Below are 52,425 nucleotides of genomic sequence, written 5' to 3'. Positions count from 1 at the left end.
ACTGACATCCAATATCTAGTGATTACATGGATGCTAAAGGCAATTTGTTAACTGTATAAATAAATGTGATTTATTTTTGTCTCTTTACATACAGTGTCATGGGTATAATCTGTAGCTAGATGTATGTACTTTTCTTGCTCCAAAAGGGTTTTTGTAGCCTGCTATCCCATCGTAGCCACAGTGAGATTCAAAGGGCCATATAATCAGAAGCGTGAAATCCTGCTGATAGCCGGGGAAGAGAGAAGGGGAAGTCACAGAACCGACCAAGAGGCACTCCCCTTTCCTGTCTGGCTAGGATTTGTTTGTCTTCCCACAGGCTGTTCCTACTGATATGGAGTGCCCAGCTTTGATTGGCATCTCCAGTACAGAGGAAGTCAGGAGCCCCCTGACTTTCAGGAGTAGCTTTTTTTCTCTGGACTTGCTGAGTAGAGTCCCAAACACATTTCTCTTTCTGGCGCCACTGGTGAGAGCAGAAAGCCATGGAGAGAATACAGAATCATGATGTCAGAGCCAGAAGACCTCAGAAAAAGGAAGAAGTGGAATGGAGTTATTCGGAGCACGGGTTTGGGAGTCGGAATGACTGGGCTCGAATCCTGGCCATGCCACTTACCAGCGAGGTGATTTGGGGCAAGTTCCAAAATCCCTTTAAGCCCTAGGTTCCTCAGCTGTTATGAATGAAGATGAGAATATGACTGACTTTATATGAAATGAGATGACCCATTATAAAGCACTCAGTACACTGCCAAGCACATAATGAGTGGTCAGTATTTGAGGCTATTATTATTTGTCTAGTTCTGCAGTTTTACAGTTGGGGAGCCTGATGGCCAGAAAGGAAGCACAGCTCATTAACTGTCCACCAATCAGGCTACTTCCTAGGTGGTCCTGTGCCAAAGGCGTGTCCTGTGGGATCAAGGCCCTGCAGTAACTGTGCGGGGAGGGCGAGAATGAGCAGCATGACCCCAGCTGTGGGGCTGGAGCTTTCACAGTGTGTGCAAAGCAAGACATAGACCCCTCCTATGTGATCCCCCCCCCGAAAAAAAAGCTCCTTCCTACCAGAATAATTTATTTTTTGTAGGTTTTTGTGCATGTGAATGTATTTTTTTTGGGGGGGACAGAAACATCCAATCGTTGTTCTGCTTATTTATGCATTCATTGACTGATTTTTGTATGTGCCCTGACCGGGCATCAAACCTGAAACCTTGGCATATCAGGACAACACTCTAACCAACGGACCTGCCCGGCCAGCATTGGAATCATTTATTTTGTAATTAACAAAGGCTAAGAAGGTCCTTTCTAATATTTTGGCCCGGAAGCTCAGAGTTTAAATTTATAACAGCCATGGACAAGGGTTTATTGTGGACCTCTCCTTACTTGCTGAATTGAATGCATTATTATGATCCCGAAGCAACTAGGGGTCAGGAGCTAAGTACCTGGGGGTGGGTGGAAAGCTGGGCTTTGGAGCCCAGAGGACAAAGTGTCCAGCAGAGGAGAGGCTTCAAAGACTGAGCCCTGTTGCCAGGCTCAGTGAGGTCCAGGCCTCGATTCGCTTTGGAGCTGCCTTTGCCTCTCAGCTTTCAGGGAGGGGTCTGGCACTCGGGCTGGCCCCACCGAGGGCTGGACAACAGCCCCAGTTTCTGGTGACCTTCGTGTAGACTTTGAGGTTGTGCTTTGCTTTATTTTGTTGTTTGTTTCCTCACAGCAGGGTGGCCTTTCCCTGCTTCTGGGTGGGAACTGGGGGAGGGAAGATGGTTTGCTCCCATCTCCACAGCTGTGTTTACCCGTCCCTGTCAGAGACTGTCTGGGGTCCAGCCTTTCCTCAGCCCTTTGCGTCCCTTCAGAGACATGCGATTTGATATCCCTGTGGGCTTTGCAAGGGAGGGGCGGAGTGAGTCAAGGGGTTACCATGCAAAGGGGGCTGGAGGGAAGTGCAAAAGCTCGCGAGGGAGGAAGGAGCAGTGCAGAGAGATGTTTGAATTCTGGGAAGCATCCTCTCCTTGCCTTTCTCTCAGTGGCCTGAAGACCAGCAGAAGACGAAAGTGCACTTAGATCCTGCCTGCCCCAGAAGGAACAGAACGTGACATGTCGATCCCAGTCCCTGGGTAGAACGAGATCTTGCTTTGTAGCGGGGATGTGAGCACACCGAACAGAACAGTCTTCCCTATGGCCTCATGGGGGCCAGTAGTCACAGTTACAGCATGTGAGAGCCAATCAGATCATGCTAAAATACACATAAATCTAGAAGGATTTAAGAAAATGGGCCAGTAAATAATGCTCTCCTCCAGGGAGCGAGCTGAGCTGGTTTTAATCAGGATAGCAGTGTTGCGGGACTCTCAGCCAAGCCCAGGCGAATGGCTGCCAAGGCAAATCAGGCATCAGGTTTCAGAAATTAAACACATAATTTTATTTTTCCGCAGTAGGGAACTCTCAGAAAAAGAACCAGATCTATTAGGCTACTCGGCACACTTTGTTCAGTTTCTTTCAGCCCCAAAGGCCTCCAATTTAAGAGCAAGATGAGCAACTGGAAGCCAGAAGTGACACAGTTATTCCTTTCTCCTATTGACTGCCCGGGGGTGGGGCTGGGAGGAGTGGGGCAGGGGTAATGGTAGTGTTTTTCAAAGGTCCAGTTGCTGACCACTAGCCAACAGTTTTTCCACGAATTTATAGGACAAAGACCTGAAGGGTTGGAAAAGAAAAAGTTGTAGAGGAAGAACTGGCCAAACAAAGATTGGCTGATAGTTTCTCATGAACCACAGTCAGCAAAGAAAGCGGCTGGTCTCAGGAAAAAGTCCCTCCCATCACCATGAGGAGGACCCACCTGGCAGGCAATTTCCCCCAAGGACCCCGGGCTTGTTGGTGATGCAGAAAATGGTTTTTACAATTCTCCAGTGAAAAAGGATTGCTAAACCCCAGGTTTAGCCCTATGCCAAGTATTGTTGTGGGTATCAAAAAGGTGTACAGTGAGTGTAAAAGTGCCGCTGGAGTGGCAGCGAGAGACCCAGAAGGGCTGGAAGCTTCGTGAGGAAGCGGAGCTTGAGCTGGATCTACAACTTGGACATAAATTCCCTCACCTTCCTTCTTTTCCACCTCAAAATATTCCTGTAACCATATTTCCTTTATTATTGCAAAATTTCTTGGTCTCTTTTCTCTGGTCACTCGGCGTACTCTCCTAAAGCAGTGGTGTCCACTCCCGTGAGGTTAGTGACATATCCCATATGCTGATGGTTCCCAAATTTCTCTCCAGTCTCAGTCCTGCCCATCAGGTCTTCTGAACAGCTCTCCTTAGATAACTCACACTCTTCTTTTCAACAATTATTTATGCAGTGTAATGGTTCTCGGATGCAGTCACACAGTGGAATCCTTGGGATGCTCTCAGAACTTGTGAGGCCCAGGTCATAGCCCAGAGCAATGAATCGGACCCTCTGGAGGTGCGAGTCAGGCTGCAGTTTTTAAAGTTGCCCAGTTTTCATTTCCATGTGAGCCAAGTTTGAGAATTCACTGATCTAGAAGGTATTGGGAACGGAAAGGAACTTCACTGCAAATCACGAAGTATGAAATCATTTTATTTTTATGTGGTAGTTAATTGGACAGAAACAAGAGAAAAACAGCAAAGTCAAAGCTTCCATTGAAAGGAAAAGAACACTAAATTGGGAACCCTGAGGCCTTAGTTTAAGACCTGATGGAACAATTTTTCATCTGTGTGAGGCAGGTCCTTTCATTCCTTCATGCCAGAATAGCCTTGAGTGTCAAACAGATATCCTCCCTACCTACTTCATAGGAGTTATTATGAAGATTATTTGAAAAACAAACATTATATAGGCTTGTATAGTTGTACACTTGGAGACAAATTTAAGGTAATGTTATTTCATATTTTAAGTTTTATTTTTTAAATCTGTATTTTGAGCCCTGGCTGGCGTAGCTCAGTAGATTGAGCCTGGGCTGTGAACCAAAGTGTCGCAGGTTCGATTCCCAGTCAGGCCACATGCTTGGGTTGCAGGCCATGACCACAGCAACCACACATTGATGTTTCTCTCTCCCTCTCTCTCTCCCTCTCTCTCTCTCTCTCTCTCCCCCCCTCACTTCCCTCTCTAAAAAATAAATAAATAAAATCTTTAAAAAAATCTGTATTTTGAAATAAGTTTAGATTTATAAAAGAGCTGCACGTAGTAGAGACTTCCTGTATACCTTTCAGCCATCTTCCGCAAATGCTGAGGAAGTGCAACTGCCCAAACTAAGAACTAAGATTAAGAAAACACTGCCCTAGCTGGTATGGCTCACTTGGTTGGGGTCAATTCCCGGTCAGGGTACGTGCCTGGGTTTCGGGTTCTGTCCCCAGTCGGGGCGCATGCAGGAGGAAAATGATCGGTGTTTCTCTCCCTGTCTTTCTCCTTCCCTTCCCCTCTCTCTAGAAAGGATTCTTTTAAAGGATTTATAAAATGCTATTCACTAACCTGTGGACCGTATTCTAATTTTATTATCCCACTGGTGCACTGTGCCCTTTTTCTGGACCAGGACTTAATCCGGGATCAGGCATCACATTTAGTCGCCATGTCTCTTCAGTCCCCTCCAGTCTGGGACTGTCCCTCCCCTTTTCTTTCTTTCATGACCTTAACATTTTTTAAAGGAACTGGCCAATTCATCTGTAGATTTCCCAATTTTTGGACTTGTCTAATGCTTCCTCATGGTTTAATTACGTTTATACTTTTCTTAAAAAGAATACTACAGATGCGATTTTGTGCCCTTCTCACTGCATCGTATTGAGAGGTGAGCAGTCCCAGACCCACACCAGGCCCCCCAGCCCGAGGTTCCACTGCCAGGAAGATAAGTCTCCATAACTTCTGGCTGCAAAAGCCAGCAGGGATTGAGTTGGAAGAAACTTCTGGAGTCCCATGCAGTTCCTCTTAAAGAATCCACAAACATTCTTACTGAGACTCACTTCTGAGCTCCAGTATCAGGGTAGCAGCTTGAAAGGCACCAGTGGCATACAGGGGGGAACTGAGGTGTCTGGCATCAAGGTGAGAGCTGGGGAACAGCTCTCTCCCAGACAGAAAGGTGGGCAGAGGCTATTGTCCCTTTTCTGAACCCTCCCCCTGCAGAACCACAGAGCCAGCAGACCAGTGCCATACCTGAGATGCCATCAACCTGGCTAACACTGTTTGCCCCACCCTAGAGATTCCCCCAAGACTCTGTCCCACCCACCTTACAGGCCCACTCAAGCTGCTTCCCCATATGAATGGCTGGTCTTGGCTCATGCATCACAACTTCCTAAATCCTCTCAAACAAGCAACAGCCAGCCTCAGTGAGTCCCCAGCCCCTGCCCCTCTTGCTAACTGGCTCCAGCCCCAGCACTAGCAGCAGCAAGTCTAGATTCGCAGCTTGGCTTGGCTTGGGAATCTCCAAGCCCAGCACAAGTAGCAGCCATCTCAGATAGCTTTTATAGCTCAGGCAGCTGGCCCCGGGCAGAACACAGGAGGGGGCTGACCTTGTCCTGCGCTTTTCAGGAAACCCCAGAGGCTGGCATTCAGTGGCCAGATACAGAGCGTGTCAGCACACCACCACCCTGCCCCTGCACAGCTGATCCTCCAGGGAGGGCAGAGGTTGGTGGTCAGTGGCCACAGCCAGTACAGCATAGGAAATGGAATAGCCAAAGAGCCTATACGAATGACCCATGGATATGAACAAAAGGGTCGGGATTACCTGAGGCAGTAGGGGTTGCTGGGTGGAGGGGGGCACAGCGGGGAAAATCAGGACAACTGTAATAGCATAATCAATAAAATATAATTAAAAGAAGAAATAGAGTCAGGTGTAAATAAAGCAAGAATAAATGCAGCCCATAAGCAGGTGTTTGGGGGCATTGGTAGGTGTGAGGGATCCGTATGAAGGAGTTCCAGGTTGGCTTCAAATCCTGAAGAGAGACGTGAGGACGGTGCAATCTCTGGATAAGGTCTTCAAGAAGATACCAGTGGCCCCTCCATGTTTCCCAGGAAACCTGTCTCCTGACAGCGCCGCCTTGGAAACTTCCGGGCTGGAGGTGTACCACCTTGACCCCTGAGCACTGGCTGTTGGCACCCAATGTCAGACGCTTTTTAAGCAGCTCAGGTGACCGGACCTGCAGGGCGAGTGGCTAGTGCGCACGCGCCGGAGGAGGCGCGGGGCGGGGCCACGCGCCGGGGGCGGGGCCGTGGCGCGCAGGCGTCCTGGTGGAGGGTGCCTGCGGCTCCGGATGGAGGGTGAGTGAGTAAACAAGCCCGGGCCGGGCGGTGGGGCCGGGCCTGGGCACCTCGCCACCCTAGGCCTAGGAGGGAGAGGCGAAGGGGTCAGGGAATTGGGAGCGAACGGAAGGGCACGCTTCCTGTCTACGAGGAGTAGTGGGGCGCCCACTCCCAGTTCCGAGGGCTGGGGGAAGGGGGCGACGGGGCGAGTGAACCCCCGGCCGGGACGGCGTCTGAGGCGGAGAGGGCGGTGTGTCCGGGAGGTGGGGCGGCGGGGGCGGGTCTGGAGACAGGGAATCCCGTTGGAGGGCGGGGTGGGTGGGTGGGTGGGTAGGCGGGAGCCCCAGAGTAGTGAGGGCGTGGGTGGGCGGGGGTACCTGCGGAGGCCCTTAGCGAGGTGGATTCCCACGGACCTGGGGCTGTGTACCGGGAGGACCAGACACCGGGGCTCACTTTGGGGGTGTTGAGGAAGGGGTGGCAGTAAAAACCAGGCCCGGGGCTGGGTGGGGTGAGGCGAGTGACGTCCTACATTGGAAAATATATTGGGGCTCGCACGGAGTGGAGTCGGTGCAGACGCCTCCCTAGGTTTGGGGTGCTGGGCGCCTCTCGCCAAGTTTGGTCTCCCACCTATTCTTGCCCACGCCGGAATTCTCCTGGAGATCAAACAGTCGAAGGGAAAGAACCTTAAAGACAAATAGCAAGGCGTTGTGTTTGGGACGGGCATGTTAGAAAATGTGGGACAAACTTATTTCGGTCAAAAGTAACTACTGATAAATTGTTTCGTGGGCGGCGAGAGGGAAGGAATGTGGAAGGGTGTTAGTGCAGCGGGTCGGATATTGAGGGCGGGCTTTCGTAGGTGAACTGCAAGGATGTGAATGGATAGCCTAGGTGTGGGTCCTGGCGCTAGAGGGGTGAGGGTAAGGAAAGCAGCCGAGGTGAAAGGTGTCCTTCGTGCGTGTGAGGATCGCATTAAGAATGTGGTCTGTTTCTCCACGTTTGCTGCGATGAAGTCTTTGAAGAGAAAAATCTCCCACCCCGGTGCTTTTAAGTTTAGGAAACTGGCATTGAATGAAGTTTCCAGCCTCAGAAGTTGCTGTCGGAGGTTCTGTGAGAGCTTGTCTATTTTAAGCCTTGGAATCCCCAGGGCTGGGATGGTTTGGCGTTGATAAAAGAGATTACTCACTTACATAGAAGAAAGTGTGAGTTTGGAGATAAGTACGGATTTATAACCGCAATTACAATAGAGGCAAGGACTGTCTACAAAAATGTCATAATATTATTGTCAAGGTTTATGTTGAGTGTGTGTATCGCAGTGTGAATTAACTCTCCCAGAGCAGGGATGTTCACTTGTTTGATTTTTATCCTCACCCAAGGACTTTTTTCATTGCTTTTATAGAGAGAGGGAGAGACAGAAACAACGATCGGTTGCCTCTTGTAAGCACCTGGACCAGAGATTGAACTGAAACCTAGGTACGTTCTTTGAACCGGGAATCCAACAGCCAACCCTTCATTATTGGACTTTGCTGCACCCAAGTGAACCACATTGGCCAGGGCCTCTTTGTCTGTCTTGTTCACTGATGTTCCCTAAGCACCTAAAACAGTGCCAGACACACAGTTGGTGCTCAGTGCATATTTGTGGGATACATGAAATTGCAGGCAGGTCTCTGGGTCTGGCAGTCGGAGATCTGGATCCTAATTCTGCTCCTGACTGGCAGAGTCCTTGTAGTCCAATCATGGAACTTGATGCCAAGATACAGCTTTAAAACCCTGAGGTTGACATGATTTCATTATGGTGTTATTTGAATTCTCTTAGAAACAGCACTAGAATAAGGAGCCTAGGATTAAAACAATGAAATTTTACTACCAAGACCACTTTTATGAGAAGGTAAAAGGTGAGAAAATGTAGTTGGACTTGTTTCTCTTATCTTACTTGTCTTTTAAAAAAAACTATTTAAAGTATTGATTTTGTGTGTTTAATTTTTGATATCTGAAATCTAGCTTCCTTAGTTTTCTGAGAAACAGTTCCTGCCCTTAATTCATGCTTTATGTGAAGCATGTAACAATTCATGTCCTTAAGTAGTATATCTTTTTCCTGTTTTAGAATAAGTGTTAATAGTTTCTACTTTGGTCCCCACTGGTGTGGCTCAGTTGGTTGGGCATCATCCTCCAGAGTGAAAGGTAGCCGGTTCAGGTCAGGGCACGTGCCTGGGTTTCAGATTTGGTCCCTGGTGGGGGCACGTAAGAGAGGCAGTCAGTCCATGTTTCTCTCTCACATTGATGTTTCTTTCACAGTTTTTCTCCCTCCCTTTCCCACTCTCTATAAAATAAATAAATCAATAATTTAAAAAAAGATTTTATTTATTTATTGTTAGAGAGGGAAGGGAGAGAGAGAGAGAGAAAGATACATCAATGTGCGGTTGCTGGGGACTGTGGCCTGCAACCCAAGCATGTGCCCTGACTGGGAATCGAACCTGCGATGCTTTGGTTCACAGCCCACGCTCATTCCACTGAGCTACACCAGCGAGGAATAAATAAATTTTTAAAATAAAAGTTTCTACTTTGTTAACTGGCAACTTACCAAAAAAAAGTTTGAGGCAGCAACACTAAAAACACATTACATTTCTACATAGAGTAGGTAGTTTAAATTAAAAGAGAAAAAAAGGCATGTGGAGAAAGGTGAAGAGAATTAATACCAGTTAGATTAGGATCGAGGGGGAGGATTTAAAAAGGGAAAACTCCCCTGGCTGGCAGAGCTCAGTAGATTGAGCGTGGGCTGCAAACCAAAGCATCGCAGGTTCAACTCCCAGCCAGGGCACATGCCTGGGTTGCAGGCCACGGCCCCCAGCAACCCCACATTGATGTTTCTCTCTCTCTTTCTCCCTCCCTTCCCTCTCTAAAAATAAATAAATAAATAAATCTTTTTTTAAAAAAGGGGGAAAACTGCTCTTAGGGAATACCTCCGTTCTAGAAAGTCCCAGCTTTTTTTTTTTTTTCTTTTTAAATTTGTTCAAATTGTGTTTTGGGCTATTTCCTGTCTCTAGTCCATCAGCCCATCAGTTGAGACTTGTGTGCTCCAAAATGTAAAGTGGAGAATTACTTAATGGATAGTTCGAGTTAGTGCTTCTGGTGTGTTGTGTTCTCTGACTTGCCCTAATTGATTCAAAATGGAATAACTAAAAAGCCTTGTTTTTATTGAATGATAATGAGCAGACACTAAATATTAAACTTTGTGCTAGTATAGTACAGAAGCAGCCAAGAGAGCTCTTAGGAGATTGCTGTAACTATTCTAAGTCATTGTTGCGTATCCTAAGAGCCAGTGTTTTCCTTTGGGTCTCACAAAAAATCGATCCTGCTTTGATTTTTATCACCATTGTCTCCAGTGCAAATGATCTTATTCTTTTAATGAAGGAGCACTAGAAAATATTAGTGCTATAATTTTATTTTAAATAGAATTCAGGATCACAGCTTCCTGTTAGGTTTTTTTTTTCCCTTTTGTTTTTTTCAAGATTTTATTTACTTATTTTTAGAGAGAGGGGAAGGGAGGGAGAAAGAAAGGAGAAAAACACTGATGTGTGAGAGATACATGCCTCTTGTATGCCCCCTGCTGGGGACCTGTCCTGCAACTCAGACGTGTGCCCTGACTGGGAATCGAACCTGAGACCTTTCGGTTCTCAGGCCAGCACTTAATCCACTGAGCAACACTAGCCAGGGCAGGTGTTTTTTTCTAACTTTGTAGTGCCCAGAACTTCAAACCAATAACAAATGTAAATATCTAGGAGAAGTGGGAAAGTATAAGTTAAAGATGTGTTTAATAGAGCCTTCTTGAAGGATCTATAATATATCTGGCTGTAGAGTTGACTTTAACAGAAATGTTGATGAAATTGGTGATTGCCACACTGACTCAGTTGTGCATTACTAAAGCTGTTTGCAGAGGTAGGTTCATCCCTGCTGTTTATGTTTCATCTCTACCCACAACTGAAAAAGAAAGAATGAGGTGGAAAATTTAAAAGTCTACAGTGCCATCCACCCAGGCATTACTTAGCCTGCTGTTTAATAACATTATTATAAAACAGAAAGTAAGACAAGCTTCTGCAAAGGGATGCTTTTATGTGGATAAAAGAATTTCATAGTTTGGAATTTTTACATTCTGATCTCAATCTCTCTAAGATTAAGAATATTGTTCCTAGCCCTGGCTGGTGTGGCTCAGTGGATTGAGTGCCAGCCTGTGAACCAAAAGGTTCGATTCCCAGTCAGGGCACACGCCTGGGTTGTGGACCAGGTCCCCAGCTAGAGGCATGTGAGAGGCAACTGATCAATGTATCTCTCGCATATCAATGTTTTTCTCCCTGTCTTTCTCTCTTCCTTCCCCCTTCTCTAAAAATAAAAATAAATAAATAAATAAATAAATAAGTAATAAGTAAATCCATTTGAAAATAAAATCAGACTGTTGTTCCTAAAATCTTTTATCTCCAAACATTTCCAAACTGTTTTTCCACTTCTAACTAGTGGCAAACTACATTCTGGTTTAAGCCTTTGAAACAAATTGAGATCCAGTTTTCTAGGGAAAGATTTCCAAGTTTTTATAGCTTTCTTTTCCTGTAGAGATTTGAATTGTAAATAAGGCAGTTATTATTTCTAATTATCAAAAATTTTTAATTTTTTCAAATATTTTATTTATTTTTAATATATATAGGTTTGGAGAGGGGAAGGGAAGGAGAAAGAGAAGGAGAGAAACATCAATATGTGGTTGCCTCTTGTGCACCCCCTACTCCGGACCTGGCCCGCAACCCAGGCATGTGCCCTGACTGGGAATCGAACCAGCAACCTTTTGGTTTACAGGCTGGCACTCAATCCACTGAGCCATACCAGCCAGGGCAAGACTTATTCTTTTCTTTAACCTGCTTTATTGAGGTAAAAATTTACATGTAATAAATGAATCACATAATATATATAGTTTGGCAAGTTTTCATAAAAGTACGTAGTCAAATAACCATCATCACACCAAAGGTATAGAACATTTTTATCATTCCCAAAAAGTGCCTTTACACTTCTTTCCTTTTAATTGCTTTCCCCAACCCCAGCCCCTAACGACCCCTCATCTACTTTCTGTCCGTGTACATTTGCCCTTTCTAGAACTTTTGTAGTAGAATGTCATGTAAGTGGAATCATGTAGTGTGTCATTTTTTGTGTCTGATTTCTTTCACTTAGCACAGTGCTTTTGAAATGTGTTGTGCATGTGTAGGAGCTGTCCGTTCCTTTTTATTGCTGAGTGGTGTTCCATTGTGTGTATATACTGCACTTCGTGTGCATTTGCAGATCCCTCAATATCTGTCTTGTTTGCTCTTGTCTGGCTCTTAATGAAAAAAGATGCTGTGAGCATTTGTGTACAGGTCTCTGTGGGGACATATGTCTTCATTTCTCTTGGTAAATTAGAAATTGTATGTCAGGTTATATGGTAAGTATGTATTTAACTTTATTTATTTATTTATTTATACTTGGCCAGCTGCTTTCCAAAGTGGCTATACACTTTGCAATTCTACCTCTGCTGTATGAGGATTCCAGTTTGTTCTATATCCTCACCACCAATTGATAATAACAACTTTTTTAAGCTTTAGCCATTTTAGCGGGTTGTAAGAGTACATCCCTATGGTTTTGATTTGCATTTCCCTAATGATTAATAGTACTGGGCATCTTTTTGTGCACATTTTTGTCATTTCTATATATTTTTTGGTGAAGTACCTGTTTAGATTTTTTTTTTTTTGCTATTGGGTTTGTTTTATTGTGTTTTGGTGTTATTTATATAGACTTATTTTAAAATTTCTTGACCAAAACATGTTTTGGAGGGTTTTTTTTTTTTCAAGATTTTATTATTTTTAGAGAGGGGGTGTGAGGAAGAAAGAGAAACATTGATTGGTTGCCCCTTTCACATACCCGGACTGGGATCGATCCCACAACCCAGGCATGTGCCCTGACCAGAAAGCAAACCAGTGACCTTTTGTTTTGCAGGGTGATACCCTAACAACTGAGCCACACTGGTCAGGGCACAGGTTTTGGAGTTTAGCTTCAGTGCAAATGTGAACTAAGTGAACATAAAGCAAAGCTCTAAAGTAATAGCTTAGCGCTTAACTGAAACATAGATGCTGTTTTGCATGTCTGAGAACTAAAGAAAAAATCTAATAGAAATATAAATGTTTTTTAAAAGATTTTATTTATTTATTTCCAGAGAGGGAAGGGAGGAAGAAAGAGAGCGAGAGAGAAACATCAGTGTGCGGTTGCTGGGGGCCGTGGCCTGCAACCCAGGCATGTGCCCTGACTGGGAATTGAACCTGCAATGCTTTGGTTAGCAGCAGGTTAGCTTTGGTCAATCCACTGAGCTACGCTAGCCAGGGTGAAATATAAATACTTTTTATGTGCCATTCCCATTGCTCAAAAGGAGTGAACCCATTTCTCCAAATCTGCTGTAGTGAATGCTAAGTGTTTTGTTTGCTTGATTAAGAAAAAAAATCTTTGAAGCCATAGTGGTTGGTTAGTGTCAGATGCTATGAGAACCAATCTTATGGCTGTTTATTTTAATCATAATCTGTTCCAAATAGTATGTCTCATCTTCCTTATATACTCTGTGGGGATTGGCTAACTGCCAAATAAACTTTTAGAGACAGTGAAGACCCATTAAAAGGCAAAGCAAAATAAATAATGCCTCATTGGTCACATGAAAGTCAAGTATCATTTTTATTTTTAAAGGAGGAAATGTGGCTTGTTTTATAGCATGATTGATTAAAACAATGGCATTTTCATGTATATGGGTATTCTTCTCTGGCTAAGTAAAGTTCTTGAGTAAACTTGGGAGTACTATTAATTACTGGACTATTTTGGTGTATTTACTGTCGACTCAACTCTTGGCAAACTATGGGAGATCACATTTCAGTTATAACCCCTTTAATAAAAATACTGATATTTTTCTGTGGCCATCTACTCTAAGAAATCTACACACACACACACACACACACACACACACACACACCCTAGCAGCTATGGATTATGTTTTTTTCTATTACTTGATCTCCAGTTTTAAATGGATGCAGCAAACTGTGCTAAGCTTACTGTATCAAAAAGGGAAATGAGTTCCAAAAAGAATGGGAAGGGATTGCAATTAAAACCCATTTTTTGAGGAGTTTATGAAGATTCACTGAGTCGTGAATCTGTAACATTTGGGCCATTTGCCCAACATCTCAATGAGGGTGACTTCAGGTTTCTCAAGGAGGTTGTGTCCTACATTTGAACCGTTTTCATTTCCGGCAGTAGACTAGTAATCTTGTCCTATAGAAATTATATGAACAACTACTTAATACTAGTGGGAGTGTGGTGTATGTTCATAAATAGTTTTATCTGTCAGAGAGTCCCTCTTTTGACCCCATTCCATAGAAGAATGAGAAATATTTAAAAGATAGGAGGAAGAGAGGTGGTGCAATTTGCAGGGGAGAAATTCAGGTCAGCTTAATTTTTTTTAAATAATCCAGCATCTTAACACTCTGGGATTTAAATTCCTAGATTATGCTATTTTTTCCTTCTTCCAGAGAGAGAATATTTAACTCACAGGGGATTCTGTTTTTAAGAACTTGAATCACTTAAGTTTACAGTAAACAGTGGGTCTGTCTTGCATTTTTACTATTCCGTCCTTCCTTTATTTACCCTCTGAATTTCTAATAGCACCATGCTGGTGTGTTTGGTTCATCAAGTGAAACCAAGTCCCCGTGCGTGAGTTGTAACAATCACGACTGGGCTGTGGCGTGTGTGTGACAGTGGGTTCAGTTTTGCTGCTTTCCTGTCTGTGCTGTCCATTCTCGTGGGAAAAAGCAGGTAATGTTAAAATGATTCTTTAGGAGAAATAATAGTACACTCAAAAAAGAAAATATCTTTAAAGAAATTTTAAAAAACAAAGTCTGAAACTTCAGTTTCTGTTTCAAATTTTGGCTCTTCCTAGCTCCTTGGAGTGTTTTCAGAAACTTAAAATCTTAGGTTAAGTGAACTGAACTAGTTCTCTCGGAAACCTAAATGGCAAACATAGAGTAAAAACATAACCCCATAGGTTTTGTTGAATTTTTAAATGTACGTAACATTTGCTCTCTCTCTGAAATAATTGATGGGGCTGCAGGCTGCGCCTAGAAATTGGTTCAGAAAAGCAGAATAGCAAACTTAGTGATCGTGGGACTACATTTGCACCCGTGACTGGAAGGAGAGAATTTAGTGAGAGAGAGGACCCTCCCAACGGCATCTAGTGTTGCTGGACGCAGCCTGACTTGCGTGACGGGACAGTGGGATCAGAGACCTCCAGCTCTTCATGGTTACGGGGGAGCACCCTACTGAGGGTATCGGGGTCTGAATGTCCTTCACCGACTTCAGAACCACTGCCTGTTCTCTTCTGAAAACCTGAACATTTGTTTTGCCTTCGTGTCTTACTGTTCCTCCGAAGAACAGAAGGCACGTTAGAAAATCCAGCCCTTCCCCTTGCATTCCACGAGGTAGGCAGTGTGTGTTATATGTAAGTACTTCTTTAACAATGTGACTCTTAACTCAAACACAAAGTTGTTTGCAGTGTTACGTATTTCCACACGTCTTGCGCTTGACTTGGAGATGAATTTGGGCTGGTGTCATAGCCTCCCTTTGTTGCTAAGGGTGTGGTGCAGTCAGGCAGGCAGGTACGGTTTTGCGGTGTGGGTCCTTCCGTGAACCCCGTCGACACTGACTTCATTCTTGCGGAGCATTTCTCTCAACCCCAGTAGTGAGTGGTCTTCAAAATTTCCAAGGAGTCCAAGCTCCTCAGTATCTGTGAGAGAACTTCTTGGCTGCTAAATTTAAAACAAGTCACAAGAAGACAAAGGGTAAGCTTTTTGGTAATGAGACCAGGAATTGCTGATGTGAAATCTTTTCATTGACACTTTCTGTTGAACTCCGAGATCTGGGTTCCTCAAATGTCTGTCTGTATGAATAAATGTAGCGGGCATGAAAGTGGAACTGACCGTGTTTGAATTTGAGGAATGCTTCGTTTCGAGGCAGTAAAATGCTATTTCTCATCCCTGTCTCTGTTAGATTACAGCAAAATGGATATACCAAATCCTCCCACTTCTAAATGTATCACTTACTGGAAAAGAAAGGTTAAGTCCGAATACATGAGACTTCGACAACTGAAACGGCTTCAGGCAAACATGGGCGCGAAGGTAAAGAATAATTCCCGAGTGAAAGGCTCTGTGTTTTAATACATTGGTCCTGTGTGGAGGGGTTGAATTTTTTTTTTTTATTCTTCTCTTAAAACCCTAACAACTTTTTCCTTGGCTTTGCTAGGCTCTGTATGTAGCAAATTTTGCAAAGGTTCAGGAAAAAACCCAGATTCTCAATGAAGAATGGAAGAAGCTTCGTGTCCAGCCTGTCCAGTTGATGAAGCCTGTGAGTGGGCATCCTTTTCTCAAAAAGGTACTTCTGGGGGTCTGAGCTCCGCCTTCCTCTCCTCCTTGTATTTGTGGTTAGAAAATAAGTAAGGATAATGGATACAGCTATTACAGTCAATTTTGAATAATGAGGATGGCAAATCTGCAGCTCAAAGCAGAAACTTTATGCCTATTGTTCTCATTTAATGAGCATAATCATGGATTTTTCATGGAAAACAAAACATTTGGCTGTGGCTGGTGTGGCTCAGTGGATTGAGCACCGCTGGCCTGTGACCAATCAAAGGGTTGCCAGTTCGATTCCCTGTCAAGACACATGCCTGGGTTGCAGGCCAGGTCCCTAGTTGGGGGCATGGGAGAGGCAACCAATCGATGTTTCTCTGCCACATCGATGTTTCCCTCCTGCTCTTTCTCTTTCCCTTCTCCTCTCTCTGAAAATGAATAAGTATAATCTAAATAAATAAATAAAGTTTCCTCTCCACCTATTCCTATTTAGGAAAAAAAAAGAAAAGAAAAACAAGACATTTGCTATCTACTTTCCTGGGTTCTATGTCCAGGCTTAAAGCATCCTCTTTTTGTGCCTTGGTAGGCACCTTCCGCATGGTGACACTGGAAAAGCGGTGCCCTGGACAATGGACAGGAGTGTACCAATCAGACTTGTAAATTGACAAGTTTGCTAGTTTTGTAAAGAGATACTATTTTTAAAATACAAAAAGCAGACAGGGTGTTGAGAGTAATTTTGTTTCTCAAAGCAGGATGCGACTATAATTTATTTTGCTTCCCCCTGCACTGTCCGCATCACCTGTGCAGCTAAGTTGGTGTCTGCTGTCTTAAAGTTTAGGTCTTCAGGAAAACTTCCTCGTCTGCCTTCTCATCTCTTAGGACTTTCAGAGGCCCTTTGCTATTGTTCGCAGCCCAGGGAGACCGGCAGTTTTAGGTCGAAATAAGCAGCAAGTGTGGGATTTGAGTAAACGTCACTGAGTGTGGGAGGCACTGGACTGGGTCGGTAGAGGATAAAAAGGGGAAGAAGAGAGCATCCTGCTTCCCACAGGGGTACAGTGCAGTGCTTCATTTTAGCAGCTGACTGCTACGAAACACGCAGCTTATGTGAAAAAGTTAGAAGGCTACTGGGATCATTTTGGAAGGAAACTCCGATTCTCTCTTGGGCTGCGTGCTTGCCTTTCCCCTCTCCATGTCGTCGTTTACATTTCAGTGTACCATAGAGAGCATTTTCCCGGGATTTGCAAGCCAGCACATGTTAATGAGGTCTCTGAACACAGTTGCCTTGGTTCCCATCATGTATTCCTGGTCCCCTCTCCAGCAGAACTTTATGGTATGTATTGAAAGCACTGGTAATTGTTTAAACTCTTATGATTTTTTATGTTGACATGCTGGCACTCCTCTTAAGGTAAATATTGCCAGAGTATACTTAACAAAGCTCAGACATGCAGCTTTGTAACTTGTGTACACAATGCTTTTGTAACTTGTGTACTCTAAAAAGTAGACTGCAAGTTGTTCTGACTTGTTAGATGTGCTCTCTGAAGTTTTCTTCTGCATCAGTGCTGGTTCTTTTTTGAATGAGTGAGACTGGGCAAGACTCCAGTTTTTCCTTACTACACTGGCCCAATTTTGTAACATTCTGTGCAGTTAAATGCAGTCTAAATCAAACACTTGAAGCTTAAGCAGGTTGGCAGCTCCCTGCTGATGGCTTAGTCCTTTCTGAATCCCCTAAAGGCAAGATGCTGTGACAGCAACTGAGCGAAATGAGGTGCACAAGGGACCCACAGTCCTTTCGTCTGGGCCTTTGTGCCGACCCCTGCCGGGGTCGTTCATGGTCCTGATAAGCAGGCCTCTCCTCATACTGCCATTGCTTATCATCTGCCTGGTGACAGAGCACATTTCTGGCTAGAATAGGATACAGGTTTACACAAGGGAATACTCTCTTAAAATAAAGGTTCAGAGTAACTTTACCTTGATACTTGAGGATTTAAGAATGACTGTGTTCTCTGCCGAACCAAAAAATGAAAAAATCCACTAGTATTGCTTATTGCCAGAAAATAGTTATAGTTCATTGATTTTACTGAGATTGATTTTACATTCCCACTAAGTGTGTATTTTCATTTTTAGTTGATTTTCAAGGGGATGGTGGGGGAGGTAGAGAGAAAGAAGGGGGAGAGACATGGATCTGTTGCTCCACTTACTGATGCGCTCAGTGGTTGCTTCTTGCGTGTGCCCTGACTGGGGACAGACCCGCAACCTCGGCGCATCAGGACAACGCCCTAACCAACTGAGCTACCTGGCCAGGGCAAATGGCCAGTTTTTAAAATGCGGGCAGCTGTGACCACAGTCATTTTTAGGAGATTGAAGCAGCAAATAAAGCTCAGCGAAGATTTAGTTAAACAGAAAAGAGGAGATGCATAGTGGATTCATGGAAGGAATCACATCTGGTTTGATTTCAGGTAGAAGATGAAACAGTTTTGTGCAATATTCCCTACATGGGGGATGAGGTGAAGGAAGAAGATGAGACGTTCATTGAAGAGCTGATCAATAACTACGATGGGAAAGTCCATGGTGAAGAAGGTAGTGGTGCTGGGCCCTTTGGGAGAAGACTTTGTCAGGATGGTGCCTCTTCTCCGGCCCGTCATCACCTTCCTTTTATCTGCGGCCTCGCAGTGCGCACCCAAAGGGCGTTTCAGTGCAGTCGCCTGGCTGGGAATGGGAATCTTATATTAAAAATATTCCAGTTAAATTTTAAAAGGACAGAAAAGGATCATATGGGGGGTGGGCTGGGATGGGAGTAAAAGACAGAAAACCGTACTTGAACAACAATAAAATGAAATGAAATGAAATATAAAATAAAATAAAATATATAATAAAATAATAATAAAGAGAAAAGAAAAGGATCATATAGTAATCGGTGACAGGAGAGAAAGTTCCGTGTACAATTGGTTTGATTTTAGAAATTTTCTATAAATCCCTCCCAGGCCACTGATTCTTCATTTTCCGTTCTCTGAGAATGGCAGTGAGCCGAACTCTGTCCTTGACTCTGATCCCCATGTCCCCTCGGTCGACTTTCCCAGGAGACAGTCATTAGGATTTAGTGGTTCTGGAAAAGGCTGTCAGTGTGCAAGAGGTGGGGAGATGGGGGGAGACTCTCCCGTGGATTTGCAAACCAGTAGCCTGCTCTTTTGACAGCTGTGCGTGCTGTTATGATGTTGAAGTGCATTTGCCCACTCCGCCCCCTAGTGTTCAAAGACTTTCTCTTAAGGTGTAGTGTAACCCCATATAATAGGATTTTAGATAAAAATGCTGTCTCTTTCAAAGAAGTCACTACTGGCCAATTAACAGCAAAACCAAGTACATTTTCATTGTATCATTCTTTTTCTGTCCCATTTATATTATTTGCACATTTCTCTGAGGTTTTGGACCATAAACACAGTTTGACCTGTGACTATAGAAGTGAACTAACCCAGTAAGAATAAAGCCTGTAACTCGATTTCCCACTTCAGTCAGCCGAACTGTTGGAGTTGTGTGAGCCCATCAAATTCTTGTAATCCCCTGGCGGTCCGTGTAAACGTGTACACGCGTCCCCCAGCCGGGCCTCAGGAGCGAGTACAAGAGGACCCTCGAGGAGGAGGACTGGTGGCAGATGAAACAGCCGCTGCTCCTCCATGTCATCCTTATGTTTCAGAGATGATCCCTGGGTCTGTGCTCATTAGTGATGCTGTTTTTCTGGAGTTGGTCGATGCCCTGAATCAATACTCAGATGAGGAGGAAGAAGGGCACAATGACACCTCCGATGGAAAGCAAGATGACGGCAAAGAAGATCTGCCGGTGACGAGGAAGAGGAAACGGCACGCTATCGAAGGTAAGCAGCACTGCCTCCTCGTTCCCCTTCGGAGTGACTGGGGGAGGGGTGCGGAGAACACAGAGGTGTCCTCCTGGCCTTGGGTCGCTGACAATGAGGAGAGTGATCGCTGACTGGTAGCTCAACGTGACAGCCATGACCTAGGTGACAGCCGTGACCTAGCTGAGAAGAAGGAGAGCTTAGAGTATGATCATTTTCACCTCTAATTATAAAAGTATATTTGGAAAACATGAAAAGTTATAAAGAACAAAATAGAATTACCTTGTAATCCTGCTCCCTAGGAATAACCAGCATTAAGATTTCCTTCTAGACCTAAAAAAATGTAAAATCTATGTATATAACACTATTCCACTGTTATGTGTCAAATATATGTTACTTTTAAGTACATATATGTCAACCTGTTTGTGTTACATGAAACTGGGATTGTGCCATGTGTGCATGCACACATATGTGATTCTATTTCCCTTTTTTATGTAACCTTATGAGCATTTTTCCATGTTGTTAATATTTAATTATTTCATGTTTAATTATACACTATGTTATTGAATTATACTATATGTCCAGGGACATAGTGTCTCTTTTGTTAAAACAAAGTTATAATGCAATATCAGTCTTTTTTAAAAAAATATTTTATTTATTTATTTTTAGAGATGGGGAAAAGGAGGGAGAAAGAGAGGGAGAGGAACACCGATGTGTGAGAGATGCATCCATCGGTTGCCTGTCACACGCCTCCAGCTGGGGACCTGGCTTGCAACCCAGGCGTGTGCCCTGACAGGGAATTTAACCAGTGACCTTTCGGTTCACAGGCCGGCACTCTATCCACTGAGCCACAAGAGCTAGGGCCAGTCTCGATTTTTCAGCATCAGCATTGTGATGGAATTCTTGTATATTCAGGTCTCCATAAAAACTCTGGTTTTCATCCCCAGTGTCTCTCTTAGGCAGTGAATTTTGTCGTTAATGTACAGACGACTCTGATTTCCTTACTTACTGGTAGCCTATTAGATAAGGCCAGGTAGCCTTGACCTTCTTTAAAGGCTATTTCTAAATAGCCAATGGTTAGATTTACAAACCAGTTCTAATTAAAGTGCTGTGACAAAAGGAAAAATCATCCGTCTCGTTTGCATATTCTAATTATAGATAGCACTCAGGAGCTTTTTTTCTTTTTTAATTCAGGCAACAAAAAGAGTTCCAAGAAACAGTTCCCAAATGACATGATCTTCAGTGCAATTGCCTCAATGTTCCCTGAGAACGGTGTCCCAGATGACATGAAGGAAAGGTAGGGAGAGCTGTCCCCTTCGGGCCGTGTAGAGTGAGCAGGCAGAATGTTTATTCAGGCCTGCACTGTGGTTAGTAAGAAGCCTTAGTTATGGTAAGTGCACGAGGGTTTGCCCACACTTCTGATTATTACTTGGCTTACCCCTAGATACTCATTCCCATATTAAGGGTCCTTGTTTCCTGGCTTTTGAGTAAGTCTGGGCAGAGAGCTCTTATAATTCTGCCATTTTTCTGGAGAGTTACCCCAGCACTGTTTTTATCAAACCTTTCCCTCCCCTACTTTCAGACACACACACCCGCCCGTCATAATTGCAGAGGGTGCCAGCTTCACTGTACACCAGTCTGTCACCAACAAGACCCGCACAGACTCCGCTGGCCGGCTGCACCTGGATGATGTCAGCACCCAGTCTGTGTTTGCTCAGCGAAGACATTCCCTCGGGAGGAACGCTTACCTCTCTTTTCTTAAATAGGTATCGGGAGCTAACAGAGATGTCCGACCCCAATGCGCTTCCCCCTCAGTGCACGCCCAACATCGACGGCCCCAATGCCAAGTCCGTGCAGCGGGAGCAGTCGCTGCACTCCTTCCACACCCTGTTTTGCCGGCGCTGCTTCAAATACGACTGCTTCCTTCACCGTGAGTGGGCTGCTCTGAAATGCTCTCCTGTCTTCCCTTCCTAGCCACTGTTTCCTTCTCTTTACTTTAGTTTGTCATAGGGAGTCCCTGCTTCCGATGTGAAGATGGCTTGACTCAGGACCAGTCTGTGTTTACGTGTTGAGTTGTAGTGCAGTGCGCTTTGCAGGGTCAGGACAGAATAATCGTCGATGTCGTCGTTTCCTAATGCTCCTAGCTTGAAAGGGTTGTGTTGGTCCCGGGAGCAGTTAAATTCTGTGCACCTTGACGGCAGCTTCTTATACCCAAATCCTCCCACACCGACTCCCTAACTCGATTCCGCTCCTCCCTCTGCTGCCAAGTGGAGCGAACCACTGGAGACAGGACAGTGTTGTGTTTTCCAGCTTTCCATGCCACCCCGAACGTGTATAAACGCAAGAACAAAGAGATCAAGATTGAACCGGAGCCGTGTGGCACGGACTGCTTCCTTTTGCTGGTACGTTCTGAAACCGCTCTGCCATTGTTAACTCTTCGGGCAGGAAGTGCTCCTTGGGCTCTCTGCCCCTGGGAACACAAACCGAGTGAGACCCTGCACAGCACTCGGGGGTCGTAGAGCACAAATGAAGCGGGACTTCGGCTCTTCAAGGGCTCGCAGATACGGAGGCGGTGGGACTGTGGACTTGGTCTTGTGGGTGGGGTTCAAAGAGCACTGACGGCTCTCCTGCTCCAGGTATCATTTATTCAGATCGCAGAGCCTGAAGCCGTGTCATTTGAATTGAGCTGTGTGTTTATGTTTAACTTACAGAAATGTATATGCACAAGTTTTATTTTACTGCTTTTTAGAAATCAGTGCATATTCAAACGCTGGACTGTTTTTCCTTGAACTTTTATTAAGAAAATTTTCAATTATGCAAAGAAATTGGAAGATACCTTTTTCCTCAATTTAATAACATTTTCTCATATTGGCTTTATTCCTTTATTTGTGTGTATGTATTTTTTGCTGAGCCATTTGAAAATAAGTGCGGACATTGTGATGTTTGTTTGCTCAGTATTTCAGCATGCATCTCCAAAAAATAAAGGCATTCTCTCGGATATCACAGCTAAGAAAATTAACAAGAATTCCATAGCATCATCTATCTGTTACATATTCAGATTTTTTTAGTGGAACCAGGAATAGCTAGTTTTTTATTCAAGCAAAGATCATACAGGTCATACATCATATTTGGTTATTATGTCTTCTCAACCTTTTTTATTATTTTTAAATTTATTGATTGATTTGAGAGAGAAACATCAATTTGTTATTCCATCAACTTATGCATTCACTAGTTGCCTCTTGGTTGTGCCCTGCCTGGGAATCGAACCTGGGACCTTGGTGTATTGGGATGATGCTCCAAGCAACTGAGCTACCCTGCCAGAGTTTCTCAGTCTCTTTTAATCTCAAATAATCACACCTTTCTTTTTTTCTTTTGAAAAGTTAGGCTGGTTGTCTGGTACGATGTCCACATTCTGCATCTCTGTTGTTTCCTTCTGGTGCCATTTAACTTTTTACTCTGTCCCCTATTTCCCATAAATCAGGGACTTCATTATAGTGAAGGCTTCATTATACTACATTAAACATTTTGAGTAAAAATATAAGTCATGCTGTGTGTGTCACATCTTAGCATAGGTACATAATGCCAGAGTCACTTAATTCAAAACTTTTCTTTTGGGCCCTGGCTGGTGTGGCTCAGTGGATTGAGCCCTGGCCTGCAAACCAAAGGGTCGCCCGTTCCATTCCCAGTCAGGGCACATGCCAGGGCTTTGAGCCAGGTCCCCAGTTGGGGACATGCGAGAGGCAACCACACATTTTTAAAAAGACACTTTACTTTTGGGATTGCCATTAATATCCTTATTAGTGGTAAATCTTCATCCTTTACATGTAGATTTAGTTTTCAGAAATAGCTAGAAGCCTTTGGGAACCAAGTGTGGTAGGAAGACAGATAATCAAGCTGAAGGATAGTTATTTGGTCTTCAAAAAAGAGAAGAGAAAAGCAGACCTGGCCGGTGTGGCTCAGTTGGTTGGAGCATCGTCCCATAACCAAAAGGTTGCAGGTTCAATTCCCAGTCCAGGCAAATACGTAGGTTGTGGGTCCGATGTCCAGTCTGGGCTCATATGGGAGACAACCAATTGATGTTTCTCTCTCACGTGGATGTTTCTCTCTCTCCCTTCCTCTCTCTCTAAAAGTAGTGAAAAATATACCTTTGGTTGAGGATTAAAAAAAAACATAGCTATAAAAGTAAAAAATTATTTCTTCCAAGTTTAATACACTGATTTGGAAGGAAGTTCCAAAATTAAGTAGTAATGTTGTGCAGATCAGCAGTTACACATTTTGTTGAAGCAGAGGCAGAGCAGTAGAATGTAAAGAGCAGTGTGTGGCCTGGGGACAAGGAGCCCTGGGCCTTGGACGCTGGAAAAATGAGCTGTATACTCTCAAGCAGGTTCCTCCCCCTCTCTGCACCTCACTACCTCATCTACAGCAGAATGTGTTCTCAAATTCCGAACAACTCATATGCAAATGAATTTTAGATACAGCTCGCTGGAAAGTTGCATAGACGATATCTCTTTAAGATCACTTTCTAGGATAGCTCTTTTATGAAGAGGTGTAAGTTACTAAGTTTTAGGGTGTTTGCTAAGCGGCTGTTACGTGGTCACACTTATCTGGGACAGCAGACACATTAAAAAGACAGTATCGTCGCACGTAAGCACGGGTGTTGAAGAAGACACTGTGTGGTGGTGGGATAGGTACGGTGACTCTGGGCCCACTCCGGTTTTCTGCCCCGACGTGTCTGCCGCAGGAAGGCGCAAAGGAGTACGCCATGCTCCACAACCCTCGCTCCAAGTGCTCCGGCCGTCGCCGGCGAAGGCACCACGTGGTCAGCGCTTCCTGCTCCAACACTTCGGCCTCTGCTGTGGCTGAGACTAAAGAAGGGGACAGTGACAGGGACACGGGCAATGACTGGGCCTCCAGCTCCTCAGGTACTGTGAACAGAGAGTGATCTCCTCTTCCCACCCAAGGACTCTGGTGAACCCGGGGTCACCTCCGAACACTTACCGTTGCTATGTTTTATAACATTGCTAGTTTTTCCACAGGTTTACCTATGAGCAGTGGAGACGGGGAATATTATTTTTGTTCCTAAGTGTGCTGCCTTTTAAGTGAAGTACTTCTGAGTTGGTGGCCAACTCCTGGTGATAGCTGCAGCGCACTTTCTTCCGTTTCTCTCTTTCTTCCTCTCTCAGAGGCCAACTCTCGCTGCCAGACGCCCACAAAACAGAAGGCGAGTCCGGCCCCACCCCAGCTCTGTGTGGTGGAAGCGCCCTCGGAGCCTGTGGAGTGGACGGGGGCTGAAGAGTCTCTCTTTCGCGTCTTTCACGGCACCTACTTCAACAACTTCTGCTCCATCGCGAGGCTGCTGGGGACGAAGACGTGCAAGCAGGTACTGTCTGAAAGCGCCGGAGCGCGCTCGGGCCCTCCTTTCGTGCACTGCACCGCTCTGCCAGCCCGTTGCTGTCTGGCGGGCCCGCCTGTCTGGGGCGAAGCTGTCTCGGGCTCCTCCCGTGCGCCTGTGCTGCTAGGCCGTGAAGTGAGTCTCCAGACCCCCCAACCCCCCCGAAGGCCGGGTCTAGCAGTGCTTGGGGACCTGCCGTCCTCCTTGCTGGCTTCTCATTTCTGTCTTTAACCACCGTTTAGTTCTTCTGAATGTTTCAGCACACTTTTACCTTCTCTTTCTGGTTTCTTTCTGCCTTTTCTTCTAAACATTTATCCCTTTCCTAGAAGAGACCCCAGGTCTTTCTGGGGATGTTCTTGCCTAGCGTACTCCTGCTCCTTAGCGGCAGCCACTGCGCCCTCCATCGGTCTCCGCATTGCTTTCTTCCACAGCTGCCCCACCACAGGGTTTTCTGATCACCACCCCCAGCGCTAGGCCCAGACCTTGCCCTGCTCACTTACCGTCCCCAGAGTCACACCTTGACGGTGGCCACTGACGCCCTGCAGGCAGGACAAGACTGCGGGAGAAGACACTGTAGAACAGGGACTGGGAGTCAGGTGACCAGGCCAGTCTGTCTGCAAAGAAAGGAGCACCGGAGTGCGCCCTGCCCGCTGGGCTCCCTAACTTCTGGAGGAGTCTCTGCGGCCTCTTCTTCTGTTCCCTTTACTTAGAATGAGCAGTAGAACCTCGAATCGAAGTGCCTTCTGCTTTCTTAAAGATCTGTCACTCTGGCTACAAAACAATTTTCATGCATATTTCCTCAGAAGAAGATTTATACTTTCAAAGAATCTCAAAGGGGCCCATAACCAAAAAGGGGGTGGGGTGGGTGGGAAAGAGCTACAAATGAATGCTGTAAAGGGAGAAGAGCAGTGGGAGGGAACCCGCCTTCCCATAGTCAAGGCTATGACATCTTTGTACCAGCAGAGGGAGCTAGTGCTGTTATATGAGGGGGCCTCAAAAAACTTGTAATTTATAGATTAAAAATTGTCTACTTATTCTTACATGTTTAAACTTCAGTTACCTTCAAAGTACTCTCCATTTAATGCAACACTCCTGTTGGGCCTTTTTTCCACTGCTCAAAAGTTTTTGAACTTGTTGATTTTGATGGTTTTTAGTGCTTCTGCCATTTTTTATTTCACCTCTTCCACATTGGCAAAATGTTTCCCTTTGAGGATTTTTTTCATCCAGGGAAACCAACAAAAAAGTTGTTTGGGGCAAGATCGGGTGAACAGGGAGGGTGGAGCACGGGGGTCATGCACTCATTGGTCAAAAGCTGCTGAGCACTCAGCACAGCGTGGGCAAGTGCACTCGTAAATCATCCATCGTGAAATGGGCAAACATGTTGAAAGAGTCTTCCAAAAAGAAACTCAGCCTCTCACAACACCACCAGCCGGTACACTGATGCAGGTGGGTTCCTGGAACACTCACATAGCTGGGGAGTCCTGTACTATAAGGGGCCTGCCCTCCAGAAGATAATTCTGATTTTGGGGGGGCCCCCCTTGTATGTCAGGTCTTACACCCACTACACAAGGTACACCAGGCTGCCCTTCCTGAGAAGAGATGGATACTGTTGTTAAGAATCAGCCCACATGCAGGGCTTTGTAAGTAGAGCAGTAGGTGAAAGCTACCAACCAGGAAAGCTGTTAACTGTGTTCAGTACCCTCTCCTTTCTCAAGTCAGGCTAAATGTGTGAGAAGTAACTTCAGAGCCATTGTCACCGTCTCTCTCTGGCTGCAGGGATGCTCAGTCAGCTGCCTGGAGCTCTCCAGAACGCTCCTAAGCCCCTCCCCCGGCTGGGTCACTTGTATGACCACGTAGCTCAAGAAGGAGTGACAGGCCCTGTTGGATTTCTTTTCCAGGTCTTTCAGTTTGCAGTCAAAGAATCACTTATCCTGAAGCTGCCAACAGATGAGCTCATGAACCCCTCGCAGAAGAAGAAAAGAAAGCACAGGCAAGGGTGGGACAAAGGACTTTCTGTGGACAGGCTGTTCCTGGGCTCTGACCTCCCCGCAGACTTCCCATCTGCCTCCCTCTTCAGCCACTGCCCATCCGCTTGGCGGTGCACAGCGGGGGGCCAGTCTGCTCAGCGCTCCCCGTGGGTCTCTGCCTCCGGCCAGCCTTTCGCATGTCCCTGGATGCTGAGGGTCACGAGATAACTGTTTGGTTTTCTCTTAATCTCTGGGCCAGCGGGAGGAGAGCCGGCCTCACTGCTCCATGATGAGGCCGTTTTCCCCGCGGTGATTAGTTCACCACGGTGCCCACTTCTCAGCCCTGACCAGAGGTGTTTCGTTTTGTTGTTGGCTCCTGTATTGTTTATCTAAGTTGCGTAACGACACTTTCTAGCTAGCCTTTGCTTGGGGTCAGAAGTTTTTGTTTGTTTGTTTGTTTTTAATTGACATTCTGCCCGGCTTGGTTCCCTAATGACGATCCCCCACTGAAGGAAGGAACTGACACCGATTCCAGATGCAGAAGCAATTCCCCGCGGGTGCTCCCTTCCAGTTCCTTCGCTTGGAGCCTACTTCCAGAAAGCCTCCTCCCCTCCCCATCTTGAAACGCCCCCCACATTTGCACCTCCCCAAAGGCCAAGGAGAGGCAGAAACAATAGTATTATAATAGATACAGAGGCTTGGATTTAGATTTTGTCTTTTGTTTTATGTGTGTTTCTTTGTCGAGGGTAGGGATGCTGTTTATGTGTAAGTCTAGAGGCGGAGTCCAGCAGCATTTGGGGTGGACCCTGGGCTCCCTGTGCCAGAGCAGAGGCCTCTTGTGCGGGGATTTGGGAGGACACTCCCCAGCCATCAAACTGCAGTCCCTCAGAGTAGGTCACATTGTCCTTTACTTGAATCTGGAGAGCCCCCCAGGACCCTCACCCAGACCCTGTCTCTCTCTTCCAGGCTGTGGGCCGCGCACTGCAGGAAGATCCAGCTGAAGAAAGGTAGGCCGCACCAGGGCCCTCTGCAGTGCAGCGCGGGTCTCACGCTGTGGCCCTCCCCCGCCCGCCTGCGGCTGCACGTGTTGGCCATGCACCTCGTCCACAGATTGCAGCTTCTTCGCAGCAGCTGAGAACAGCTCAGTTTCTCACTGCAGCTGCAAAGACCTCTTAGGAGGTAGAGTTAGGGACCTTTGGCCTCTGACCTTCGTAGTATGCCATTTTCCAGTCCAGACTTCATTCAGTGCTCAAAACAGCTGCACTGTAATCCCAGACTATTTCCACACTTTCTCCACAAAACGAATCACCCCGTTGTAGCTTACAAACAACTGTCATCTAGGGTTGCCTCTCATTTCAGGTGCCAAATGTGTATCCAAGGTCATGGTTAGAACAGGCCTTCTCTGACTTAGCACCATGGGACACCTGGGAGGGAGGGCAGTCAGGGAGCGTGGGCACCGCAGTGTCCTGGTCTGTTCTTTTCCCTCCTAGATAACTCTTCCACCCAAGTGTACAACTACCAGCCCTGCGACCACCCGGACCGCCCCTGCGACAGCACCTGCCCCTGCATCATGACCCAGAATTTCTGTGAGAAGTTCTGCCAGTGCAACCCGGACTGTAAGGGCCCCTCCGCTTCCCGTGTCCGCTGAACGGCGCCCTCAGTGCCGCTCAGGTTGCCCAGCCCCCTGCGCCTTTTGCTGCTTACGGGCCTTCTGGCGTTCTCTTTGCTGTGCTTAGGCATTCCACGAGAGACTGAAGATCTGGAAATGTCGTTTTTTAAAAACCCTTACCTTTATGATTCTAAAAACAACAATTATACAGAAATCAGACGCTTTCCCAACTTCACCTTCCAGGGTGGAATTAAGGAACCTGAGGATCTTTTTTCTTATGGAGCAGTCACAGCCCCCCTTTCCAGAATGTTTTATAACATGCACAGGTTACAGTTCTGTGTATGACCAGTTTAGTTTAATGTCTGGAGTTTTAATATCAGGCCGGTCTGGTCGTTAGCAGGATGGAGGCTAAAAGCCCTTCTCTCACTCCCTAGCCCGCCGTACCCTTCCCCCTCAAGGCAGTTTGCTGGCAGCCCTTGCGGGACTCGGTGCCCAGGCAGCTGTGCTGGAAGCACCTCCAGCCCCAGCCCGTGGCAGATGTCAGTCTTAACCACAGAAGAGGGGCGCTGGGACTGGGGTGGGGGCAGGGGTGGAGGGGGTGGCACAGAACGGATGCACTCGGCTCTCAGAATGACTTTTGAGATGAGTTTTGATGTTGAGTGCTTACCAGTGAAAAACACTGATTTCATCTTCTTGGGGGCACTGCGCGCCTCCCTTCCAAACCCCACCGGCGAGGAGGGGGAGGGTGTTGTTGGGGAATCTCGAGGAACTGCATCTCCATAGTGGAACCTGCTTTTTTGACTCTCGGGTGTGAATGTTGGGAACTGCTCTGTTTTCACTGGGAAAGAATTTGAGTGTATGATTATCGGGCAGGGAACTGCCCTCCTGTTTCACCAAATACCCTTGAACACGTCACACTGACTTCTCCGCTGTCCCCGAGTCAGACCCGACCGGCACTAGCCAGCTCTTCCCCCTAACCTTGCCCGCTGCCCCGCCCAGGTCAGAATCGTTTCCCTGGCTGCCGCTGTAAGACCCAGTGCAACACCAAGCAGTGTCCGTGCTACCTGGCCGTGCGGGAGTGCGACCCCGACCTGTGTCTCACCTGTGGGGCCTCCGAGCACTGGGACTGCAAAGTGGTTTCCTGTAAAAACTGCAGCATCCAGCGGGGCCTCAAGAAGGTGAGGGCTTTTCGAGGGTTCTGGGCTGGGCGGTGGAGCGGGAAGGACTGACAGACCCCATCGGCCTGTTTCTGCCGGTTCCTTAGAGGGTCTGTGCATGCAAGTGCCTGCTAAATCCTGAAAGACACTCATTTACTGAATTAATAAAGGTCCCAGGTCTAGAGGAAGGGGTGTCACGTTCTGTTTTCCTCCCACCAGAGCAGGGTGGCCTAGGCCTTTTTCTGTTTTCAGATCCTCTTAACAGTTGCTAGTTCTTTCCACCCTGCCCCCCCCCCGCCCCCGCCACTGTCCCCATGCACACCTCGCACAGACAGCCCTGGTCACCCACACCCTGTAGTCTGAGGTTTGCCTCTTTCTTCCCCAGCACCTGCTGCTGGCCCCCTCGGATGTGGCCGGATGGGGCACCTTCATTAAGGAGTCTGTGCAGAAGAACGAGTTCATTTCTGAGTACTGTGGGGAGGTGAGTGCTATCGGTTTGGCCCACACTCTTTCTGGGGAGCTGCTGTTGAGAAACCCTGATTTTCTGTGGTCCAGACTTCTGTGAATGAATCTCTAAATAACTCAGCGAGCTCTCATGTGGCCTCTCGGGGGATCCCACAGAACTGTGTGCAGTCCTGAGACAAACCACTCTTTTCCACCTCTCTGGCAGCTCAGGCCACACGAGAGGGGCGGGCCGGCGGGGGCCTTTTTCAGCCTCCACACTGGCCAGCCCTGGTAGGGACTGACCTAGGTGGGGATTGACACGGAACGCCCCCAGCTCAGCATGTTGTGATTCTCCTCGTGACACTCAGTGTGTGTCACCAGCACCGCTGCCCCCGACCCCTGTCTGCCGGCAGGGTTCCGTGCCGGAGCAGACAGCCTGAGCAGGCAGCCTGACCCCCGCCGGGCCCTCTTCTGTCCCCGCAGCTCATCTCTCAGGACGAGGCTGACCGACGAGGGAAGGTCTATGACAAGTACATGTCCAGCTTCCTCTTCAACCTCAACAACGGTACGGAGTCCCCCTCATCCCAAGGTGGTCTTGAGCAGGTCTTCCTACCAGATGTGCCTTGTCGTGGTCCAGGTTCAGGTCAGCTCTGAATCTTCCAACAGATGCACAGAGCAAGGTGGTGAGATTGAACTCAGAGACACCATGCGCCACAGTTCACTTGCTTTGGGAGAACTTCCATCTCCAGGTCGTGTTTGTAATCGGAGCACTGAGCACTCACACCTCAGAAATCTCCCTTCCCAGACGAGCGCAGGAGCTCCACAGTTCCAGCGAGGGGGGGACCCACGGGGAGTACTCCCGCATGAAGCTGCATTCTTTTTTGTTTTTTCTTTTAAGCTGCATTCTCATGCTGCCTGCTTTCCCAGCTCCTACTAGTACTCTGGGCTTCAGAATTCCCACTGGATTGTCTTGTTTCCGTTACCGTGTGATCGATGTTAAACTCAGGCTCGAGCAGCTGTGGGGTTGCCTGGCGAGCTGACGGTCTCCCTTGGTTTACTTTACGCAGATTTTGTAGTGGACGCAACCCGGAAAGGAAACAAAATTCGATTTGCAAACCATTCAGTGAACCCCAATTGTTATGCCAAAGGTGAGTTCCCGGTGACCTGGGAGGTGGGCTGGGGAATGGATGCTTCATTTACTACGGTTTCTATCCACTATTTACTCTTTTTAGCTGAGTTACTTTTTGTCCAGAGAGAATCATGATTAATGTCTGATACCATTTTGAGCCTGTCTCTCAGTTTTTCAGTGTTTTTTTTCCAGTGAATACATTATAAACATTTCCGCCAAAACACAAACCCTTTGAAGATAATTCTTTCCCCGTGTCAGTTGTGAGAAAAAGAGATCTAAAATCATACAGGCAGCTTTATTGGCTACTTTCTAACTCCACTTCATTTATGTTTTCACTGGGAACTTAGAGAAGATCCATCCCGAGCCAGACTGGTTGTTGGTTCGGGGTGGACTAGGGACCTAGCCCTGGGTTTGTCCTGTTTGCAGTGGTCATGGTGAACGGGGACCATCGGATTGGGATCTTTGCCAAGAGGGCAATTCAAGCCGGCGAAGAGCTCTTCTTTGATTACAGGTGAGGCGGCTGGGACTGGTCCTACAGAGGTGGCCCTAGAGGTGGAAAGGGTGGCCGTTGGGATTGACTGGGGGGGCTTAAGTGGGTGATATGGAAGAAGGAGAGGGTCCTTGGGCGGCCAAGGCTTTTTCTTGGTTCTGGTCTCCCGTGCCTTGTCTCAGAACGGGGAACACTGTTGGCCTGTTAAGAAGTGGGAGGGAAGTGAAACAGGAGGGACCCCATCTTTTTAATCACAAAAGCCTTGATGGTAATCTCGTTCCTCCTCCTGCTCTGGGACAGGTACAGCCAGGCCGATGCCCTCAAGTACGTGGGGATCGAGAGGGAGACCGACGTCCTTTAGCCCTCCCGGGCCCCCGCCTGCGCTTACGGTAGCAGCACTGTCTTCGCTTCCCTGCGCACGCCAGCCACCGCTGCTCGAGTTCCTGCGCTCCGCCTCCCACCCACGCCGAGAAAACCCCCCACCCACTCTCTCTGTCGCGAGGCCTCATGGGGTCCAGCGGGAGCCACACTGTCTCAGTGAGAGGGGAGACAGGCAGCTTGGGCTGGGGCTCCCAGGAAAGAGCGTTGTGGGCATCGGCGGCTGCGGCTGCTCAGGCCTCACAGGAGGAGAGCGCAGGCGCGGGGTGGGGGATGTATGCTTGGCTGATTTCTCGTCACCCGGCTGTGGGCCTCGGAAATCAGCTCGGGCAGATCCTAACAAGCATCAGCCTATGTTTCTAGCTTTCTGAATCAAGGGTCCTTAGGTCATTGGGTTGCCAGCCTGTCTCTCTGTGGTCCTCTAAGACCCAGAGAGGACAGGGTAAGTGAAGTTTAGTACCTGGAGCTTATGAGTGGTCTGGGTTAAAGGAGGGCCCAGCAGGCAGCACAGATGAGATTCAGTGGGGAGATGGGTCGCCTCGCCACCTCTTCCTGGCAGGGTTCAAACTGGAAGGGTGGGTCCTGAGCAGAGACATTCACTGCTGGGAAAAGGGGAGCTAAGGGCCATCCTTCCAGGGGCAGAGTGGGAATCAGCCTGATGGTAGCAGTTACACTGCTACGCTTGGGGCCCAGCAGGCTTTGAGGAACCTCTGTGTATCCTGGAGGATATGTTTCAGATGCCTGGGAGCAAGTGGCGGTGCCTGGTCAGCTCCTCCCAAAGTTCTAGCTTAGCAACCACAGGCAGGCGTCGTGTTGCTACCGAAGAAGCAGCGTGAAGGGCGTGCCAGGCTGGGCGTGAGCGCTCTGGTTTCCTGGATCTGTAGTGGTTCCCAGGCCTTTCGCTCCCCTTAGAGGCCAGGCTCACGGAGCCACCGTTGCTTATCCCTTCGGGGTTGATGGGCGCCGGCCAGGACTAGGGGGAAGGTCGTTGGTGTGACTGGCTTTCCTGTCTGTAGCACCTGCTGTTGGAAAGGGCGAGTTGACGGTGTGTGTGGGAGGTGGGCAAGGGGCTCCCGAGTTGCACGTGTTTAGTTAGGATGGCATCCTGTATGTGTGCTGCGGACTGGCAGGGGGTGTTTGCAGTGTTGAGAAGACGGCCTGGGCCAGTCCGTGGTGCCATTCTCTCTGGGATTCATGCAGAGCAAAGCACTTTATTTCTTTTAGAAGGTCTGTAGATTGGGTTAGAGTTTGAGCCAAGGTTTCTGAGGTCCTTGCCCAAATCCCATTCCTGAGGGAGGGGAAGGAGAGAGGTGGAAGATTTCCCTCCAGCTCTGTCTCATTGCTTGGGGGAGCGGGGAGGGGCTGCCTGGACACAGAAGAACTCAGCGAGCAGAGGCCGGCACGAGGAGCTGCCCGGTGCCTGTGGCCGGTGTGCTGAGCTGGCAGGGAGCAAGGGGCATTGTGCTGGGTAAAAAGGCCACGGGCAGGCACAGACAGGCCTGAGGAGGGTTGGAATAGGGAGCAGGCTTCCCCTGCTCTCTGGGAAAGCAGAGCTTCTCTTTCCCGGTCTGTGCTGATCACCCCCTCCCTCCAACCCCGCCGGCTGCCCCGTGAAGCAGTCAGTGAGTGGGATTCCCTCTGGCTGAGCAGCTGTCCAGGGGTTTTCGTGGGACACGCACACACACACGCACCCACTCTCACTCACCACACCTGTGGGCACGTGCGCTTCACAGGGCACACTCCCAGCGGCACCTGACAGAAGCCCCTTCCCGCCTGATGGGGGCAGCCCCACATGATCCTAAAATGAACTTCTGCTGCGGTTTGTGTTGGTCGTGTGTGGGGGACACCTTCCGGCTGAACTGTGGGCTCTGGACTACTCATAAATGACAGGGAAAACCAGAGACGGAGCAGGAGGAGTTAAGTCTGTCTGAGATGCCAGGGACTGGCCATGAGGAGTAGGTGGAGAAAACTCACCCGCAGCCTTGGAGAGGCTGGGCGGACCCCGCCCTGCCCTCAGTGTGCAGGTCACTGTGGTCAGTCCCCTCCGTCCCCGGTGTCAGGCCACCAACGCTCCTGCCTCTCCAGCATTGCCATCCTCCTTCCCTGCTGGCCCCCACCTCTCATGCCGGGTGCCAACCCCTGCTCCCAGGCGCGGAACAATGAGTGGAGCAAGGCGGTGGGGGGCAGGGGAGGCTGATACGTGTGCGGCTTTATTGCCAGTGAATTTCACGCACTTTAAAGTCCTGTGGCTTGTGACCTCTTCTATGAATAAAGTGGCAGAATCCATGTTGGCACGTTGTGTACCGTCTGCTTTGGGGCTGGAAGGAGCCAGGGTTGGCAGGACAGGGCAGCTCGGGCTGAAGCTTTTGCATTCTGACCCCCACTTGTCTGCTGAGATCTGGCGCCGGGGAGGAAAGGGGTCAGTGCAAACCTGCCAGGCTCCTGGTGGGTGACACAAGGATTCCGAGGGCTCCCCTCAGAGATTTCCGGTCCCTCAGATTAGTTCCCTTAAAGCCACTGCACTTACCCGCCGCCCCCACCCAGCCAGGACACCAGCCACCGCACACAGACTGGGGCTCTGCCACTCTGCTTTATTGGAACGGCACCGAGTCCGAGAGCACAGCCTCGGAGTGGAGGCCTGGTCAGGCCGGCGGAGTGCCCGGCCGGCCTCCCGGGGCTTCCAGCACAGGAGAAGTGAACTGCAGACGGTGGCCCCAGCACAGGACAAAACGATTGTTTTTTTCTTTTATATATAAACTGATAATTTAAAAATTAGAGTGATATATAGTGGTTCTCTAGAGACAAACTTTGCAACAAAAAATATATATATAAAGAATATGACCTCCTGGACAAAGGAAGCAGCATCTCTGAGCAGAAGAAAGAGGGCTCCTCATGCATTGGGGGGGGGGGGGGGCAAGCCTTTGGACAGGCAGCCAGCCTATTGCATACCTTAGAAGAGGGAGGGAGAGTCAAGGGCTGGCTAGTCAGTGTCTGCATTATTTTTTTCTATGTTGCAAGTTTTTATGGCTTTGGCTAAAGCATGTGAAGCAGCGGAGGTACTAAAGTGCTAAGCTGAGGCCTCTCAGTCTTTGTAAAAAAAAAAAAAAAAAGGAGCGTGGGGGCCAGAGATGAAGCCCTCCCTAACCCCCAGCTGAGTGGACACAGATGGAAGACATTCCGTAGGGCAGGGGTCAGACTGGGGGACGTGATTTAGCCACCTCCTCCCCCATACCTTGTGCATCCCTACAGTCCCACACATCTGTCCCTGCTGAGATTGAATGTTTGAAGAGAGACAGTTAATCTCCTCTGCATTCTGTTAATCCCTGGCAGCAGCTGGGACAGGGATGGCGGGAAGGGCCTGTCTTTACCCCATGAGGCTTCTCCTTTGGGGCAGAAAAACAATCAGGAGCCTGGAGAAACGAAACGGGCAAGGCATCGGTTTAGGCAGTGAGGCTTGGCCACTCCCTTTGGTCCCGGCTGTAGCTGTGCCCACCCAACTTGGTGGGAGGGGCATCTTCTGTGTGAGGAGAACCAGCTAAGAGGAGCCAAATGTCCCTGACAGGGTTGGGTCGAGACAGGTACCGGGGGGTTCGAGAAGATGGACTTGGTCCCTGAAGCCCTTCTGATTCACTCAGACCTGGACTCCTCCAGGATCTGGGGTAGGTTTTGGTCCCGGGGACCTGGGGCTGGGGCTGGGGCTGGGGCTGGAGCCGGGGCTGGAGCCGGGGCCGGGGCCGGGACTGGGGCTGGAACTGGAACTTGGGTGGAAGCTGGTGTAGGGGCTGGGGCCTGGGCAGAGCCTGAAGTGGGTAGGGGAGGTTTGCCGCCAGGGTAGTCGTGGGTGGCCTTGGGCTCATTGGTGTGGTAGGAACCCTTGTAGCGATGATTTTGCAGATAGAAGAGCACCAACATTCCTATCAGTCCCAACAGCAGGAAGGCCACCAAAACTGAAGGGGGGGGAAAAACATTTCAGGGCAGATCTGCGGGATTTCACCTGCACACAGACGCACATGCACACTTCCGACTACAGCACACACGTGCAACAGCGTCCGCTGTGCAGCCCCATCGGGCTTTCCTAAGTGTCTGCTGGGCCTGAACCCCTGGCTTCTGTTTCCCCTGCTGCCTCCTGCTTCTAATGCTCTCTCTTCACGTCCCTGGTGGTTACTGCCATCTCTTCCCCCTCTAGATGTTACTGTATCCCCATTCCCTCGTCCCTGACCCATAGCCCCATCTTAATAATTCAGTTAAAAGTGCAGCGTCCTCAAGCACTTAAAAACCTCCAGCTCCGTTATGTGCCACCTGCAGCATAACCTGTCTCATCCTTCTCCGCACCGCCATGCGCCTGGTGCCTGCGCCACCCCTCGGCTCCGGGCACGCGGGGCGGGGAGGGGGTGCTGACAGTCAGAGGGTAGGGTCAGGAGGTCAGGGTGGGATGGCACTACTCACAGCCTAGAAGTATGGCGACCCATCCTTCGTCGTGATAGTATGGAAAGTCTGAAGAGGAAAAAGCACTAGTTAGGAGAAGCCTCCCTCCTTACGTGGTAAAAACCATTTTCTTTCCCCGTCCTCCCTCTTCCGTGTCCCGGGGACGTACCTGGGGGCAGGTACCAGGGGTCCAGCTCAGGCGGCACCTCTGCGAAAAGACGCGGCATGGCTCCGCAGTTCGACTCAGACAGGTCTCCCTGGACTCGGAGGGCCTCGGCCAGCTCCGCAGTCATGGGTCGCGGGGTCCGGAAGTGGGTCTTGAGGGGAGCCACGTTGTTGAACCGGACACCGGACAGGCAGCCCGAGAAACCCGGGGTGTTGTAGCGCTGGATCTCTGGGTCGATCACGCCCGTCTCTGGGGGGGAGGGAGGAGCCGTGGCCCGCCGGCAGCCCTGCCCCCTCTCTCCATCCGTGGGTACCCACTCACCGCCCCCTGCACCTCGAGTCCCAGTTCCTCCCCGCTCTTCCAGGCCCCGGGGACTTCTCCCACGATCTCTTACCCAGAACGCACCGGCACCCGCAGCTTACCCATGACGCGGCCTAGATACAAGGCCTTGGGCGAGTCCAGCTGGCTGTCCACCAGCAGTGAGAATTTCTGTTCTGTCAGCGGGAAGTAGTCCACCTGGGGCGGGGGGTTGGCGGGAGGAAATGAGGAGGGAGGACCAGAGGCAGATGCAGCCACGATCTCGCAGGAACTCTGCCCGAACTCCGTCCACCCTGGTGTACATTCTGGCTCCGTCCTCGGCCGGCGGCCCCCGGGCCCAGAGGTCGGATTGGGCGTGGAAAACCCAACAGCCTGGCTCACAGCCAGTGGTTTGACTCTGGGAAAACCACGGTACTCCCCGAGTCCATGTAACGATTTGTAAAACGGAGCTGTAAGAACACCTGCGTCACTGAGCTCCCGAGTCACATGAGGTAACAAGTGTGAGGGTTCTCTGTGGACTGGCATGTGCTCTACAAATGCTGAACATGTGACATGTTCCCGGGCGCCCCCACCTGGACCGTGAGGCTACGGTGGGAGCCGGGCCGCCTCCCTCGCACACACCTGGACGGACAGGCTGCGGTAGACCCGGGTGATGTTGACGCTGTGGGGCTGGCCGTCCGTGACGGGGCGGGTGGTCAGTTGGTACACGTAGGGGCTGGTGCCCAGCTGGTATCGCAGCTGCAGAGTCCCTGGGGGGCGCGGAGGGGAAGTCTCCTCTCAGGTCCTACAGCCCACGTTTTCTAGGGCTCTTGCAGGTATCAGTGCATCAATGGTCGTGACCTTGAAGTGCCATGAGGAGCAGGAGTAGAGGGGGAGTGCCCGTCGGGAGCTTACCATCCTCCTTGATGAGCACGGCCATGTAGTCGCGCACGAAGGAGCTGACGTAGAGCAGGACGGCGGGGGCGGAGTGTGTGCTGAAGCTGAAGGACACCTCCTCTCCAGTGACGTTGTAGACCGGGCCCCGGTAGCCCGGCACGGGCCGGCCGGGCTGCGGGTAGTCGGGCAGACGGTAGCCGGGGCCGTGGTAGCCCGGCACGTAGCCGGGAGTGTCATAGCCAGGGATGTAGCCCGGCTCGTAGCCCGGCACCGGCCGGCTCAGCATGTGGGAGAACTCGCGGGCGGCGGAGCGCAGCGCGGACTGCAGGTTATAGCGCATCCAGGTGCCGGGCTCAAAGAAGCCGCCGATATCTGAAGGCAGAGGCGGTGAGATCAGGGCTTCGTCCCCACCTTAAGACACTGTCTGTGTCAGCCACACACACACACACACCCGCCCCTGGGACTTGCCTTCGGTTTCCGCCACCAACCACAGTTTCATCGAATCCAACCCCTGCGTTTTACAGGTGGGGAAACCAAAGCTCAGATGGGTAGTGACTTGCTTAAGAATACGAAGCAAGTGGAGAGCCAAGATTAGCATGGAGACGGCGTGACCCCGTCCAGCACCTTCCCCGCTACTCACACTTCCAGGCCGAGGCCAGAGGCCTCCTCTTGCTGGTCCCTAAGCCCCTGCATGTCCCTACCTCCGCCAGACTTGCCATCAACGACCCACCTGCTCTCACAGCCTCCTAGACCAGCCTCGGGGAGGACGCGGTCTGGGTGTGTGTGCGGAGGTCTTGCTGTGGTGAATGGCAAGGTTCTCCTTAACCAAGAACCAGGTTGGAGGCGGGTTTTAGGAGTGCAGCAATTGCCAAATAGGGAATGGCATAGGAGGACCTCATGCAGCCTGAGGTGGGGACGCTTGCAAGGGGGGTAACCTGTGTTACCTCGGTGACAGGGGAAGACGGGAAAGTTATTTGCTTGTTGTGTTTGAGTTCTTTTCCTACCACCTCGCTGTGCCACCCCTTTCTTGTCCCATGTCATGCCTGTGGAGTCACCCGGCATCCTCAGCAGCCCGACGGCCCCAGCTCAGGGCTCAGGGACCCACACACAGCTCCAGTTTTCTTCTGGCGCTGCCCCGACACCCTCCTCCCTTCCTTCCCTGCCACCCCTGCCTCTCCTTACACCCTGGGGCTCCCCGCCCTCCCGCAGCCAGCAGCACCCACCGTGGTTGCAGTATGGTCCATCAAAGGCCGTGAGGTCACAGTCACACGTGTAGTAGCTGTAGCGCTCCACGCAGCGGCCTCCGTGGAAACAGGGGAAGCGGGGGTGGGCGCAGCGGCCCGTGCAGTTGGGTGAGGTGCCCTCGGAGGCATTGGCGCGGCCTTCCAGGTTCAGGGTCACTCCATTCAGACGCATAGCCCTCAGGCAGCCCACGAAGGGGCGCCTCTTAAACTCTGCCGACCCTGGGAGTGGCGGGCAGGTCAGGAAATGGATGTAGAAGGAGAAACGAGTTGGGGCTGGGGAGGGACCCGAGGGAGCCAGGGACTGGAGAGGAAAGGGGGGCCTCTGGCTCACTGGGAAGCAGAGGGGACTGGGAGCTAGGACGTGGGGTCCCTGGGAACGAACAGAGCAGCCTCGAGAGGGTGGGGAGGTTGAGGAGGCCTCGGACCTGCCCCGGGGCTGCCGCTCACCCACGTAGAGGGGCTGGTCGTACTCCAGCCAGATGTAGGTCTGCAGGGGCATCGGCCGCACCGCCCAGGGCCGGTGGTCCACCCGGAGCCGCGCCTGCTTCACGTTGATCTCGGCCCGCACCAGGTGCCACTCGTCGTCGTTGAACTCGAAGTCCTCCGAGTGCACCGTGAGGTTCTCGTCTCCGTTCCCCACGTTGAAGGCGAAGACCACGTCCCGGGATGCTGGACAACGTGGGGGTGGGGGGGAGGGGAGAGACTCAGACCTCCATGGTCCCGCATAGACCCCGCACAGATCGCTCAGCCACCACCACCTCTCCTCTTCACTCGGAACCCCTGGGACGGCCCTCCACTGTGCCTACGGCCTGGGACAAAACCCACAAACGGCCTGAACCCTCGTACCCCAGGTGTCTCCCAAAGTTACAGACCCCCGAGCCAGCTTCCCAGCCCCCCTTCTCAGGTGTCCAGCTCCCTCATTCCCAAATAAGGAGCCCGAGGCCCAGAGAGGCGAATGGGGTGCCCTCCGGCACAAAGTCAGCTTTCCAGACGGGGCTGGGCCCAGACCCCGGGGTCATCGAACGCCCGCGCCATCCTGCCCCTCACGGGGGCATCCGCCCTGGTCTCTCGCCCCAGCCCCCACCCACCCCGTGTCTCCCCAGAGAGCGTCACCCCCTCGTTCTCCCCAGCACGTCTGCTCACTGTTCAGTTCCACCCGCACGTAGGGCCGGCACCACTGGTAGTACGGGCCCCCCATGTTCTCCAGGAAGACCCCCGAAGGAGCCGAGGTCCGGAAGTAGAAGGAGATGTCCAGGCTGTGGTTGGCGCAGATGGGAGGGAAGCGCAGGGTAGTCCCGGTGTGGAAGGAGATGGTGTTCCAGGAATTGCCTGGGAAACCAGGGGGAGGCAGGCCTTGTCGGGGTGGGAGGGGGGGAGTAGGGGAGCCTCAGGGCAGCTGGGGGAGGGAAGGCAAAGGTGACAGCAGGGAGACCAAGGACTGTAATGACAGAGCAAGGTGTAGAGGAGCAACACGGGGGCGTGGGGGGGGGGGCTGTATCATAGCAGGGCCTGGGGTGTCTGGCCGTGTGTCCTGCAGGCGCCCAGTGGGTCAGGCGGCCTAGCTTCTGGAAACGGGAAAGCCGACCCTGGAGGGTACACAAGAGGGGCCTGCCACTCACGATCGCCATAGCAGCGCAGAGGCCTCAAGAAGAACTGGGCCTCGGAAGTGGAGCGGTTTGTGTCCCCCACCACCACCTGAGTGACAGGCAGGTGGTCCACAAAGGTCAGCAGTCCCTTGTCGGTCCTCCTGCGGGGGCGAGATGGAGCAGCAGCTCAGCCCCTGCCTTTCATGTGCCCGGGACCCCAGAAAGCCCCGTCCCTTTGCCGCCCTCACCACTGGGGCTGGTCAGCGTCACAGTTGCAGTGCAGCGCGGGGTCCACGCAGCTCCGGTCCAAGCCACAGGCACAGCGCTGGATCCCAGGCTGCGAGCCTCCCCAGTAGAAGTGCTGCTCCTCGTTCCGGCCAATCCAGAAGCTGTACGGGTAGCCTCCTGGGGGAGAGGGGCAGGCGGCTTCCGGGCCCTGTCCCTCCGCTGGCCTCCAGGCTCCCCTCTCGCCTTCCTAACCAGCCCGGGCTCTTGAATCTTCTAGCCCAAGGCTCCAGCTTAACCACCTGGTTTCTTTCTCCCAGGCCCCCGCTGGCCTCCCCTCCGGCTCTCCCCCTCCCCCTCCCGGCCCCCAACCCCCACCTGCAGTGTTGAGCAGCCGGGAATTGTAGCAGGAGAATTCGATCCACTGTTCACAGTGCTGGGAAGCGTTGGCCAGGGCACTGACTTCCTCCCAGGATGCATTCCAGTACTGGACAGCCCCCAGGAATGGCCGCTCCATGCTAGAGCCCGTCACCCGAGTTGTCCACAGCCTGTCATGCCGCACAACTGTCCATGCCCGGTTCTCTGGGGGAGGAACAGGGACCGCTTTGGCTGGAGATGGGCATTCTCTACCCATCCCTCTGCCCGCCTCCACCGCTGCTGCTACAACTCGGAGCCAATAGAAGTGGCCGGCAGCTGCGCTCCAGCCCAGCTCCGGGTCCCGGGCCCTGTAGGCTGGAGGGGAGGCAGCTGAAACGGACCAGGAAGCTGGAATTTATCCGCAAGGCTAGGTTACAAATTCGAGAGTGTCGCATTTTCCTTCTGCCCTCCTTCAACCCCACCGCAGGTTACTCCTCCTGGCCACTGGCCACCCTTCACTCCTTCCCTGCTTCCCCCACAACCCAGCATAGCCTTGCCAGCTGCCCCCCACCCCCAGTCAGAACCCCTTACCTCGGATGTCACAGTACACCACAAACGGCTTCAGGGGGCCACTGCCATCGGGGTCGATGGTGAAGTTTCCCGAAGTTTTCCCACTAAGCCGATAAGCCTCACAAGATTCCTTATACAAAGCTGGTAGGTGGCAGGTGGCGGGGAGGGGGGGAGCAATTATGGGTTCAGAGGGCTAGGACAGCCAGCCCCACCACCTCTAGTTGCCTCATGATCCCTGGCAACCTTCTCCTCACCGACCCCCACCCCCGCCCCAACTGTCCCTGACTGACCCCCCCATATCCCACAAGTAAAAGGCTTACGTTCATGGCAGGTCACCCCCTTGTAGCCAGTCAGCTCACAGTAGCAGATGAAGTCATCCCAGGACTGGTAGCAGCGCCCGTCATGCTCACACATGTTGGGGCTGCACCTAAGGAAAGGGCCGGCACCGAGGGCAGAAGCCTCACTGGGAGCCCGAGAGTGGGGTCTGACCCCCGCAGGCTCGGCCCCCAGCCCCCGAGAGCGCCAGAACCCCATGAGAGACACCTCGCCCGACAGCCAGGTGTGGGCCGAGATGCCAGGGCCTCGGGCAGGCCTCAGGGCTCAAGTTCCGTTTCCCCTCCCCTAAAGGAACAGATAATGCTTTGTACCCCACCCCCAGAAGAAAACCTTCTAGGACCAAGAAATAGATTCCTCATTTCCATTCTGGGCATGGGTCACTTTAAGGGAAGATACAGGAGGTGAGAGGTCAAGGAGGAATCATCTCCGGGTGGGAGACTGAGGAGCTGGGACCAGAAGACAGATTACTGAGAAAGGCCACCCCCTTTGGGACACCATGGAGGAGGGCTTTGAAGGGGGTCACCTCCGGCAGGGAGAGGAGCTTCGGGATACCTGTCAGTGATGCCACACGTGTCGAAGAGGATCTCGGCGAAGTATCCCAGCCGCCGGCCCTCCACCAGAGTCAGGTTGACCAGCTGACCGTCCACCTTGAACAGCTCCATGCAGCCATGGAATGCTGTCTGGTTGGAGTGGCAGTCCCATCGACTGGCTGGCTTGGGACAACCTGGAGCAACCGCCCCTGTGAGGCCCTCCCCGCAGGACCCCCCGAGACCCCCCCCAGGGAGATGCTGAGGCAGAGCCAGACGTGAAGGGAAGAGGGCAGCAGGTGATGGCGGTGACTTTCCAGGCCCCAGAGTGGAAAGGGGGGGTCTATCCCTACACAACTCTCCATGTCGTCTCGCCTGGGTGGGCTCCAGTGGCAGCCTTCCCTCCCGGGGACAGGGGTCTGGCCAGGTTAGCCACCACTTACCTCCAAAAAAGTACGAAGTCCCTGTACGGATCAGCAGCGGGTACGAGACCCTGACCTCTGCTCCCTCCACGTCGTCAATGCTGATGACTGCGTGGTTGTCCTGTGCCGCGAAGTTCACCTCGTGCCAAAAGCCATCGTTCAGGCGGAACCCTGGACGGGAAAGGAGGCTGCTGTGGGTGGGAAAGCACCAGGCAGGCCCTGGGAGAAATGTGTCTTCCGTTGGGGGGGGCAGCACCCCCACTCTGTGTCCCCCTCCCGTTGTTACGCTTATCACACCGAGCGGTGGCATCTGAGTGTCTCTCTCCGCCATCCATAACCCCAGCAGCTTGTACGGAGTCTGCGAAGTTATAAATGAGGAACAACCGCCTCCAGAGGCTCCTTGGAGCTGGAGCGTGTACCAGGACCCCAGCCTTCCCGCTTCTCCCTGCACCCAAGGCCCCTGAGGTCTGCCCAAGCTGCCTGTGTCCTCTCCCACCTTTTCCCAGGGTCCCGGGACCTCCTGCTCTGCTCCCCTCACCCCCCCCCCCCAACACACTTTCCCATATGCAAGGCCTCAGGCCAGGCCTACAACCTCCCCAGCTCTCCTCTGCCCTTCTCCGGCCTCCTGGCGCCCCGCACCCCCGTCCACCCCTCACCAGCGGCGAACTGCAGCTTCTTTCGGCCCGTCTGCGCGATGGACACGTTGACCTGCCCTTCGCTGAGCATCAGCTCCACGTGGCCCAGCCCGTCCCCCAGCTTGGAGTACAGCAGCAGGCCCGTGAGGTCCCAGGTGCGGAAGCGGAAGGACACCGCCAGGCGGCCGCGGCGCGGGAAGCCGGGCACTTGCAGGAAGTTGTGAGGACCCCCGAAGTTGACCGGGTGAGGAACCGGGTCCAGGCAGCGGAAGGCCACCTTACCCTGGGGGCGAAAGTGAGGATCCATCAGTAGCGGAAAGCACGGGGCTCTGCTGGGAACCCTGTCTCCATACTGGTCTAAGGTCTGTGTCACAGCACTCGCTGAGCGTGCGAGGCAGCCAGGGGGCCTAGGGGTACGACCTCCACCCCTGGCCGTTCTCACCCCCCTAGACACATGTCCAGCTGTAGAGGGGGTCTCCGCTCGCTCGCTATCACTGATCTACACCGTCTTCAGGGTGGCCGCCTCCTTCCTTCCCACGGCCAGAGGCGATTTCCTGCAGGCTTTGCGGCAGCCCCACTGAACTGTGCGCTGCTGAGCTGGGGGGGCGTGGGGGGGGCGTGGATCCCACCAAAACGGCCCTGAGTTCAAGTCCCTACTAAGAGGCCGCACCACCGCGCGGCCCCTGGCTGCGCCTCTCCAGGCCTCTGCACCGTATTTTCCTCGTCTCTTCATTGACGAGGTGGATGGCCAGACCGCAGCTTCCTAACTGGGCGGTAGAGGGGTGAACTTTGCACTTCCTGCGATTCCGTGATGCCCCCCCCCCCACGTGAGCACCTGGCTGCGGAGAGGTCCTGGGCTTTTGTCTGATTGTCAAGATCTCTTCCCGCGCCACCTTGGCTTTCCGAGCCGCCCTGATGTCCCTCCCGTTCTCCCAGACCCCCTGCCCACTGGCCTCGAAGGTGATCCGCGAATGGCGCCGCACAGCCAGGTCCGCGATGTTGACCCGGTTGAAGATGATGTTCTCCATGCAGCCACGGAAATTATGCCGATAGCCGAGGTTTTTCCGCGCGGCGCCCACCAGGCCCCCGACGAACATCTGTGGGCGGGGCAGGGGGTGAGGTTCCCTGGGTGCGGGAGTGCGCACGCGCGCGCGCTTCCCTTGCGCTCCCCGCCATACAGCTTTGTAAAAGACTTGAAATACGCATTTCCCCGGTATCGGTATTAAAGCTGTAAGCTTGCTGGCCCCCCACCCCCACCCCGAGGTTTGGGTTCTAGTCCTGAATCCACCGCAACGTGGCTGCACGCCCTTGGACAAGTCCATACAACTTTCTGGGATTCTTCCCATGCGGACCGAGGCCAGGGTCTTTACCCACTCCACAGAGTTGGGCAACCAAAGGGGTAATTTTCTCATCTCTCCCAATCCCCCACATCCAGATTTCCAAACCGCATCTCAGCAGTTCTGGGGGGGGGGGCGCCCCAGAGATCTGCATATTAACAGCAACAACGACAAAACCCCAGGCCTTTGTGTGAGCTACAAGTTTGCCAAAAGCTTCCAGGATATTCAGAAACTGGGAAGCAAGGGCTTGCCGTTGGATGGTGGAGAGAAGAGAGAAGTGCTGCCCTCCCCCCCCAACCCAGCCAGCACCCCACTCCATCCAAAGACCCTCCTGCTCTGCTCACCTCAGTGTCCAGGTTCAGTCTCTCGAAGTCGCCGTTGAGAATGAAACGCTGCACGTAGCCGTCCAGGGTGAGATTGGCGTGGCGGCCAAATCGGTCCATACGCACATAATGCCAGTGCTGGTCATTGAGGACCCCACCCGCGCTCACCGATGTGTGTCCCGGCCTTGGCTGGATGGGGCTGCTGCCTGAGGGGCAATAGGGCTAGGTCAGGCCTTGAACGCCCCGTAGGCCCCCCGGACCAAGCAGCAGCCAGGGAGGGTGGGCATACAGAAAGTGGACCACCAGGAGTCTGGGATGGAGTGGTGGTCATGGGCAAGGACATGACTTAGGGTGAGACAGTTAACCTCTTTGAGCCTCTGTTTTCCTATCGGTAAAGCTTGGGGCATGATAGTTGCTTCTACTTCATCATGTGGATGTTAAAAAAAAAACCCACAACTAATTAGATACAAAAATAATGGCCATTTAGTGAGTGAGTGTGTGTGTGTGTGTGTGTGAGTGTGTGTGACGTTTTTACAATGAGACTGGGACTGGAGAAGTGCCTCGTCCAAGGTCACACCGCTAGCAGGCAGTAGAGCTGAGACTGGGATCCAATCTGCTCACTCGCTGTCCAGTGTTTTGCCAGCACCAGATTCTACGCGGCAAAGGCGGGGTGGTTGGTCCGGACAGAAGAGGGCTTCCGGAGGGGCGCGGGGTCGCGGAGAAGGTGCGGCGAAGCGCTGGGCTGCGGCGCCTCAGGAGCCGCACCCGGCTCGCTCACCCAGGCTCATGTGCAGCAGCAAGTGCGCCCCCTTCAACTCGAGCGTCACGTAGTCGCCCTGGAAGCCCTCAGCGTGCACCAGGAGCCCGTCCTTCTCTTCGGTCTTGAAGCTGAAGGCGATCACGTCCCACAGGCTTCGGCTGACCCCTCGCGGAAAGCGGTACGAGATGGCATCATCGCCGTCGAAATAGAGCACGTCGGACTCTGCGTGAACGACGGTAGGTGAGCCGGGGGGCCCGAGGAGGCCGTGTGTCTCCCCGGGCCCCCTCCTCCATGACCTCCGACCTCCGCGCACACTCACTGTAGGGGCAGCCGTAGAGGCCCAGCCTCAGGCCGATCTTGCCGCGCGGGTTCCAGGCCAAGGGCACGATGCGGATGTAGCGCGCGGTGAAGTGGTAGTGCAGGTCGTGGCGCACCACCGCCGATTCGTTCATGTTACCGAAGAAGGTCTGAGGGGGAAGGGGAGAGGAGTGACCGGATCCCCACCCGGACTTGTTTCCCAACAGCCTCCCAGCCCGCCGTTGTCACCACCAGCCAATCTCCACTTCCCAAAAAGCAAATACTCCTTGATCTCCCCTGCCTTCAGGACTTGATGCAAACACAGTTCCCCTAGCCTAGAATGTCCTCTCCCACTATCACATTATTTCCTCAAAGCTCAACTCGGGGGGTCACCTCCTCCAAGAAGCTCTCCCAGATTTTACCCTAAGGTTGTCAAACCCTGCCATCGGGGAGTGTCTTGCACACATGGTGAGCTTACAGTCCCTCTGGACGGAGTCTGGAACAGAAGTCACTGTTCCTCATCTGTGCCCTCACCATCACCTCCTCCCCTTCCCCACAAGTGAATGCCCAGCCCAGGTGGCAAAGCTGAAGAGGTTCCCCAAGTGCACATGCAGGAGGCCGGAGTACCGCATTGTGCCCTTGCTGGTAGAATGGCGTCCAGCTGTCCACTCGGTCTCCATAGAGCAGCATGTAACGAGTGACCCAGTCCCAAGAGTTAAAGGAGCCCTGTGTGGCCACAGCCCGAATCCGGTGCTTCTTCATTAAGTCGATCTGCAGCCAGGGATTCGGGTCCCCGATCCGGGGAGACCATCCGCTTATGCCTACGGAAGGGGCGAGGGCTTTCACCGCTGGCTCCCCCTTTGCCCGCGGCCCTCCAGATCCCCCCACTGCTCCATGGGGCCAGGCGCTCACCGTGCAGCCGGGCAAAGCGTGGCGCTGTGAAGAGCCCATAGTAGGAGGAGGCACCTAGGGAGCGGTAGTACAGGGGCCCGACCAGCTCTTCGTCACAGCCGTCTGGGTTGGGGGAACAGACACAGCGGTGGGGATGGCCCCTCCCAGCCCTTCCCAAAGGCCCTGCACACGGATCCACTAGAGCTCCTCCTCCTCCTCAGTTCCCCAGGGGCAGACCCAGCCCTAACTTAAGCCATCTAATCAACCCAGGCCGCAGCCACCGCTGCACACTCAGGGGAAGAACCTTCTTTGGGGGGAACCCTTAAGCCAGACCCTCTATAGTTCCGTTCCTGCTTTGATACCCAGGGGGCTCAGCATTCCCCAACACAGTCTGACACTGAGCGTCTTTCAGAACCGGAGGCAGCCTGACAGCAACCCGGCTGCATTCGGAGCAGCACTGCCACTCATTAGCATCCCCAACCTGCACCGATCCAGATCCAGGCCTTGGTCCCAACCCCAGCAGGTCCTGGCACCATCCTCAGCTCCATGTCCAGCCTTAGCAACCATCAGCCACCAACTCCTGCTTGGATCCCAGCCCCGAAGTCCAGCCCTCACCCTCCAAACCCTAGCCCCTGGGCCAGTGTCAAGCCGAACCCCAGCCCCTGGAAAAACCTTAACCCAGCCCCGGGTCACCAGTAACACCTTTATCCCCAACCCTCAAACCCAGACACCATCTCCGGCTTGGATTGTAGTGCCAAATCCCGGCCGGGGACGACTCTATCCCCGGCTCCGGCTCCGAGCCCAGCCCCAGCCCCGGGCGCACGCGCCAGCTTGGGAGCTGCATTGCGGAGCGCGGGGGAGAGGAAGGGAAAGATGAAAGAGAGAGAGCGAGCGAGCGAGCGAGAGCGCGCCGGCCGAGAAGGGACCCCGACCACCCAGCCGCAATGCGGTTCGGGACGCGCCCTGCAGGCTTTGAACTCCCGGGCCCGACCCTGCCGGCCTCCGAGCCCCGCACTCACAGTAGCCCCAGCCCTGAGCTCCTGAAACCGCGGCGAGCAGGATCCAGAAGAGCCGGAGACTCATCCTGCAGGGATGACGGGTCTCCGCGGCCGCCTCCCGGTGCCCGGCTGGGGCTAGGGCTCCAGTTCCAGCTCTGGCCCCCAGCTCTCCTGGGGTTCGCAGCGGGTCACTGTCTCTCCTCCTCACCCACCCTCTCTCTTTCCTTCTCCCCCAACCCTTCTCCCCCCGCCCCCCCTCCCTCAGTCGTTCCTGGTTCTCCGCTGTTCTCTCTGCTCTCCTTTCCACCCTCTGTCCTCTCACCTCCCCCCTCCCCAGCCTCTCTTTCCTAGCACGCGCCGCTTTCCCAGACCCCGCGCAAGCGCGCGCCTCAGCTTTGCTTCGAAAGGGCGGGGGTGGAGAGCCTCCAGCCACCGGGAAATACCCTGAATAACCGCGGCTGGCAAGGACTGTGGTCGTAGGGGTGGGGGAAGGGAGGTCGTGAAAAATCCGAGGTGTGGCTGTGGGGGGCGAGGGTTGCCGGTGGATGGGGAGAAGAATAAGTAAAAGATTCTGACCTCTTCCAAAGGCAAATTACGGGTATGTTCCAAGCACCCTTGCTAGGCACCCTCATAACCCTGTGAATTCAGCATTTTTACCTTTTACTCCACTTTGCAGATGAAAATCCGGAGGCTCAGAGAAGTAAAAAAACAAACAAAAAAAGCAAAAAACTTACCACCACACAGGTAGCTAGCAAACGAGGATATTCCAAAAAGCCATTCTTTTTCTACTGAGATACATTGCTTTTTAGGGGGGTGGAGTGGTTAAACTAGGTAGAGAGGGCCCACAGACCCTAGTACCCACCACCCTCTTGGCCCCTCTCCCCGCCCCTTCCTTCCTGTCCCACTAGTTTAACTTCTCTCCCCAGTGGCTGTACCTCAGAAACCTGCGTAGCCAGAGATGGGGACTGAGCCCGCAGAACAGGTGGGACTGGGGGCAGGGAGGGGAGGACTGCGGAGAGGGAGGGAAACGGAAAGGGATGGGGACCCCACACCGGACAACAGGCCTCTGCGGGGTTATGATCTATCCAGGACTCCTGGAGCCATTTGGGGTTAGGAGCCCTCCAGAAAAAGCGGGGCTGGTGAATGCGAGGGTGGGGTTGGAGGTTCGGGCTGGAGCTGAAGGGAAGGGTGAGCGGAAAGTAGAGGTCTCAGGTGCTAACGGAAAACCTGAGCCCCAACTCTTGAGACCCGCTGGTCATGAGTACTTCAGTGCACCTGTGCTGGGGGTAGACGTGGCAGGCCTGGAGGTCCTGAGGCAAAGCCTGCACGTGGACGTTTTTCCAGGAGAGGGCGCTGCAAGCAGAACAGAAGCTCCAAGATTTATTAGCAATAGAAACCCTTGGCCTATGAAGAGCACAGATGCTTCGCATCCATTATCTTCCTATTTCAAACAATCCTTTCTTTTTTTAAAAAAAAATATTTTATTTATTTATTTTTAGAAAGGGAAGGGAGGGGGGAGAGAGAGAGAGAAACATCAATGTGCAGTTGCTGGGGGCCGTGGCCTGCAACCCAGGCATGTACCCTGACTGGGAATCAAACCTGCGACACTTTGGTTCGCAGCCCGTGCTCAATCCACTGAGCTATGCCAGCCAGGGCTAAACAATCCTTTTTTCAAACAGCCCTGCCGGGTGGGCTGGTCAGGATTTCTAACCTCTACATTACGTACGTATTGGGCAACTGAAATCCAGAAAGAGCAAGTAGTTTCCTCAAGGTCACCCAGGAAGCCGGATGCAGAGGCAGGAGGGGTGCAAGGGAAGCCAAGGCCTGTTGAGGGTGTGCTGGGGAGTTTGGAAGAGTTTGTGCCTTCTCCCCGCTTAGAAGGGGTGATGGGATGGGGAGGTGAGTGGGGAAAAACGGATTCAAAAAGTCTCTCTTCTCATTTTGCCCTCCCCAGATCTTCTCGGGCCCCTATTCTGGGTACAGTGAGGAGGCATACTCGCCTGGGCCGTTTCCAGAGGTTTGCCACAAGGCGGATGTCCAGGCCTTCAGTCGCACGTTCCAATCCAGTGTCTCCCTGACGGTGGCTGCCCTGGGTCTGGCGGGCAATGGCCTGGTCCTAGCCACCCACCTAGCCGCCCGGCGTGCTTCCCGCTCACCGACCTCCGCCCACCTGCTCCAGCTGGCCCTGGCCGACTTTCTTCTGGTCCTGACCCTTCCCTTTGCTGCAGCTGGGGTTCTGCAGGGCTGGAGTCTGGGAAGTGCCACCTGCCGTGCCATCTCAGGCCTCTACTCAGCCTCCTTCCACGCAGGCTTCCTCTTCCTGGCCTGTATTAGCGCTGACCGCTATGTGGCCATTACGCGAGCCCTCCCAGCTGGACCGAGGCCCTCCGGGCCGGGCAGAGCACACTTGGTCTCAGCCATCGTGTGGCTGCTGTCGCTGCTCCTGGCACTGCCTGCTCTCCTTTTCAGCCAGGACGGGCAGCGGGAAGGCCAACGGCGCTGCCGTCTCATCTTCCCCGAAGGCCTCACTCAGACGGTGAAAGGGGCGAGTGCGGTGGCACAGGTGGTCGTGGGCTTCGCGCTGCCGCTGGGCGTCATGGCGGCCTGCTATGCGCTCCTGGGCCGCACGCTGCTGGCCGCCAGGGGGCCGGAGCGCCGGCGCGCGCTGCTCGTCGTGGTGGCCCTGGTGGTGGCCTTCGTGCTGCTGCAGCTTCCTTACAGTCTCGCCCTGCTATTGGATACAGTCGACCTACTGGCCGCGCGCGAGCGGAGCTGCCCTGCCAGTAAGCGCAAGGATCTGACACTGCTGGTGACCGGGGGCTTGGCTCTCGCCCGCTGCAGCCTCAACCCCGTGCTCTACGCTTTTCTGGGCCTGCGCTTCCGCCAGGACCTGCGGAGGCTGCTCCGGGTTGGGAGCTGCAGCTCAGTGCCTCTTCCCCGCGGCTGCTGCCCCCGTCGGCCCCGCCTTTCTTCCTGCTCGGCTCCCACTGAGACCCACAGTGTTTCCTTGTGGGACAACTAAGGCTGCGAATCAAGTGGAGGGTGCAAGCTGAGGAAATGAATCTGGGAAGGCAATGGGAAGGGGGAGTAGGTGGGGGTACGCTGAAAAAAAGGTAGGGACCTACACGAATTGCTTATGTACTTTGCCACATTAAATTGATAACATGGAAATGAGATACAGCCCAACAACTGTTACTATTTTTGAGCCACTGGCTTGGAAGTGATTTGTAGCAGGGCAGAGCCGTGGGCTCCCCCTCCACCCCCGCCCCCACCTCCACCTCCAGAGCGCTGGGCTCTGAGTGGAAGGTGATGAGAGCCTGAGTGGGGGTGGGGGACTGCTAAAGCTTCAGGCACTGACCCCCCCTCCGCCCCCCACGTTCACCACTCTCCGCCGACAGAGGTGAGGTGGGAAAGCTGCCAGGCGAGGAGGGGCGGGGGTTCCTCTTGAAATAGCTAAGGAAGAGCTTTCGAACAACCAGAGTGCTATCCAGTAATGGCTGCCTTAGTAAGTACCGCGTTTGCCGCCCCTGGAATGTTCAGGCTGAGTCTGTCGGGGACCGTGTGTGTCTGTGTGCGGTGCGGGGACGGGGACGAGGCGGGAGATTTCCGATTGGGGTGGGCTTTTGGGTTAGATTACGGTTTTATAGTTTCTTCTAAGGTTCTGTGGTGGGAAAGAAAAAAGAAATAAAAAGTTGAGTCGGAGTTTTTTCACCTTGGAGAAAAACCAAGGACAGATTTCCAATGTGCAAATTTCCAAAGAGTCATTATCAAGGGCGTGGTGGGGGTGGAGGTGACTGCTGCTCGCAGTCCTCCCAGGGAAGGGGTCAGAGGAAACGCACCGAGCCTGCCGGAAAGAGAGAGGTTAGACTTCGGAAAGAACTTCCCTGCGACAAGGGCCTGGGACCCAGACAGGCTAGAGAGTGCATGGGGGTGGTGTCTCCACGCCCAGGAAACCTTGGTGCGGGGCACTCTCCTCTGGGGCCAGGGCCAGGGCAGGACGGTCTGTAGAGACGGTCGCATTGATTCCTGGTCTTTGTTTTACACAATCACGACAGGCAGGATGGTGTCCA

The 52,425-nt window shown here is 51.9% G+C and overlaps 3 protein-coding genes across 9 annotated transcripts; 2 read left to right on the top strand and 1 right to left on the bottom strand.

The window, feature by feature from the left end:
* The first annotated feature begins 6,168 nt into the window (after positions 1-6,168).
* Positions 6,169-34,353, top strand: EZH1 (enhancer of zeste 1 polycomb repressive complex 2 subunit). Of its 7 annotated transcripts, none has more exons than XM_045836400.1 (21): positions 6,169-6,227; positions 7,606-7,679; positions 15,297-15,424; positions 15,549-15,677; positions 16,863-16,982; positions 18,109-18,229; positions 19,341-19,517; positions 20,691-20,793; positions 21,263-21,426; positions 21,807-21,898; positions 24,238-24,418; positions 24,680-24,876; positions 26,787-26,878; positions 27,822-27,862; positions 28,346-28,471; positions 29,464-29,642; positions 30,007-30,102; positions 30,549-30,630; positions 31,133-31,213; positions 31,621-31,705; positions 31,985-34,353. In XM_045836400.1, the coding sequence occupies exons 3-21, from the start codon at positions 15,308-15,310 to the stop codon at positions 32,043-32,045; spliced, it is 2,244 nt and encodes a 747-aa protein (XP_045692356.1). In that variant the 5' UTR covers positions 6,169-6,227; positions 7,606-7,679; positions 15,297-15,307; the 3' UTR covers positions 32,046-34,353. The 7 variants fall into 7 exon arrangements, 6 of the variants coding, with proteins under 6 accessions (XP_045692356.1, XP_045692357.1, XP_045692359.1 ...); XM_045836401.1 differs by lacking the exon at positions 6,169-6,227 and adding an exon at positions 6,347-6,459; XM_045836403.1 differs by lacking the exon at positions 6,169-6,227 and adding an exon at positions 6,612-6,969.
* Positions 34,354-34,644: 291 nt separating this feature from the next.
* Positions 34,645-48,564, bottom strand: CNTNAP1 (contactin associated protein 1). Its single transcript, XM_045837562.1, has 24 exons — positions 48,377-48,564; positions 47,379-47,480; positions 47,094-47,287; positions 46,489-46,636; positions 46,188-46,391; positions 45,431-45,615; positions 44,703-44,846; positions 43,771-44,032; positions 43,136-43,285; positions 42,718-42,889; positions 42,150-42,256; positions 41,851-41,970; positions 41,281-41,484; positions 40,926-41,082; positions 40,711-40,838; positions 40,235-40,420; positions 39,539-39,760; positions 39,071-39,310; positions 37,866-38,219; positions 37,593-37,720; positions 37,076-37,169; positions 36,657-36,902; positions 36,509-36,556; positions 34,645-36,009 (listed from the first exon to the last, which is right to left on the bottom strand). Exons 1-24 carry the CDS (start codon positions 48,438-48,440, stop codon positions 35,690-35,692), a joined length of 4,179 nt encoding a protein of 1,392 aa, XP_045693518.1. The 5' UTR covers positions 48,441-48,564; the 3' UTR covers positions 34,645-35,689.
* A 726-nt stretch (positions 48,565-49,290) lies between these two features.
* On the top strand, positions 49,291-51,533 carry CCR10 (C-C motif chemokine receptor 10). The gene is made up of 2 exons (XM_045837130.1): positions 49,291-49,337; positions 50,310-51,533. The coding sequence occupies exons 1-2, from the start codon at positions 49,314-49,316 to the stop codon at positions 51,375-51,377; spliced, it is 1,092 nt and encodes a 363-aa protein (XP_045693086.1). The 5' UTR covers positions 49,291-49,313; the 3' UTR covers positions 51,378-51,533.
* The last annotated feature ends 892 nt before the right edge of the window (positions 51,534-52,425 follow it).

This window comes from Phyllostomus hastatus, unplaced genomic scaffold (assembly GCF_019186645.2).
Source record: "Phyllostomus hastatus isolate PE091 unplaced genomic scaffold, TTU_PhHast_1.1 phas_contig_210, whole genome shotgun sequence".
Classification (NCBI taxonomy): Eukaryota; Metazoa; Chordata; class Mammalia; order Chiroptera; family Phyllostomidae; genus Phyllostomus; species Phyllostomus hastatus.
This window is presented reverse-complemented; position numbering and strand designations above follow the sequence as displayed.

Excerpts from the sequence above, each read along its gene's own strand:
- CNTNAP1 (XM_045837562.1), bottom strand. The coding sequence starts at position 48,440 with ATGAGTCTCCGGCTCTTCTGGATCCTGCTCGCCGCGGTTTCAGGAGCT. Across the intron at positions 40,421-40,710 it reads TCTGCGCTGCTATGGCGATC|GCAATTCCTGGAACACCATC; the intron begins GTGAGTGGCAGG and ends CTGGTTTCCCAG. Across the intron at positions 36,903-37,075 it reads GTATCTAGGCCGCGTCATGG|AGACGGGCGTGATCGACCCA; the intron begins GTAAGCTGCGGG and ends CCTCCCCCCCAG.
- CCR10 (XM_045837130.1), top strand. The coding sequence starts at position 49,314 with ATGGGGACTGAGCCCGCAGAACAG. Across the intron at positions 49,338-50,309 it reads GGACTGAGCCCGCAGAACAG|ATCTTCTCGGGCCCCTATTC; the intron begins GTGGGACTGGGG and ends TGCCCTCCCCAG.
- EZH1 (XM_045836400.1), top strand. The coding sequence starts at position 15,308 with ATGGATATACCAAATCCTCCCACTTCTAAATGTATCACTTACTGGAAA. Across the intron at positions 16,983-18,108 it reads CTCTCCAGCAGAACTTTATG|GTAGAAGATGAAACAGTTTT; the intron begins GTATGTATTGAA and ends GTTTGATTTCAG. Across the intron at positions 21,899-24,237 it reads CGGACTGCTTCCTTTTGCTG|GAAGGCGCAAAGGAGTACGC; the intron begins GTACGTTCTGAA and ends TGTCTGCCGCAG.